Source organism: Scleropages formosus, chromosome 14 (assembly GCF_900964775.1).
Source record: "Scleropages formosus chromosome 14, fSclFor1.1, whole genome shotgun sequence".
Taxonomy (NCBI): Eukaryota; Metazoa; Chordata; class Actinopteri; order Osteoglossiformes; family Osteoglossidae; genus Scleropages; species Scleropages formosus.
In genome coordinates this window covers 5,557,350-5,616,692 of record NC_041819.1, presented here as the reverse complement: position 1 = coordinate 5,616,692, position 59,343 = coordinate 5,557,350, and the positions used below count along the sequence as shown (strand labels likewise).

General features: G+C 45.3%; 2 protein-coding genes and 1 long non-coding RNA gene across 6 annotated transcripts; all 3 read left to right on the top strand.

The window, feature by feature from the left end:
* Nucleotides 1-11,226: 11,226 nt before the first annotated feature.
* On the top strand, nt 11,227-12,654 carry LOC114912173 (uncharacterized). Its single transcript, XR_003798129.1, has 3 exons — nt 11,227-11,276; nt 11,403-11,482; nt 12,039-12,654. It is a non-coding gene; the product is annotated as an uncharacterized LOC114912173 (long non-coding RNA).
* A 16,508-nt stretch (nt 12,655-29,162) lies between these two features.
* LOC114912179 (uncharacterized) lies at nt 29,163-32,938 on the top strand. 3 transcript variants are annotated; one of them, XM_029257770.1, is made up of 3 exons: nt 29,163-29,223; nt 29,350-29,434; nt 29,994-32,938. In XM_029257770.1, exon 3 carries the CDS (start codon nt 29,994-29,996, stop codon nt 32,583-32,585), a length of 2,592 nt encoding a protein of 863 aa, XP_029113603.1. In that variant the 5' UTR covers nt 29,163-29,223; nt 29,350-29,434; the 3' UTR covers nt 32,586-32,938. The 3 variants fall into 3 exon arrangements, with proteins under 3 accessions (XP_029113603.1, XP_029113602.1, XP_029113604.1); XM_029257769.1 differs by having other exon boundaries at nt 29,991-32,938; XM_029257771.1 differs by having other exon boundaries at nt 29,192-29,434; nt 29,991-32,938.
* A 9,181-nt stretch (nt 32,939-42,119) lies between these two features.
* On the top strand, nt 42,120-45,898 carry LOC114912180 (uncharacterized). Of its 2 annotated transcripts, none has more exons than XM_029257773.1 (3): nt 42,120-42,179; nt 42,306-42,387; nt 42,947-45,898. In XM_029257773.1, the coding sequence occupies exon 3, from the start codon at nt 42,947-42,949 to the stop codon at nt 45,536-45,538; it is 2,592 nt and encodes an 863-aa protein (XP_029113606.1). In that variant the 5' UTR covers nt 42,120-42,179; nt 42,306-42,387; the 3' UTR covers nt 45,539-45,898. The 2 variants fall into 2 exon arrangements, with proteins under 2 accessions (XP_029113606.1, XP_029113605.1); XM_029257772.1 differs by having other exon boundaries at nt 42,944-45,898.
* Nucleotides 45,899-59,343: the final 13,445 nt, after the last annotated feature.

Sequence of the window (59,343 nt, the reverse complement as noted above, 5' to 3'; positions counted from 1 at the left end):
GTTACAGGACAACATTTCGCTGGATCCGAGACCGCCGCTAACTGCAAGGAGCAACAAACTCCATGCATCGGATTGCATCGCACACGAGCGCGGACGCGGAGGTGATTGCGATGCACTCCAGCTACAGAAGGTCGGACTTGACCGCACTAAGGAGTCACAAGTCAGTGATGTTTACAGAGAAAGTGACATACAAGGGAAAGAACTGTTTGCTATTGACACGAATGTGCACTAAGTAAACAAACCATATGTTTATGTCCAAATCAATAATGTGCGAGTGAAAATGGAGGTAGATACAGGGGCAGCTGTTTCTGTGATTTCAGAAAAATTGTACCACCGTAGATTTTACAAGGTAAAACTACCTCCAGCTAACTGTGTTTTGAAAACATACAGTAAAGAGTCCTTAGAGCTTAAGGGTAAAATCACAGTAAGAGTGAAAAATAAGGAACAAACACACATGATGATTGTAGACTTGATGGTTGTAAAAGGTAATGGGCCTTCTCTAATGGGTAGACTGGATTAGTCACCTGAATCTTGATTGGTCATGCATAAACATAGTGACTAGTGAGACAGTTGAGCAGTTGTGTGACAGATATTCCTCAGTGTTCAGTCAGATTTAGGGATGCTTAAGGGAATAAGTGCTAAACTCCATGTAGTGAAAGAGGCAGTGCCAAAATTTTGCAAGCCACACACTGTTACCTATGCTTTGAGGGATAGTGTTCAAAAGGAGCTATGCAAGCTAGAAGCAGAAGGTGTAATCTCTCCTGTAAGTTACAGTGAATGGGCAGCACCCATTGAGTATATTCCCAAAAAGGACAACAGTGTAAGGATATGTGGTGACTACAAGGTTACTATTAACCCTTGGTTGGAAGTAGAGCAGTATCCTTTACCTCGAACACAGGACTTGTTTGCTAAGTTGTCAGGAGGTCAGAGATTCACTAAATTAGATTTGTCTCAAGCTTATCAACAAGTACCACTAGAGGAAAGCTCCAAAAGATATCCTACCATAAATACACCAAAAGGGTTGTATACCTATAATAGGCTACCTTATGGGGTTACTAGTGCTCCAGTCATTTTTCAGAAAATTATGGATCAAGTACTACAGGGCATGGATAGTGTAATATGTTATCTTGATGATATCTTGATCACAGGAAGTGACACTGAAAAGCATATGAAAGCTTTAGAAGGAGTTCTAAAGAGGTTGCAAGCATATAATGTCAGAGTCAGATGAGATAAATGCTCTTTTTTCCAAAGTAGCATCTCTTACTTAGGACATGTCATTGATGCGGAGGGTATTCACCCCATGAAAGAAAAGACAGATGCCATAGAAAACGCTGCAGTTCCCACAAATGTGACGGAACTCAGGTCTTTCTTAGCTCTGCTAAATTATTATGCCAAGTTCATTCCTAATCTTTCCACCATCATACAGCCCATGACAGAGTTGTTGCATAAAGATGTGAACTGAGAATGGTCAAAGAAATGTCAGGCAGCTTTTGAGAATTCAAAAAGGCATTTGATGTCCACTCAAGTTCTGATTCAGTTCAACGCTGAGTTACCTTTAGTCTCAGCATGTGATGCGTCTCCTGTAGCAGTTGGTGCGGTAATTTCCCACAGAATGAGTGATGGTAGCAAAAGGCCTATTGCATTTGCTTCAAGGATGCTAACAAAAACTGAGAGAAACTACTCTCAAAATTGAAAAAGAGGCTTTAGGACTGGAATTTGGAGTAATGAAATTCCATGATTATCTGTTTGGTAGACAGTTTACCATAGTAACAGATCATAAGCCACTGCTGAAAATCCTAGGTCCTAAAATGGGGGTACCTTGTCTCGCTGCAGCTAGGATGTAGAGATGGTCCTTGATCTTGTCTGCATACAAGTATGAAATCCAGTACAAGAGATCAGAACAGCATGGAAATGCTGATGCCTTGTCAAGACTACCCATGAACGACAATAACGCTATTAGGTCCAATCCAGTGTATAGGGTGTCTTATCTTGAAGAATTACCTGTCACTGAAAACGAATAGCACGAGAAATGGAGACTGACCCTGTGCTTAAAAGGGTTAAGGAATATGTAATGTGTGGTTGGCCAAAGCATGTATCCGAAGAAGCACTTAAGCCGTACTTTTCTAAGAAATTTGAACTTTCCATGGAAAATGGTTGTCGTCTTTGGGGGTATCATGTAGTAATACCTGAAAAATTGCATGACAGACTACTGGCATAACTTCATGACAGTCATTGGGGTATGGTAAAGATAAAATCTTTGGCCGGAAGTTTTTTCTGGTGGCCTGCTCTTGATATGAACATTGAGAATGTAGTTAGTCAGCGTGACGTGTGTCAGCAGCAGCGTAGCATGCCTGCTCCTGTTCCTGTACATACATGGAAATGGTCATGGGGACCCTGGGAACGAATCCACTTAGATTTTGCTGAGGATCACCAGCAGTTGTTTTTGGTGGTAATGGATGCTTATGCTAGATGGCCTGAGATTGTTCGTACGCAATCAATTACTTCAGCAAAGACGATCGAAGTGCTGAGAAATTTATTTGCATCTTACGGTCTTCCTCAGGAAGTAGTAACTGATAATGGACCCCAGTTTACATCCAGAGAATTTGAACAATTCTTACTGCTGAATGGGGTAAAACATACTACATCTCCTGTGTATCATCCTGCCTCAAATGGGGTGGCTGAACGGTTGGTGCAGAATCTAAAAAGAACACTTGCAAGAAGAGAACAGTTGGGCGTAGGACGCTTCAACACTGTGTTGCTAATTTTTTTTTTTTACAGTTACCGCAACACACCTCATAGTACTACTCACAAGACACCAGCAGAATTACTTCTCAAGAGATCAGTTTGTATGCGATTATCTTATCAAGCCACACTTTTCACAAGCTCTGAAGTATGAGAGCCCTGCCAAAACTGAGACACCCTGTAAAGTCAGGACCTTTACTGTTGGGCAAAATGTTTGGTAAAGAATTACAGGGGAGGGGAGAAATGGTTGAATGGTATCATTTCAAAAGTGCTGGATCCAGTAACTTACATGATTGATGTGAACGGAAACTGTGTAAAGAGACATGTGAATCAGATGTTGAGTAGTAAATCTATGTGTAACAGTGGTGATGTTGAGCATGGTTGGGTTCCTTACAAGGGAAGAAACTGGGACTATGGTGACATTGACATGGATGTTAAGGATGGCAGTGAAACTGTCGTATCAGAAAGAGTTGCGACTGAATCGGAGGCAGAGTCAGCACCTGAAGCAGTGCCGCCCTTGTTGGTATTGTCCTCATCACCTTCATCCACCACTGAAAGCATTTTTGTGAAAGCTCGTCCGGTTCGTAGCAGGCGTGCTCCCCAAAGGTTGAACTGGTAAAGAAAATAATGTAACCACAGTCATAAGGGAAAATTTCAACCTGTAACCAAGAAAGAAAAACAAAACAAAATTCTGTGTTGGTTGTTTGGTTAGAGGTTGATAAGGATTGTAAATAATTGTTCTCTTAAGGAATGGGGGCGCAGTGGTGCAGTGGGTTGGACCTGTTCCTGCTCTCTGGTGGGGCTGGGGTTCAAGTCCTGCATTGGGGTTCCTTGTGATGGACTGGAGTCCTGTCCTGGGTGTGTCTTCTCCCCCTCCAGCCTTGTGTCCTGTGTTGCCGGGTTAGGCTCCAGTTCCCCATGACCCTGTATGGGACAAGTGGTTCAGAAAGTGTGTGTTTTCTTAAGGATTAGTAAGAGATTGGAAGCTACAGGGGAGGAGGTGTGGTGTTTAAACCAAGAATAAATCATTGAGAATTTTGTAAAAGAGAGGTTCCTGCCAGCCTGTAGGGTGTAAGTTGAAAAAGGATAATTGTCATTGGTTATTCTTAATTGAATTGCACTGTATGTATAACGCAGACTTTTTTGCGCGAAGCGGAGAGATGCCAGGGTGAGAAGTGAGACTGTGACACGAGTTGCTGTTCTTGATAAAACTCTTTTATTTGTGCACTTCAAGTGTTCCAGTGCTTTGTTTAAGTAAAACCTTTAAAGAACGGTGCACTTTCATTTCGGACACCACACCTTTTTTTCTCCTAACGTGATCATGATTTGCGTTTATTTGCTGCTCTTTAATAGGAGCCTTTTGGTAAGTGTTATTTTTCCAGTTACTTTTTTTAATGATGTCTTCAGAAGCCTGAAAAACAAGGCTGTTTTATTACATTACTCATTTCTTTGCAGAGGGAAACCTTTACTACAGTCAGTGCTGTTTTTTTTTTTAAATTCCTAAAACATCTCTGATATCGGTCCAAGTCCTTTTTGGTTCTGATGGGATCCCAGTGTGTGACCCACTAGTCAAACAGGACCGGACCGCTGATGGTCAGATTTGTCTACTGAGTGCGATAAACTCGTGGGTCTCGGACGGAGGTGGTGGTGATGTCACTGCAGCGGTCCAACGACACCTTGGTTGAAGGGCCGTCCGGAGAGCTTCTCCAGGCCGCCGCCGGAGTGCGCAGCATGTTCGGGGGACGCCGCTGGTGCCCTGTGCACGGTGCAGAGCTTCTTCGACTGCCTGTCCTCCTCCAGGCTGGAGCTGCGCGGAAAAGGCGCCCAGGTTCAAACCCTCGTCCTTCTCCAGCCCGTCCACCCCGCTCCAGGTGTCCCCGTCCGCCGTCTTCCACTACGACGTGCGCGCTGCCAAGCGGGGGGCCCCCTGGGAGCTGTCCTTCCTCACTGGCCAGGAGCCCCGCGATCACGCCACACGGCAGCACGAGCTCCATCTTCTCGCCGCGCAGGTGGCTCCAGAGGAAGCTGCAGGGGTCCGGAGTGCAGCCGTGCGCCGCGTGGAGGTCCGAGGTGAGAGCGCCAGCCAGGTGACGCGTGTGAGCGGTCGTGAGCGGTGTCCCTCCTTTCCTTCCTCCCTCCCTCCCTCCCTCCCCAGCGGTCCCGCCGGGAAGTTCGGTCCGCGATGAATAAAGGGGGCAGAAGTGGCCGAAAGCGCAAGCTTCACTCATACACCAGCCAGTGTACTGCAGTAAGTAACTGTGTACGGGGCTCCCTTTCTCAGTATCGGTTCTTGGCTTTTTGGCTAAGATTGTTTTCCGCTTTCTTGCCACAGGTGCTGCTGCAGAGCTTAGAGGGGACAGAGGTGATCTTACTGCGTGACCAGTAGGTGGCTTGTCCGCCGTTGGCATGGGGTGATCCTCTATCCTCTGGAAGGCTTTTATTTTCTTTGGGTAGCCCAGCGATCCTAATGCGTGTCTAGTAGGTGGCATGACCGCTGCTGTCATGGGGTGAGCTGGAGTTTTTTGTTTCCTAAATCCCTTTATCAGTTTTATGTTAGTTTATACATGAAGTATTCGCCAAGAAGGACTCCATCTGCAAGGGAGGAACCTTTGATGGGTTCACCACTGAAGAACGCAGACGGACCATTGGCGAAAACAATGGACCCTGGCAGAACTTCTTTTCCGCCAAATGGAATGCAGGCAGCAGATGGAGGACCATTTTTATTGGAGATCCCAGGAGGAAGACAGAGACTTCCATGACCGACTTACCTTTATAAAAGAGGTAATTTTTGGTCTCCTCGGTCTTACTGTGGAGGACATTATTTGCATTCAACGGAATAACCTGCTGTGGTTCTTTGACGTCACTTTAACTACAGAACTTTGTTTTAAAAAGGTGATTGAGAGTTGCCGAACCCTCGCTGATCATCCTGCATTGAAATTCTTTGATGTTGAGAACCGCTGGGTTAACAACCAGCGCATAGTGACTGTGCATGTTTTTAACCCTTTTATTATGGCGGAGTCGATACAAGAATTTTTACAGAGGTATATTGAAGTTCTGCCCGGTCACAAAGACATGAAGGATGAACTTGGTTTTTGGAATGGGAAAAGACAGTTTCGGGTCCGTTTGCTCCCTGATCCACAAGGTTTTGATGGGTTTCGCCACCCACCTGCTACGTTTAATTTGGGCACAAGCAAGGGCTATTTATTTTATTCTAACCAGCCACCCTTCTGTCGAGTGTGTCAGGGGTTTGGGCATACGGGGGCTGAGTGCACCAATATGCAGTGCAATAACTGTTTGGAGGAAGGTCACATGGCTAGAGATCGTAAAGGTCCACACAGGTGTAATATCTTCGGGGCAGAAGATCATCTTTCCTGCACCTGCTCTCAGAGGAAACCCACCTATGCCGACGCTGTGTCAGGGAGCTGGGTGTCTGGCGGAAGGGAGGAAGAAATGTTTGTTCAATCTAATGTTTCTGAGGTGCAGGTGCATGCAGAGTTAGCAGTAGAGAAGGAACACCTGATGTTTGTGACCCCAAGGACCTCGCCCACCAAAGCCCAGAGTACCTCAAAGGATACAAATCGGAAAAGGAGCAAAGGCCCTACTCCAAAGGAATATAAGAAGAGCAGAAAAGAGGAGGGGGTGAGCAGGAAAGAAGAAAAGCCAGCAGCAAAGATGGAGGAGGACCGAGATCAATGTTTGCTGGTAGGGGATGGAAGCCATACGGATTGGCCGGTTGTGACTGCACCCCCCTACAGTGTGATGAGTTCCCCTCTTTATTCAGACCAGAATGATGATATTAATGAGCAGCCATATGTTGCTGCAGATCTTCAGAGTATAATAGAAATGTCGGGAGGGGAATGATTTTGTTTTAAATCTGTTTTTAACGAATTTTAGTAGGGTTTTTATTGTTCTTATGGTTGGTTAATTATTTAATTTGCCCCTTTTATGGCTGATTTTAACATTTTAACCTTAAACGTCATACAAATAAAGAATGTCTTGAAAAGAGCAGCAGTGTTTGGTCAGCTTGCATCCTCTGCCTTCCAGCTATGTTTTTTACAGGAAGTCCATCTTCGAGACCAGTGGGATGTGGCCATTTTCTCTTTGGGTTGGAGGAAAGGTAGATCATACTGGAGTGTAGGTGGCGTCCACTCAACAGATGTTGGCATTCTCTTTGGTGAACGAAGCTTTGAGAATGTAAGCATGTTTACAGTTCTACAGGGTAGAGTACTGGGAGTGGACAGCTCATCCATGCGATGTGTGTCTACGTTCCGGTAGAGGCCACATTCCACATTTTTAGAAGAGTTGACCCCCTTTTGTGTCTGCAATAGATACTTAATAATTGGGGGTGATTTTAATATACATCTGGAGGGTAGAGAGGATGTTAGCATCAAACATTTTAAGAATTTTATGCTCAGATTTGATCTTTCGAATGGTTTTAAAGTGTGCAACCCCAATCATCCGGGCATTACCTGGTCTAATAGTAGAGGAGCACAAAGTCACCTGGATTATATTTTAGCTTCTGACTCTGTTGTTTTCAAGCGGGTTCATCTCTCTCCTTATTAGCCAACGGATCATTTGATGGTAGAGGCCACGGTTTCCATAGAGTTCCCATTGCACGGTCCTGGGTACTGGAAACTGAACGTAGATGTTTTAAAGGAGAAAGAGTACAGGGACCTTTTTTATGAACATTTTAAGTTATGGAAGGAGCTCAAATCTTTCTGTAGCTCTGTCTCGGATTGGTGGGAAGCCACCAAAACGAAGGTGCGAATCATTACTAGGCAGTACTGTGTTTGTAGGAGGGCTCGATCTTGCAGAGCCATGCGGAAAGTGGAGAAAAAGTTGGGAAAGCTCTATTCCCACCATAATAATGGAAAAGATTTGAACAGCGACAGAGAAGCGGAATTAAAGGCGGAATTAAGGTGACTATATGACCAGCAAGCTAGTGCTCTCCTTGCAAGAGCCCAGATAAGAGAATTGGAGCAAGACGAAAAATGTTGCTCCTTTTTCTTTAATAAAATGAGGGGCTTTCAACATGATATGGGTTTTACTTCTTTGCGAACTAGACAAGGAGAGCTGGTTAAGGATACGGCCTGGATGATTGAGGTTGCTACAGAATTTTATGAAACTCTTTTTAACGTAAGGGAAACTGACCCTGTCACAGGGGATTCCTTTTGACAGCATTTGCAGGCGACCCTCCCGGCTGATTCCCAGGCTTGCCTAGAGGCACCCATCACTCTGGGGGAACTGTCTGAGGTGCTCTCCAGAATGAACCAGAGGAAAGTCCCAGGCTTGGACGGACTGCCGGTGGAATTTTATTCCACATTTTGGGATGTCCTGGGCCCTGTTTTCCCTGAGGTTGTGGAAGAAGTGCTGACCCGAGGTAAGTTAACGGACAGCATGAGGTCGGGGGTTTTATCCTTGTTGCATAAGAAAGCCGATAGAGCCGACCTGGGCAACTGGAGGCCCCTGACCATGCTGTGTGTTGATGTAAAGTTAATTGCTAAAATCCTAACCGAGCATCTGATGAAGGTTATGACCCTCCTGGTCCGTGAACGCCAGACGTGCGGGGTTCCCGGGCGCTCAGCAGTCTGGAATTTACATCTTATTAGAGACGCGATCGCCTAGGTGGAGGACTGAAGAATTTCTCTAGCACTGGTCAGCCTGGACCAGGAGAAGGCGTTTGATCGGGTGGACCATACTTTTATGTTTAACGTTTTGGGCGGATCGAGATTGGGCCCCACCTTTCTCGGGTGGGTCCGAACACTTTATAACGAGGTTGGTAGCCGGGTTCTTATTAACGGCTCTCTCGGGGAGTGGTTGCCGCAGATGAGTGGGGTCAGACAGGGGTGTCCACTGTCTCCCCTCCTCTACATTTTGTACGTGGAGCCGTTGGCAGCAGCAGTTCGGGCCCACCTGGGAATAGATGGGTTGCTCATTCCAGGAGACAGGGGTAGGACTGTTAAGTTGGTCCAGTATGCAGATGACACAGTCCTGTTTGCATGTTCCGACCGCTCACTTGCCCAGGCACTGCACCTGACTCAGACGTTCGGTAGGGCCTCGAGTTCGGTGCTCAACCTCGGGAAGACAGAGGTAAAGTACGTTGGATTCTGGGGAGCGCGAAAAAACACCTTTGGTGGTCTCTCGCTTTATAGCAGTCCCCTCAGAGTGCTGGGTGTGAGTTTTCTTTCAAAAGGAGTAGCCTGGATCAACGGGGAGGAGTGTCTTGCGATAGCTAGGTGGAAGATGGGGCTGTGGAAGGCAAGGTCCCTGTCCTTCCTGGGTAAAGTACTGATCTTGAAAGTTGACGTCCTCCCGACCTTACTGTATTTGGCTCATGTCTACCACATGCCTCGTAATTTAAGGAAAGGGTTTGTGAAAGACGTGTTTGGCATAGTATGGGGTGGGAAGCATGAGTTTGTGAGGAGGGAGGTGATGTACCTAGGGAAGAACAGGGGCAGAAGGGGAGGTCCCTGATTTCCCCCTAAAATTTGATTGCCTCTTTTTTGCGCAGCACTGTTTCCATCTGGCAGCTCCGCTGGAACACCCACACCAGCATTTTGTTCGCCTCTGGCTGTCTTTCCCGTTGCGGCATTTGGTGAATTCGTGGTCTAATGCTGGACCAAAGGCCGAGTCTCTGCCAGATCACTACAAACAGATGGTGAAATGGAGCAAGATCATTCCGACAGACACTGACGCAGATACCCCCTGAAGCACAAAGTGTTATATAATGCTTTGTTAGAGAGGAGGGGAACATGAGTGATGTTAGGCCTTGAGGAAGACATTTGGGCCCGAATTCAGCCAAAGGAGCTCGACAATAGGCTCAGGATCTAAACTGGCAGTGCCTCCAAAGACTACCCGTAATGGAGAAACTTTATAGGTCCGACCGGACGTCCCGACTGCCCGCGACCCCAGTTTCACTGTCTTGATAATGTATTTTATGTAATGGTTAGTAATATTGCTGCCCAACTATAGGAAAATGGTTTTGGGTTCGTTTGACTGTGGATTTATTGATGTTTGTTTTTGGTTGTGTATTTTATTTTATTTATTGATAACTTTATTAAATGAAGCTAATTAATAATAAAAAAACTGTGTACAGGATCGCGCGCCGTCAATCGGTACAGTTCCGTTACAGATACCAGATTATACTAGGCGACTATTAATGTTAACAGTCGATACTTGCAAATTGACAAGGGTGCCTAACACAGAGTCTCTTCAGGACATGGCAGTTACACAAACAAAGTCAAAAGTCAAAGTGGCTTTAGTTTATTGTCATTCCAACCACATACAGCTGGTACAGTAGAGTGACACGAAACAACGTTCATCCAGGACTACGGTGTTACATTGAAACAACTCGGTTACCTACACAGTAACAATAAATATATAAACATAAAAAATATAAACAATAAATATACACAGTACAGTACACGGTATACAGTAAACACACAGTATGAACACACACATACACACTACTCCTTATGTGTTATATGTATGTGTTCTATAACATGGATATCTATCGGTTCACCAAAAAGTATGTTGTGTGTGTGTGTGTGTGTATATGTATGTGTGTATATATATATATATATATATATATATATATATTATATATAGTATAGAAAGAGAATGAAGATTGAGAATAAAAACCGACTTCGAGAAGGAAGCGCAGGAGTAAAACGACCCTCTCCTTGCCAAGCGAGGTCATGGCAAAATTTCTTACGGCTAAAAACATCCCTCAATTAATATACACTATGGCAGCTATGCAGATAATGAAATTCCAGCAGAAACGTATTTGGCGGCTATTTTTAGTGCTACTTCCAGGGACAAATAGAATAGTCGATGGCATTCCGTACTGACTGTGTAGCTGAAAGGTCTGGATGTGCGTTATGTGCAAAAAGGAACTTGGTTTGTCTTCATTCGTGCAGGGAGGTTTCTCTCTACTTGCTGATCCTGCAAACACATCTTCATGGCATTATGCTGCTGATGTGTACTGTAGTGACATTAAAATTATACGTTCCCACGACGGCGGACAGTCGAGCGGAAGATCATGGGATAAAACTGTACAGTAACGTAGCGTATATATATATGATACGATACATTAACGCTAACATTTTTTAGCATGATAATACTGCCGAGGAACAAACATGGGAGTGTCGTCCAGCCGTTTCCACGCTTGGTTGTGTCTGATTCAAAGCAGAGAACTTTTTCTCCTTTGTGGAATTTAAATTTCATTCCCCGAGAGTTCATTTGTTCATGATGGCGAGCAGGAGAGGAGGAATGCGAGCCCCCCACTCCTTAACCCGTTCACCGCCGGGCTTGATCAAATAAATACTGGCGCTGGGGGAAAAAACCGAGGAGACCAAGGATACAGCCCATCGCACTTTACGGAAACGCGGAATGCGAATACATGTGGAATGGGGCTTCAGGGGCACTGTAGACAGTGAAGTGACGTCACTGTAGTACGCTAAAACACGTAAGAGCGAGAACAAACGCGTCTGCTGTGCAGTGGCACGTGGGAAGCGGGATACTACAGCTGAGCAGTGAGTAGCATACATTGCGAGTCCGTTTGAATTAAAAAGCGCTTTCTAACTCTGAAAACCGCATCGCTCCACTTTCGTGTTATAAAAAACCTGAGTAATCGAATTTTTATTTTATTTTATTTAAAGATATCTTGTACTTTGTGGCTTGGTCCACTCTTCAGCCTCAGCCAGGTTACCAAGTTTGATCGACCCGATTTTTTTCTGAGGTAAGTAGGAATTTAATATAATATTTTCCTAGAATCTATAGATGTTGATGAAGTTTCGCATCAGTCCAGTATTTATTAACTTAAAGTTGTTTCTGAACCTGGGAAATGCATAATTAATTTTATTGCAATTTGTATAATATTATTTTATCCAATTAATGATCATGGCATTAAGACTTGTGCAGAAACAGGAGAAAATTGGGGGTTTTGGCATTTTCTAATTTAATTCAGAAGGCTTTGTCCCACAAAACGAGTGGGCTTTGTCCCACTTCTTTGTCTTTCAAAAAAAGAGGGGGTTTTAGGGGGGTTTTGCCTGGACCCAGGCTGAAATGCATTCCTTCAAACAAGTCAGTGTGCTATCATGGCGGGGAATACAAATGTTTGATTGTTGTTCCTTGGTTTATCCATTGTGCTAGAAATCTGGTGAATTGCAATTAATTTGGGTTTTATAACAACCCTGTACCCAATATCTTAATTATTTTCTCTGAGGTCATCTGGATCATAGATTTTTGACCTGTCTAGAAATTCACCTAATTCAGTTCACCATTTATCTTCTTAGAAGATGCCTCCAAAAAAAAGACGCAACCTCATTGTCAATGCACATGCCCAACCGGGTGTGGGAAGATGGCACCTGAACGAGAATTTTTCAACACTTCCTGCTACCAGCACTGAGTTGAAAAAGGGACATGTATTACACCTGTACGTCTGTGCAGCGGGAAGTAGTAGAGCTGAGGCAGCGAGACAATTAAAAACACATTTTTCATCTGAGGGCTTTTCTTTCAGTAAGTCCCTGAGTAATGATATAAGAGTGGTTGTGACAGCAACATGGAATAAGTTTAAAAAACTCACTGACCCAAAAGAATTTGAACAGTTTTCAGCAATATGTGATGAACCGTTTGACCTCACTGAGGCAGTTGATCCTGAGTTCACAGTTCCTGTTGCACAGTTGCCAGTTCCTCAAGTTCCTGTTGTTTCACCTGGAATTTTTGATGAGAAATTAACTGTTGAACAAACAGATTCTGACACAATGACCAGAACTCCAGAGAGTCACCTTCAAGTTCATTCTGAGCCAGGTTCCTCTGCCAATTCAAGGAGTTGTCGAGGTGACCTGCTCACTCCTCGAGAAGCTAAGATGAAACAACGATCGGATTTTATGTTGTCAACCCACAGAGCAATGAAAAGAGATACCAAGAAAAAGTGAGAGAATTGAGGAGACAGCTTCAGACCCCAAGAAAGTGCACAAATCAAGCTATTCAGAGGCAAAAGAACAGAGTTAACAGAAAAAAGGAAGAGATTAAAAAGCTAAAGGATATGTTGTATGGGAATGCCCTCTCCTGTGCATTACAGGAACAGAGAATTCGCAACAAAAGGCTGAAGGATGCGCACAGGAAACTTCTCCGAAAAAGGACCAAGACTGTTTCTGTGGCCAAGTATAATGAAGTCCTAATACAGACGAAGAAGAAGGACAATGTGATATCACAACTTCAACATGAAATCCTGCTTCTTCAGGAAAGAGTTGAAGACTTGACTTCAACCACGGAACATCCTGAGGAGCAAGAAGTTAATGGAAAGATGTACTCATCAGCCATGAGATTGAAAGTATATGACTGTATAAGTAGTAAACTGTCAACAGCAAGTATACCAGTAATCTTACAGAGAATAGCGAAGCATGATGGAATTGAGCTCAAAACTGTACCCCAAAGGAGCACTGTTGAGTTGATGGCCCAGGAATTAGGAGTGATTTCTCAACTGCAGACGGCTGAAATGATATTGGCTAATAATAATGTGACTTTGGGATTTGATGCAACTACCCAGGAAGGTACCCATGTCAACGAAATCCATTTTAGTACCGAACATGACAGCATGTCAGCTGCAGTGGATGAGTTGGCAGGAGGAACAGCAGAAGACTACTGCAATCATATCTGCCAAACTGTAGATGACTTGGCCCACACTTATGTTTTCTTTACTGAAGGGACAAACTTCGAGGAAACTAGGGCAAAATTGATTGAGAAGATATCGAATACGATGACTGACCGATGTGCGACCAATCACGCGGCCGTCCGTCTCGTAAGTAGCGAGTGGGGGAAAACGCTGAACGAGATGAACTGCCACTTGCACCCCCTGGATTCGATTGCGACAGCATGTAGGTCTGCATTGAAGAAAGTTGAAGAACTGAGGGGAATGTTTATGGCGGGGACTGTATGGCAGCAAATGTCATACTGTCCTTTAGCAAACTTCGTTACAAGGACGGAAAGGGAGACCCCCGTGGTTTTGCGACTTTTTTGGATCAGAAGAAACTCCCGAGGGGCATTCTACCTCGTTACAGGGGCAATCGATTTCACGTGTTATTTCACAGTGCTGGTGTACTTATTGAGCACTATGAGGTATTTTCGGAGTTGTTGAAAGATGGCACAACGCTAGAGCGTAACTTGAGAGAGAGCCTTTGCAAAGATTTTTCAAGTGAAATAGCTCAAGTGGAACTTCAGGTCCTAGGAATCATTGGGAAGCACCTGACAGGTCCTTGGATGACTAAATTGTACACCCCAGTGGGTGCTGGGATAAGTCATGTTGATGGCATAGAACTGGTCAAGCAGGCCACTCGGAGACTCAAGGAGATGTTGCAGGACCCTCTTCAGATTCTGTCATCCACGGAGGATTTTTTTGGCCAAGAGATTGTGTTGGGCAATACATTAGCGAAGTTGAGGGCAATGCCTCATCATCGCCAATTTGTTCCCATGATGTCTTCTTGTCTTCAGGCAACTATTGATGTCCTTGAGCGCCAGTATGCCAAGTACTTCGCGCTGGAAGTGACAGAAAAGCTTCGGGAGGAAACCGCTTCCGTTAGATGTCACAACATGGATTCAGAAGGGTTAATAGGGATGTTTAGTGCTTTACTAAAAAAGGCACCGAGTGCCACGGTCAGTTTTCTCTCTGCCCGGATGAGAGCCTGCAAGAACAAGACGGTGGAGTACCTGGAGGAGCTAGACGATGAAAGGAGGGAACTTGTGCTGGAAAAGGCTGTCCGATGGGGGCGAATGCAAAGAGACAGGAAAAGGATGACTCGCAGAGAACTGAGTTTGGAGCTGATTAGGCGGCAGAAAGACAAACAGCAGGAAAGAAAAAACATTACAAGAAAGAAGGTTTAGGGGGAGGGGTCCCTTCTTATTGACCTAGTAGCGCTGAACGCTCTCTGTTCTGTGCCTTCTCACTATACCGTATGCTGGCTTCGACCTCACTTTGTTCTCCCCTTTCTTGGGTATTCGTGTGCTTACTTATCTACTTATTGTTGTTTTGTGGTTCTATGCAAGTACAGTATGCGCAGTCATCACATGTGTATCTTTGCTTAAACTGTGGAAGAGTCTACCTGTTACGGTCAGAAGTGCCCCGTCTGTCTGTCTTCAAATCTAAAGACTTGCATGTTTTCTCAGGAATTTCACTTTGAAATATAATTCCACTTAGCTGTGTTTGTTTTTCCCACCTCTATACCAAAGCAGATTAAATTACTTTGTTATAAATTACTAAATTTCTTGTTGTTGAGCATTGTTTCCCTACAGTCATACCCGAGAAGGTCGACCAGCCGGCCGGCGGTCGCAGGTGCACCCTATGCCGACTGAAGACGAAGACCAACTGCCGTGATTGACGAGATGTACCTTGCTGAACTGGGAAATAAAGCTAGCGTACAGCAAGAATGCCATTATTACTTGTAAACATAAAATTCTTATTTAACCTAGAATGCCCAGGAGGGGTGGGAAGCCACTGCCACTTGACCCTCAGGGGTTTTTTTTTTTCTCTTTACTTTTAGGAGGAGTTTTTGTTTTTTTTCCTCTGTGGCCAGTAGGCATACTTATAGTTCTGTAAAAGCTTTGTGTTACCATAGTCTGTAGTCAACTATTGTCTTTTTATTTATTTATTTTTTTTTTTTTTTCATGTGTTCAAGTGCTCTGTGTCACTGCACGAGAAGACTGCTCTATAACATAAACTCAGTTGTTTGGATGCTGCTCTAACTGTGTCGTATTTAAGTCTGGGATTAATAAAGTCTCCGAATTTCAGTCTTTCACATTACGTTTACTAATTTAGCTGTTTCTCACCAGTGCAACTTGCAATTATTTACCCATTTACACAAATGGGCAATTTTAATGCACAATTTAGGGTAAATGCACTGTTCAAGGACACTACATTTGGGTCTAAAGTTAGCACCTGTGACTACTACACTGTTAGTTCCCTGTTCCACTAACCAATTGAGAGTGACTATACTGCCCAATGATATTACAGCTAGGGGTGGGAGTTGAACCTGCTATTTTTTTTTTTTTTGGTCCAAAGGCAGCACCAGTAACCACTACACTATCAGTTAGCTGTTGCTTGTTCTTTTTCCTATGCTGTGCCACTCAGCATTAATTTATAGAAGAGAAGTGCAATGTATGGTTGTGAGGGAGGCGGGGTCTGCTCAGCAATGAGGAATTTGAAAAATGGGACAAATCCTGTCTACAGAGCTTTGTTAAATGTCCTCAGGGTGCAGAGAAAAGCATCTATTGACCCACAGCAGGCTGAGTTAGATGGAACCCCTTATTTGTACTGATGAAAATCCAAAGGAAAGAGCCGTAATATTTTGGAATCGCCTAGAAACGAGGGAGCTCATCTCTTATCGCTTCAAGGTGCTAAGAAGCTAAGAGGCAACTGTACAGTCCCGTCAGCCTCCGGCTCGACCCCTCAGGCTCATCTGACTCGCCAGTCCCAGAGCAGTAACAACAGTGTCCCTCGCGACACTCAAACCCCAACTGGAAAAATCTGGCCCCACCAAATCATTAATAAACAAAAAGAATATCGGACCCATCGGAGCCCGACAGCAGAAGCCTAAAGTCAACTGGAGTGCTATTTGGGCCTAAACAGTCAGTGCACCACCGCAGCCTACTTTACCGTGGTGACCGATGACAGAGCAAGGTGAGACCTCACAGCCCAGTCCTGCTTACCCAGAGAGGAGCAGCTGTGCTCTAACTGTGACCAACAAAATGCGGCGACAGGTATAAAGGAATCAAAGAGAAATACTTCCGTACGTTCGTAAATACCAGTGCCGAGCTCCACAATCTCAGGGATGATGACTTGCTCACGTTTTTATTAGGAGAAAGAAGAGACTGAAATTCGCAGCACAGCATGTACACGTTTGCCACAAAAAGGGGAAGTGAATGCACTCATCCACATCCTCACTATTATTATGGATTATCAGTACACTATTGCTATTGATATCAGTTTACTTTTACTGCTTACTGCTACGTTTATGTACCGTTTTTTTTCGTCAGAAAATGTTCCTAAAGCCCTTCATAAACCATTTGGAAGTAAGTGTATAAAATCTTTGTCATGCCAATGAAGCGCAGTAAAATAAAGCGGAATCGAGTAATGCTGGAGACATTCACCACTAGATGGTGCTCTCCTCAATCGCTATTTCACCCATTCCGTCAAAGACACAAAGTGATACACGACGATTTAGTTTATTACAACAAAAAACTATACATCTGTAGCTGTATAAATAACTGGCAGAGCAGGATTTTAATGTTTTCTTGGATACCGTCGTAACCTGGTATATCTTATGTGGTGTTATACACCAAGAACGAATCATTGAAAGTTTTGTAAAAGAAAGGTTCCTGCCAGCTAAGGTGTACGTACACAATGGATAATTGTTATTGATTATTCCTTGATTGAAGCGGGAATTGTTATAGGCTGCACTATGTATAACGTAGGCTTTTTCGCGCGGGAGCAGGAGAGGTTCCATGGTGAGAAGTGAGATTGTGATACGAGCTACCGTTCTTAATAACTCTTTTATTTGTGCACTCCAAGTGTTCCAGTAAAACCTCCAAAAAACGGTGCACCTTCATTTCGGACACCACAGTTTTGGCGACAAGGATGGAATGTTTTACCGTGAAGAAACAGACTTATGAGTAACTCCGGTGAGGCCAGGCCCTGGGACAGAGAGTGCTGAAGAATGACGGCAAACAGAGGTGGTCGAAAATCATGACTTTCGGTAAGCCAGAGGACTTCCACTTCAACGAAAGTAAGGAACAATTCGATGCCTACTTGGAAAGGCTCGAACTGTATTTTGTGGCAAATGGATTGAAAGTCACCGACAAAAAGACGAAAGTGGTATTTCTGACGATTGGAAAGGACTCACAGTTTGCTAATGGACTTACGCACACCATTTAAAACTAGCGCAAAAGACTTTCACAGAGCTAATTGAGCTGTTGAAAAATCACTACGTGCCCCGGACAAATTTCATTGCGGAGAGATACAAGTTGAAGTTTCACTTCAGGAATCACCTGGATGGTGAATCGATAAGTGAGTACGTTGCGAATCTGAGAAAATTGTAGGCGACGTGTAAGTTTGGATCGGTTGTAGATGAGGCTTTACGCGATAGATTCATGTGTGGCATGAAAAGTGCTGAGCTAAGAGACCATCTGTTAAATGCAGCACATTCCGCCGCGTTACAGGACAACATTTCGCTGGATCCGAGACCGCCGCTAACTGCAAGGAGCAACAAACTCCATGCATCGGATTGCATCGCACACGAGCGCGGACGCGGAGGTGATTGCGATGCACTCCAGCTACAGAAGGTCGGACTTGACCGCACTAAGGAGTCACAAGTCAGTGATGTTTACAGAGAAAGTGACATACAAGGGAAAGAACTGTTTGCTATTGACACGAATGTGCACTAAGTAAACAAACCATATGTTTATGTCCAAATCAATAATGTGCGAGTGAAAATGGAGGTAGATACAGGGGCAGCTGTTTCTGTGATTTCAGAAAAATTGTACCACCGTAGATTTTACAAGGTAAAACTACCTCCAGCTAACTGTGTTTTGAAAACATACAGTAAAGAGTCCTTAGAGCTTAAGGGTAAAATCACAGTAAGAGTGAAAAATAAGGAACAAACACACATGATGATTGTAGACTTGATGGTTGTAAAAGGTAATGGGCCTTCTCTAATGGGTAGACTGGATTAGTCACCTGAATCTTGATTGGTCATGCATAAACATAGTGACTAGTGAGACAGTTGAGCAGTTGTGTGACAGATATTCCTCAGTGTTCAGTCAGATTTAGGGATGCTTAAGGGAATAAGTGCTAAACTCCATGTAGTGAAAGAGGCAGTGCCAAAATTTTGCAAGCCACACACTGTTACCTATGCTTTGAGGGATAGTGTTCAAAAGGAGCTATGCAAGCTAGAAGCAGAAGGTGTAATCTCTCCTGTAAGTTACAGTGAATGGGCAGCACCCATTGAGTATATTCCCAAAAAGGACAACAGTGTAAGGATATGTGGTGACTACAAGGTTACTATTAACCCTTGGTTGGAAGTAGAGCAGTATCCTTTACCTCGAACACAGGACTTGTTTGCTAAGTTGTCAGGAGGTCAGAGATTCACTAAATTAGATTTGTCTCAAGCTTATCAACAAGTACCACTAGAGGAAAGCTCCAAAAGATATCCTACCATAAATACACCAAAAGGGTTGTATACCTATAATAGGCTACCTTATGGGGTTACTAGTGCTCCAGTCATTTTTCAGAAAATTATGGATCAAGTACTACAGGGCATGGATAGTGTAATATGTTATCTTGATGATATCTTGATCACAGGAAGTGACACTGAAAAGCATATGAAAGCTTTAGAAGGAGTTCTAAAGAGGTTGCAAGCATATAATGTCAGAGTCAGATGAGATAAATGCTCTTTTTTCCAAAGTAGCATCTCTTACTTAGGACATGTCATTGATGCGGAGGGTATTCACCCCATGAAAGAAAAGACAGATGCCATAGAAAACGCTGCAGTTCCCACAAATGTGACGGAACTCAGGTCTTTCTTAGCTCTGCTAAATTATTATGCCAAGTTCATTCCTAATCTTTCCACCATCATACAGCCCATGACAGAGTTGTTGCATAAAGATGTGAACTGAGAATGGTCAAAGAAATGTCAGGCAGCTTTTGAGAATTCAAAAAGGCATTTGATGTCCACTCAAGTTCTGATTCAGTTCAACGCTGAGTTACCTTTAGTCTCAGCATGTGATGCGTCTCCTGTAGCAGTTGGTGCGGTAATTTCCCACAGAATGAGTGATGGTAGCAAAAGGCCTATTGCATTTGCTTCAAGGATGCTAACAAAAACTGAGAGAAACTACTCTCAAAATTGAAAAAGAGGCTTTAGGACTGGAATTTGGAGTAATGAAATTCCATGATTATCTGTTTGGTAGACAGTTTACCATAGTAACAGATCATAAGCCACTGCTGAAAATCCTAGGTCCTAAAATGGGGGTACCTTGTCTCGCTGCAGCTAGGATGTAGAGATGGTCCTTGATCTTGTCTGCATACAAGTATGAAATCCAGTACAAGAGATCAGAACAGCATGGAAATGCTGATGCCTTGTCAAGACTACCCATGAACGACAATAACGCTATTAGGTCCAATCCAGTGTATAGGGTGTCTTATCTTGAAGAATTACCTGTCACTGAAAACGAAATAGCACGAGAAATGGAGACTGACCCTGTGCTTAAAAGGGTTAAGGAATATGTAATGTGTGGTTGGCCAAAGCATGTATCCGAAGAAGCACTTAAGCCGTACTTTTCTAAGAAATTTGAACTTTCCATGGAAAATGGTTGTCGTCTTTGGGGGTATCATGTAGTAATACCTGAAAAATTGCATGACAGACTACTGGCATAACTTCATGACAGTCATTGGGGTATGGTAAAGATAAAATCTTTGGCCGGAAGTTTTTTCTGGTGGCCTGCTCTTGATATGAACATTGAGAATGTAGTTAGTCAGCGTGACGTGTGTCAGCAGCAGCGTAGCATGCCTGCTCCTGTTCCTGTACATACATGGAAATGGTCATGGGGACCCTGGGAACGAATCCACTTAGATTTTGCTGAGGATCACCAGCAGTTGTTTTTGGTGGTAATGGATGCTTATGCTAGATGGCCTGAGATTGTTCGTACGCAATCAATTACTTCAGCAAAGACGATCGAAGTGCTGAGAAATTTATTTGCATCTTACGGTCTTCCTCAGGAAGTAGTAACTGATAATGGACCCCAGTTTACATCCAGAGAATTTGAACAATTCTTACTGCTGAATGGGGTAAAACATACTACATCTCCTGTGTATCATCCTGCCTCAAATGGGGTGGCTGAACGGTTGGTGCAGAATCTAAAAAGAACACTTGCAAAGAAGAGAACAGTTGGGCGTAGGACGCTTCAACACTGTGTTGCTAATTTTTTTTTTTTACAGTTACCGCAACACACCTCATAGTACTACTCACAAGACACCAGCAGAATTACTTCTCAAGAGATCAGTTTGTATGCGATTATCTTATCAAGCCACACTTTTCACAAGCTCTGAAGTATGAGAGCCCTGCCAAAACTGAGACACCCTGTAAAGTCAGGACCTTTACTGTTGGGCAAAATGTTTTGGTAAAGAATTACAGGGGAGGGGAGAAATGGTTGAATGGTATCATTTCAAAAGTGCTGGATCCAGTAACTTACATGATTGATGTGAACGGAAACTGTGTAAAGAGACATGTGAATCAGATGTTGAGTAGTAAATCTATGTGTAACAGTGGTGATGTTGAGCATGGTTGGGTTCCTTACAAGGGAAGAAACTGGGACTATGGTGACATTGACATGGATGTTAAGGATGGCAGTGAAACTGTCGTATCAGAAAGAGTTGCGACTGAATCGGAGGCAGAGTCAGCACCTGAAGCAGTGCCGCCCTTGTTGGTATTGTCCTCATCACCTTCATCCACCACTGAAAGCATTTTTGTGAAAGCTCGTCCGGTTCGTAGCAGGCGTGCTCCCCAAAGGTTGAACTGGTAAAGAAAATAATGTAACCACAGTCATAAGGGAAAATTTCAACCTGTAACCAAAGAAAGAAAAACAAAACAAAATTCTGTGTTGGTTGTTTTGGTTAGAGGTTGATAAGGATTGTAAATAATTGTTCTCTTAAGGAATGGGGGCGCAGTGGTGCAGTGGGTTGGACCTGTTCCTGCTCTCTGGTGGGGCTGGGGTTCAAGTCCTGCATTGGGGTTCCTTGTGATGGACTGGAGTCCTGTCCTGGGTGTGTCTTCTCCCCCTCCAGCCTTGTGTCCTGTGTTGCCGGGTTAGGCTCCAGTTCCCCATGACCCTGTATGGGACAAGTGGTTCAGAAAGTGTGTGTTTTCTTAAGGATTAGTAAGAGATTGGAAGCTACAGGGGAGGAGGTGTGGTGTTTTAAACCAAGAATAAATCATTGAGAATTTTGTAAAAGAGAGGTTCCTGCCAGCCTGTAGGGTGTAAGTTGAAAAAGGATAATTGTCATTGGTTATTTCTTAATTGAATTGCACTGTATGTATAACGCAGACTTTTTTGCGCGAAGCGGAGAGATGCCAGGGTGAGAAGTGAGACTGTGACACGAGTTGCTGTTCTTGATAAAACTCTTTTATTTGTGCACTTCAAGTGTTCCAGTGCTTTGTTTAAGTAAAACCTTTAAAGAACGGTGCACTTTCATTTCGGACACCACACCTTTTTTTCTCCTAACGTGATCATGATTTGCGTTTATTTGCTGCTCTTTAATAGGAGCCTTTTGGTAAGTGTTATTTTTCCAGTTACTTTTTTTAATGATGTCTTCAGAAGCCTGAAAAACAAGGCTGTTTTATTACATTACTCATTTCTTTGCAGAGGGAAACCTTTACTACAGTCAGTGCTGTTTTTTTTTTTAAATTCCTAAAACATCTCTGATATCGGTCCAAGTCCTTTTTGGTTCTGATGGGATCCCAGTGTGTGACCCACTAGTCAAACAGGACCGGACCGCTGATGGTCAGATTTGTCTACTGAGTGCGATAAACTCGTGGGTCTCGGACGGAGGTGGTGGTGATGTCACTGCAGCGGTCCAACGACACCTTGGTTGAAGGGCCGTCCGGAGAGCTTCTCCAGGCCGCCGCCGGAGTGCGCAGCATGTTCGGGGGACGCCGCTGGTGCCCTGTGCACGGTGCAGAGCTTCTTCGACTGCCTGTCCTCCTCCAGGCTGGAGCTGCGCGGAAAAGGCGCCCAGGTTCAAACCCTCGTCCTTCTCCAGCCCGTCCACCCCGCTCCAGGTGTCCCCGTCCGCCGTCTTCCACTACGACGTGCGCGCTGCCAAGCGGGGGGCCCCCTGGGAGCTGTCCTTCCTCACTGGCCAGGAGCCCCGCGATCACGCCACACGGCAGCACGAGCTCCATCTTCTCGCCGCGCAGGTGGCTCCAGAGGAAGCTGCAGGGGTCCGGCGCGCAGCCGTGCGCCGCGTGGAGGTCCGAGGTGAGAGCGCCAGCCAGGTGACGCGTGTGAGCGGTCGTGAGCGGTGTCCCTCCTTTCCTTCCTCCCTCCCTCCCTCCCCAGCGGTCCCGCCGGGAAGTTCGGTCCGCGATGAATAAAGGGGGCAGAAGTGGCCGAAAGCGCAAGCTTCACTCATACACCAGCCAGTGTACTGCAGTAAGTAACTGTGTACGGGGTTCCCTTTCTCAGTATCGGTTCTTGGCCTTTTGGCTAAGATTGTTTTCCGCTTTCTTGCCACAGGTGCTGCTGCAGAGCTTAGAGGGGACAGAGGTGATCTTACTGCGTGACCAGTAGGTGGCTTGTCCGCCGTTGGCATGGGGTGATCCTTTATCCTCTGGAAGGCTTTTATTTTCTTTGGGTAGCCCAGCGATCCTAATGCGTGTCTAGTAGGTGGCATGACCGCTGCTGTCATGGGGTGAGCTGGAGTTTTTTGTTTCCTAAATCCCTTTATCAGTTTTATGTTAGTTTATACATGAAGCTTTCGCCAAGAAGGACTCCATCTGCAAGGGAGGAACCTTTGATGGGTTCACCACTGAAGAACGCCGACAGACCATTGGCGAAAACAATGGACCCTGGCAGAACTTCTTTTCCACCAAATGGAATGCAGGCAGCAGATGGAGGACCATTTTTATTGGAGATCCCAGGAGGAAGACAGAGACTTCCATGACCGACTTACCTTTATAAAAGAGGTAATTTTTGGTCTCCTCGGTCTTACTGTGGAGGACATTATTTGCATTCAACGGAATAACCTGCTGTGGTTCTTTGACGTCACTTTAACTACAGAACTTTGTTTTAAAAAGGTGATTGAGAGTTGCCGAACCCTCGCTGATCATCCTGCATTGAAATTCTTTGATGTTGAGAACCGCTGGGTTAACAACCAGCGCATAGTGACTGTGCATGTTTTTAACCCTTTTATTATGGCGGAGTCGATACAAGAATTTTTACAGAGGTATATTGAAGTTCTGCCCGGTCACAAAGACATGAAGGATGAACTTGGTTTTTGGAATGGGAAAAGACAGTTTCGGGTCCGTTTGCTCCCTGATCCACAAGGTTTTGATGGGTTTCGCCACCCACCTGCTACGTTTAATTTGGGCACAAGCAAGGGCTATTTATTTTATTCTAACCAGCCACCCTTCTGTCGAGTGTGTCAGGGGTTTGGGCATACGGGGGCTGAGTGCACCAATATGCAGTGCAATAACTGTTTGGAGGAAGGTCACATGGCTAGAGATCGTAAAGGTCCACACAGGTGTAATATCTTCGGGGCAGAAGATCATCTTTCCTGCACCTGCTCTCAGAGGAAACCCACCTATGCCGACGCTGTGTCAGGGAGCTGGGTGTCTGGCGGAAGGGAGGAAGAAATGTTTGTTCAATCTAATGTTTCTGAGGTGCAGGTGCATGCAGAGTTAGCAGTAGAGAAGGAACACCTGATGTTTGTGACCCCAAGGACCTCGCCCACCAAAGCCCAGAGTACCTCAAAGGATACAAATCGGAAAAGGAGCAAAGGCCCTACTCCAAAGGAATATAAGAAGAGCAGAAAAGAGGAGGGGGTGAGCAGGAAAGAAGAAAAGCCAGCAGCAAAGATGGAGGAGGACCGAGATCAATGGTTGCTGGTAGGGGATGGAAGCCATACGGATTGGCCGGTTGTGACTGCACCCCCCTACAGTGTGATGAGTTCCCCTCTTTATTCAGACCAGAATGATGATATTAATGAGCAGCCATATGTTGCTGCAGATCTTCAGAGTATAATAGAAATGTCGGGAGGGGAATGATTTTGTTTTAAATCTGTTTTTAACGAATTTTAGTAGGGTTTTTATTGTTCTTATGGTTGGTTAATTATTTAATTTGCCCCTTTTATGGCTGATTTTAACATTTTAACCTTAAACGTCATACAAATAAAGAATGTCTTGAAAAGAGCAGCAGTGTTTGGTCAGCTTGCATCCTCTGCCTTCCAGCTATGTTTTTTACAGGAAGTCCATCTTCGAGACCAGTGGGATGTGGCCATTTTCTCTTTGGGTTGGAGGAAAGGTAGATCATACTGGAGTGTAGGTGGCGTCCACTCAACAGATGTTGGCATTCTCTTTGGTGAACGAAGCTTTGAGAATGTAAGCATGTTTACAGTTCTACAGGGTAGAGTACTGGGAGTGGACAGCTCATCCATGCGATGTGTGTCTACGTTCCGGTAGAGGCCACATTCCACATTTTTAGAAGAGTTGACCCCCTTTTGTGTCTGCAATAGATACTTAATAATTGGGGGTGATTTTAATATACATCTGGAGGGTAGAGAGGATGTTAGCATTAAACATTTTAAGAATTTTGTGCTCAGATTTGATCTTTCGAATGGTTTTAAAGTGTGCAACCCCAATCATCCGGGCATTACCTGGTCTAATAGTAGAGGAGCACAAAGTCACCTGGATTATATTTTAGCTTCTGACTCTGTTGTTTTCAAGCGGGTTCATCTCTCTCCTTATTAGCCAACGGATCATTTGATGGTAGAGGCCACGGTTTCCATAGAGTTCCCATTGCACGGTCCTGGGTACTGGAAACTGAACGTAGATGTTTTAAAGGAGAAAGAGTACAGGGACCTTTTTTATGAACATTTTAAGTTATGGAAGGAGCTCAAATCTTTCTGTAGCTCTGTCTCGGATTGGTGGGAAGCCACCAAAACGAAGGTGCGAATCATTACTAGGCAGTACTGTGTTTGTAGGAGGGCTCGATCTTGCAGAGCCATGCGGAAAGTGGAGAAAAAGTTGGGAAAGCTCTATTCCCACCATAAATAATGGAAAAGATTTGAACAGCGACAGAGAAGCGGAATTAAAGGCGGAATTAAGGTGACTATATGACCAGCAAGCTAGTGCTCTCCTTGCAAGAGCCCAGATAAGAGAATTGGAGCAAGACGAAAAATGTTGCTCCTTTTTCTTTAATAAAATGAGGGGCTTTCAACATGATATGGGTTTTACTTCTTTGCGAACTAGACAAGGAGAGCTGGTTAAGGATACGGCCTGGATGATTGAGGTTGCTACAGAATTTTATGAAACTCTTTTTAACGTAAGGGAAACTGACCCTGTCACAGGGGATTCCTTTTGACAGCATTTGCAGGCGACCCTCCCGGCTGATTCCCAGGCTTGCCTAGAGGCACCCATCACTCTGGGGGAACTGTCTGAGGTGCTCTCCAGAATGAACCAGAGGAAAGTCCCAGGCTTGGACGGACTGCCGGTGGAATTTTATTCCACATTTTGGGATGTCCTGGGCCCTGTTTTCCCTGAGGTTGTGGAAGAAGTGCTGACCCGAGGTAAGTTAACGGACAGCATGAGGTCGGGGGTTTTATCCTTGTTGCATAAGAAAGCCGATAGAGCCGACCTGGGCAACTGGAGGCCCCTGACCATGCTGTGTGTTGATGTAAAGTTAATTGCTAAAATCCTAACCGAGCATCTGATGAAGGTTATGACCCTCCTGGTCCGTGAACGCCAGACGTGCGGGGTTCCCGGGCGCTCAGCAGTCTGGAATTTACATCTTATTAGAGACGCGATCGCCTAGGTGGAGGACTGAAGAATTTCTCTAGCACTGGTCAGCCTGGACCAGGAGAAGGCGTTTGATCGGGTGGACCATACTTTTATGTTTAACGTTTTGGGCGGATCGAGATTGGGCCCCACCTTTCTCGGGTGGGTCCGAACACTTTATAACGAGGTTGGTAGCCGGGTTCTTATTAACGGCTCTCTCGGGGAGTGGTTGCCGCGGATGAGTGGGGTCAGACAGGGGTGTCCACTGTCTCCCCTCCTCTACATTTTGTACGTGGAGCCGTTGGCAGCAGCAGTTCGGGCCCACCTGGGAATAGATGGGTTGCTCATTCCAGGAGACAGGGGTAGGACTGTTAAGTTGGTCCAGTATGCAGATGACACAGTCCTGTTTGCATGTTCCGACCGCTCACTTGCCCAGGCACTGCACCTGACTCAGACGTTCGGTAGGGCCTCGAGTTCGGTGCTCAACCTCGGGAAGACAGAGGTAAAGTACGTTGGATTCTGGGGAGCGCGAAAAAACACCTTTGGTGGTCTCTCGCTTTATAGCAGTCCCCTCAGAGTGCTGGGTGTGAGTTTTCTTTCAAAAGGAGTAGCCTGGATCAACGGGGAGGAGTGTCTTGCGATAGCTAGGTGGAAGATGGGGCTGTGGAAGGCAAGGTCCCTGTCCTTCCTGGGTAAAGTACTGATCTTGAAAGTTGACGTCCTCCCGACCTTACTGTATTTGGCTCATGTCTACCACATGCCTCGCAATTTAAGGAAAGGGTTTGTGAAAGACGTGTTTGGTATAGTATGGGGTGGGAAGCATGAGTTTGTGAGGAGGGAGGTGATGTACCTAGGGAAGAACAGGGGCAGAAGGGGAGGTCCCTGATTTCCCCCTAAAATTTGATTGCCTCTTTTTTGCGCAGCACTGTTTCCATCTGGCAGCTCCGCTGGAACACCCACACCAGCATTTTGTTCGCCTCTGGCTGTCTTTCCCGTTGCGGCATTTGGTGAATTCGTGGTCTAATGCTGGACCAAAGGCCGAGTCTCTGCCAGATCACTACAAACAGATGGTGAAATGGAGCAAGATCATTCCGACAGACACTGACGCAGATACCCCCCTGAAGCACAAAGTGTTATATAATGCTTTGTTAGAGAGGAGGGGAACATGAGTGATGTTAGGCCTTGAGGAAGACATTTGGGCCCGAATTCAGCCAAAGGAGCTCGACAATAGGCTCAGGATCTAAACTGGCAGTGCCTCCAAAGACTACCCGTAATGGAGAAACTTTATAGGTCCGACCGGACGTCCCGACTGCCCGCGACCCCAGTTTCACTGTCTTGATAATGTATTTTATGTAATGGTTAGTAATATTGCTGCCCAACTATAGGAAAATGGTTTTGGGTTCGTTTGACTGTGGATTTATTGATGTTTGTTTTTGGTTGTGTATTTTATTTTATTTATTGATAACTTTATTAAATGAAGCTAATTAATAATAAAAAAAACTGTGTACAGGATCGCGCGCCGTCAATCGGTACAGTTCCGTTACAGATACCAGATTATACTAGGCGACTATTAATGTTAACAGTCGATACTTGCAAATTGACAAGGGTGCCTAACACAGAGTCTCTTCAGGACATGGCAGTTACACAAACAAAGTCAAAAGTCAAAGTGGCTTTAGTTTATTGTCATTCCAACCACATACAGCTGGTACAGTAGAGTGACACGAAACAACGTTCATCCAGGACTACGGTGTTACATTGAAACAACTCAGAGTTACCTACACAGTAACAATAAATATATAAACAATAAATATACACAGTACAGTACACGGTATATACAGTAAACACACAGTATGAACACACACACACTACTCCTTATGTGTTATATGTATGTGTTCTATAACATGGACATCTATCGGTTCACCAAAAAGTATGTTGTGTGTGTGTGTGTGTGTATATGTATGTGTGTATATATATATATATATATATATATATATATATATATATATATAGTATAGAAAGAGAATGAAGATTGAGAATAAAAACCGACTTCGAGAAGGAAGCGCAGGAGTAAAACGACCCTCTCCTTCCTTGCCAAGCGAGGTCATGGCAAAATTTCTTACGGCTAAAAACATCCCTCAATTAATATACACTATGGCAGCTATGCAGATAATGAAATTCCAGCAGAAACGTATTTGGCGGCTATTTTTAGTGCTACTTCCAGGGACAAATAGAATAGTCGATGGCATTCCGTACTGACTGTGTAGCTGAAAGGTCTGGATGTGCGTTATGTGCAAAAAGGAACTTGGTTTGTCTTCATTCGTGCAGGGAGGTTTCTCTCTACTTGCTGATCCTGCAAACACATCTTCATGGCATTATGCTGCTGATGTGTACTGTAGTGACATTAAAATTATACGTTCCCACGACGGCGGACAGTCGAGCGGAAGATCATGGGATAAAACTGTACAGTAACGTAGCGTATACTATATGATACGATATATTAACGCTAACATTTTTTAGCATGATAATACTGCCGAGGAACAAACATGGGGGAGTGTCGTCCAGCCGTTTCCACGCTTGGTTGTGTCTGATTCGAAGCAGAGAACTTTTTCTCCTTTGTGGGATTTAAATTTCATTGCCCGAGAGTTCATTTGTTCATGATGGCGAGCAGGAGAGGAGGAATGCGAGCCCCCCACTCCTTAACCCGTTCACCGCCGGGCTTGATCAAATGAATCCTGGCGCTGGGGGAAAAAACCGAGGAGACCAAGGATACAGCCCATCGGACTTTACGGAAACGCGGAATGCGAGTACATGTGGAATGGGGCTTCAGGGGCACTGTAGACAGTGAAGTGACGTCACTGTAGTACGCTAAAACACGTAAGAGCGAGAACAAACGAGTCTGCTGTGCAGTGGCACGTGGGAAGCGGGATACTACAGCTGAGCAGTGAGTAGCATACATTGCGAGTCCGTTTGAATTAAAAAGCGCTTTCTAACTCTGAAAACCGCATCGCTCCACTTTCGTGTTATAAAAAACCTGAGTAATCGAATTTTTATTTTATTTTATTTAAAGATATCTTGTACTTTGTGGCTTGGTCCACTCTTCAGCCTCAGCCAGGTCAGGTTACCAAGTTTGATCGACCCGATTTTTTTCTGAGGTAAGTAGGAATTTAATATAATATTTTCCTATAGAATCTGTAGATGTTGATGAAGTTTCGCATCAGTCCAGTATTTATTAACTTAAAGTTGTTTCTGAACCTGGGAAATGCATAATTAATTTTATTGCAATTTGTATAATATTATTTTATCCAATTAAATGATGGCATTAAGACTTGTGCAGAAACAGGAGAAAATTGGGGGTTTTGGCATTTTCTAATTTAATTCAGAAGGCTTTGTCCCACAAAACGAGTGGGCTTTGTCCCACTTCTTTGTCTTTCAAAAAAAGAGGGGGTTTTAGGGGGGTTTTGCCTGGACCCAGGCTGAAATGCGTTCCTTCAAACAAGTCAGTGTGCTATCATGGCGGGGAATGCAAATGTTTGATTGTTGTTCCTTGGTTTATCCATTGTGCTAGAAATCTGGTGAATTGCAATTAATTTGGGTTTTATAACAACCCTGTACCCAATATCTTAATTATTTTCTCTGAGGTCATCTGGATCATAGATTTTTGACCTGTCTAGAAATTCACCTAATTCAGTTCACCATTTATCTTCTTAGAAGATGCCTCCAAAAAAAAGACGCAACCTCATTGTCAATGCACATGCCCAACCGGGTGTGGGAAGACGGCACCTGAACGAGAATTTTTCAACACTTCCTGCTACCAGCACTGAGTTGAAAAAAGGACATGTATTACATCTGTACGTCTCTGCAGCGGGAAGTAATAGAGCTGAGACAGCGAGACAATTAAAAACACATTTTTCATCTGAGGGCTTTTCTTTCAGGAAGTCCCTGAGTTCTGATAAAAGAGTGGTTGTGACAGCAACATTGAATAAGTATAAACAACTCACTGACCCAAAAGAATTTGAACAGTTTTCAGCAATATGTGATGAACCGTTTGACCTCACTGAGGCAGTTGATCCTGAGTTCACAGTTCCTGTTGCACAGTTGCCAGTTCCTCAAGTTCCTGTTGTTTCACCTGGAATTTTTGATGAGAAATTAACTGTTGAACAAACAGATTCTGACACAATGACCAGAACGCCAGACAGTCACCTTCAAGTTCATTCTGATCCAGGGTCCTCTGCCAATTCAAGGAGTCGTCGACGTGGCCCGCTCACTCCTCAAGAAGCCAAGATGAAACAACAATTGGATTTTATGTCATCAACCCACAGAAGAGTGAAGAAGAGATACCAAGAAAAAGTGAGAGAATTGAGGAGACAGCTTCAGACCCCAAGAAGGTGCATAAACCAAGCTATAAAGAGGCAAAAGAATAGAGTTGAGACAAGAAATAAAGAGATTAAAAAACTAAAGGATATGTTGTATACGAATGTCCTCTACCATGAATTACAGAAAGAGAGAAATCACAACAAAAAACTGAAGGATACGCACAGAAAACTTCTTAAAAGAAGAAAAAGCAGCAAGACTGTTTCTGTGGCAGAATATAATGAAGTCCTAATAAAGATGACGGAGAAGGACAATGTGATATCAGAACTTCTTCATGAACTCCTGCTTCTTCAGCAAAGAGTTAAAGACCTGACTTCAACCACAGAACATCCTAAGGGGCCAAAAGTTAATAGAAAGACGTACTCATCAGCCATGAGAATGAAAGTATATGACTGTATAAGTAGTAAAGTGTCGACGGCAAATATACCAGTAGTCTTACAGAGTATAGCGAAGCATGATGGAATTGAGCTCAAAACTGTACCCCAAAGGAGCACTGTTGAGTTGATGGTCCAGGAATTAGGAGTGATTTCTCAACTGCAGACGGCTGAAATGATATTGGCTAATAATAATGTGACTTTGGGATTTGATGCAACTACCCAGGAAGGTACCCATGTCAACGAAATCCATTTTAGTACTGAACATGACAGTATGTCAGCTGCAGTGGATGAATTGGCAGGAGGAACAGCAGAAGACTACTGCAATCATATCTGCCAAACTGTAGATGACTTGGCCCACACTTATGTTTTCTTTACTAAAGGGACAAACTTCGAGGAAACTAGGGCAAAATTGATTGAGAAGATATCGAATACGATGACTGACCGATGTGCGACCAATCACGCGGCCGTCCGTCTCGTAAGTAGCGAGTGGGGGAAAACGCTGAACGAGATGAACTGCCACTTGCACCCCCTGGATTCGATTGCGACAGCATGTACGTCTGCGTTGAAGAAAGTTGAAGAAACTGAGGGGAATGTGTACGGCGGGGACTGTATGGCAGCAAATGTCATACTGTCCTTTAGCAAACTTCGTTACAAGGACGGAAAGGGAGACCCCCGTGGTTTTGCGACTTTTTTGGATCAGAAGAAACTCCCGAGGGGCATTCTACCTCGTTACAGGGGCAATCGATTTCACGTGTTATTTCACAGTGCTGGTGTACTTATTGAGCACTATGAGGTATTTTCGGAGTTGTTGAAAGATGGCACAACGCTAGAGCGTAACTTGAGAGAGAGCCTTTGCAAGGATTTTTCAAGTGAAATAGCTCAAGTGGAACTTCAGGTCCTAGGAATCATTGGGAAGCACCTGACAGGTCCCTGGATGACTAAATTGTACACCCCAGTGGTTTCTGGGATAAGTCATGTTGATGGCATAGAACTGGTCAAGCAGGCCACTCAGAGACTCAAGGAGATGTTGCAGGACCCTCTTCAGATTCTGTCATCCACGGAGGATTTTTTTGGGCAAGAGATTGTGTTGGGCAATACATTAGCAAAGTTGAGGGCAATGCCTCATCATCGCCAATTTGTTCCCATGATGTCTTCTTGTCTTCAAGCAACTATTGATGTCCTTGAGCGCCAGTATGCCAAGTACTTCACGCTAGAAGTGACAGAAAAGCTTCGGGAGGAAACCGCTTCCGTTAGATGTCACAACATGGATTCAGAAGAGTTAATGGGGATGTTTAGTGCTTTTCAGAAAAAGGCACCGCATGCCACGGTCAGTTTTCTCTCTGCCCGGATGAGAGCCTGCAAGAACAAGACGGTGGAGTACCTGGAGGAACTAGACGATAAAAGGAGGGAACTTGTGCTGGAAAAGGCTGTACGATGGGGACGAATACAAACAGACAGGAAAAGGGTGACTCGCAAAGAACTGAGATTGGAGCTGATTAGGCGGCAGAAAGACAAACAGCAGAAAAGAAAAGACATTAAAAGAAAGAAGGTTTAGGGGGAGGGGTCCCTTCTTATTGACCTAGTAGCGTTGAACTCTCTGCTCTGTGCCTTCTCACTATACTATATGCTGGCTTTGACCTCACTTTGTTCTCCGCTTTCTTGGGTATTAGTGTGCTTACTTACTACTTATTGTTGTTTTGTGGTTCTATGCAAGTACAGTATGCGCAATCATCACGTGTGTATTTCTACTTAAACTGTGGAATAGTCTACCTGTTACAGTCAGAAGTGCCCTGTCTGTCTTCAAGTCCAGACTGAAGACTTGCATGTTTATTCAGGAATTTCACTTCAAAATGTAATTCCACTTAGCTGTGTTTGTTTTTCCCACCTCTATACCACACACACACACACACACACACACACACACACACACACACACACACACTTTCTGAACCGCTTGTCCCATATAGGGTCGCGGGGAACCGGAGCCCACCCGGCATCACAGGGCGTAAGGTCAGAGGGGGAGGGGACACACCCAGGACGGGACGCCAGTCTGCCGCAAGGCACCCCAAGCAGGACTCGAACCCCAGACCCACCAGAGAGCAGGACCCGGTCCAACCCACTGCACCCCCTGCACCTCTATACCAAAGCAGATTAAATTAGTTTGTTATAAATTACTAAATTTCTTGCTGTTGAGCATTGTCTATCTACAGCAATACCTGAGAAGGCCGGCCGGCAGTCGCAGATGTACCCTATGCCGACTGAAGACGAAGACCAGCTGCCGTGATTGACGAGATGCACCTTGCTGAACTGGGAAATAAAGCTAGCGTACAGCAAGAATGCTATTATTACTTGTAAACATAGAATTCTTATTTAATCTAGAATGCCCAGGGGGGTGAGAAGCCACTGACACTTGGACCCCCAGGAGTGTTTTTTTTCTCCCTCGACTTTCAGGGGGGAGTTTTTCTTTTCCTCTGTGGTCAGTAGGCATACTTATACTTCTGTAAAAGCTTTGTGTTTCCATAGTCTGTAGTCAATTGTTGTTGTTGTTGTTGTTGTTGTTGTTTGTTTTTTTTTTTTTTGTCTTATTTCTGTGTTCAAATGCTCTGTGTCTACGTGAGAAGAGTGCTCTATAAAATGAACTGAATTGTTGGGATGCTGCTATAACCATGTGCTATTTCAGTCTGAGATTAATAAAGTATGTTGGCTATTAAAGATGTATGTTGGCTATGCTGGATGTTTTGTGATTTTAGGATGGTGGGTGGACTGGGTCCAGCCGTTGAAAAATATGCACGGGGTATAACATCTTTTCCGGTGTATTTTGAATGAATGATATACCTGTTTACGCAAGGGGGGCAATTTTAATGGAGCAATTTAGGGTAAGTAAACTGTATGAGGACACTACAGCTGGGAACTGAACCTGCAACATTTAGGTCCAAAGTTAGCACCTGTGAACACTACACTATTAGTTCCCTGTTCCACTGCCCAATTTAGGGTGACTAGACTGCCCAGTGATACTACAGCTTGAGGTAGGAATTGAACCTGTGAGCTTTTGGTTCAAAGGGAGCACCAGTAACCACTACACTATCAGTTACCTGTTGCTTGTTTTACTAACCGCACTGTGCTGGTCAGTATTCGTTTATATTACGTAGGTGTGGTGTATGGTTGTGAGGGAGGGAGTTGTGTTAAACTGTGTGCTAAGAAAGTGGGGGGTGGGGTCTGCTCAGCAATGAGGAATCTGAAAAATGGGACAAATCCTGTCTATAGAGCTTTGTTAAAATGTCCTCAGGGTGCAGAGAAAAGCACCTGTTGACCCACACCAGGCTGAGTTAGATGGAACCCCTTATTTGTACTGATGAAAATCCAAAGGAAAGAGTCGTAATATTTTGGAATCGCCTAGAAACGAGGTAGCTCATCTCTTATCGCTTCAAAGTGCTAAGAATCTAAGGGGCAACTGTAGAGTTCCGTCAGCCTCTGGCTCGACCCCTCAGGCTCATCTGACTCGCCAGTCCCAGAGCAGTAACAACAGTGTCCCTCGCGACACTCAAACCCCAACTGGAAAAATCTGGCCCCACCAAATCATTAATAAACAAAAAGAAGAATATCGGACCCGTTGAAGCCCGACAGCAGAAGCCCAAAGTAAACTGGAGTGCTATGTGGGCCTAAACAGTCAGTGCACCACCGCAGCCTACTTTACCGTGGTGACCGATGACATACAGGAATCAAAGAGAAATACTTCCGTACGTTTGTAAATAGCTGTGCCGAGCTCCACAATCTCAGGGATGATGACTTGCTCACGTTTTTATTAGGAGAAAGAAGAGACTGAAATTCGCAGTACAGCATGTACACGTTTGCCACAAAAAGGGGAAGTGAATGCACTCATCCACACTCTCACTATTATTATGTATTATCAGTACACTATTGCTATTGATATCAGTTTACTTTTACTGCTTACTGCTACATTTAGGTACCGTTTTTTTCGTCAGAAAATGTTCCTAAAGCCCTTCATAAACCATTTGGAAGTAAGTGTATAAAATCTTTGTCATGCCAATGAAGCGCAGTAAAATAAAGCAGAATCGAGTAATGCTGGAGACATTCACCACTAGATGGCGCTCTCCTCAATCGCTATTTCACCCATTGCGTCAAAGACACAAAGTGATACACGACGATTTAGTTTATTACAACGAAAAACGATACATCTGTAGCTGTATAAATAACTGGCAGAACTTCATTTTAATGTTTTCTTGAATGGCGTCGTAACCTGGTATACCTTAATTTTTCTCTTAATATGATTATGATTTGCGTTTACTTGCTGCTCTTTAATAGGAGCCTTTTGGTAAGTGTTATTTTTCCAGTTACTTTTTTAATGATGTCTTCAGAAGCCTGAAAACAAGGTTGTTTTATTACACATTACTCATTTCCTTGCAGAGGGAAACCTTTACCACAGTCAGTGCTGATTTTTTTTTTAAAGTTCCTGAACCATCTCTGATATTGGTACAAAAGTCCTTTTTGGTGCTGATGGGATCCTTGTGCGTGACCCACTAGTCAAACAGGACCGGACTGCTGATGGTCAGATTTGTCTACTGTGTGCGAGAAACTCGTGGGTCTCGTGGTGGTCAGGGCAATGGTCCACCTCTTCCCATTCACTACCGTCCACTTTAGTCCGTCTACCACATACGCTTCCCTGCGAAGCGGTAGGAAGGAGACTGGATGCGACACAGTAGAACTCGGAGGGACAAACACTTTACTGTGGAAGTCCAGACACAGTGAGACAGGCAGCCTGCGCAATGGTCTCCTCGGCTGTCTTACACCTCACAAGACTGATGTGTTCGCCTTGGCATTTGCTGGAACTGAGCACAAAAGAAAAGAAATGGTCCCTTCCACACCAGCCTTAACTTTTTCACTGACCTGCCTCTCTCTCTTGGCCATCTGGACCTAGGCTGAGAGAGGATCCTCTTCACATCACTATCGAGGTACTATAAACAAAAATGGGGGAATTCTTCATTTAGCAGACGCTTTTGTCCAGAGCGACGTACATCTCAGCAAAAGTACAATTTATGCATTACATTGAGAGAAAGAGACATAGCTGCAGACATGAAAGTCTCAAGCAAACCTAGTTTGTTCCCTACCACTTGCTGCACCGAGGTTCATCGTTCAAGTAGGTGCATAAGACACAGGATAGACAAATCCCGATACCCACACCAATTTTTTTTCTTTATTTCTTTCTTTATTTATTTTTATTAAATATTATAAGATACGGGGGTGCGGTGGTGCAGTGGGTTGGACCACAGTCTTGCTCTCTGGTGGGTCTGGGGTTCGAGTCCCACTTGGGGTGCCTTGCGTCGGACTGGCGTCCCGTCCTGGGTGTGTCCCCTCCCCCTCCGGCCTTACGCCCTGTGTTGCCGGGTAGGCTCCGGTTCCCCGTGACCCCGTAAGGGACGAGCGGTTCTGAAAATGTGTGTGTGTGTGTGTGTGTGTGTGCGTGTGCGTGTGTGTGTATTATAAGATACACTAATGAGCAGTACAATACCGGAGTAATGGCTGAAGGTTGTATCTGGGGATGCTTCTGGAGTTATGAACAGTTACACCATAGATGAGCTGGAGAGATCTTGGGCGAAGTGAATCTGGAAAAGGTGGGCATTCAGACCCTTCTTGAAAACAATTTCCGCAGTTCTGAGGGACAGGGGAAGGTCTGTATCTGCAGGACTGGGTCGTGGTTTCGATATGTTGAGAGAATGACAGACTTGCATCAATCGTTACTCCCAGACTCTTAGCGAAGGAGCTAGGCGAAATGAGTGAGGTGTCCAGTTTGATCGAGAGGTGGTGACAGGAGGACAGGCCAGCTGCGAGGTAAAGAATCTCTGTTTTGGAGAGGTTGAGTTGGAGGTGGTGATCATACATCCATGAAGAGATGTCCGACAGGCAGGCGGGGATGCGTGCGGGGATGTCTGACGCACCAGGTGGAAAGGAGAGGAAGAGTTGGGTATCATCAGCATAGCAGTGGTGAATTACATCCAAAAATAAATCAATAAATAAAATAAACAGTTTAAACCTGAAAATTTACCTTTACTCAGTTTACCTTGCTTCATAACATGATGTGATGACACACACACATTGTCTGAACCGCTTGTCCCATATGGGGTCACGGGGAGCCAGAGCCCAACCTGGCAACACAGGGCAAAAGGCTGTAGGGGGAGGGGACACACCCAAGACAGGACACCAGTCCGTCGCATGGCACCCCAAGCGGGACTCGAATCCCAGACCCACTGGAGAGCAGGACCCAATCCAACCCACTGCACCACCGCACCATGTGATGACATATATAATAAAATAAATAAATGTCAGTAAAGAGGTCAACTGGTCACTCCTCATTTCCCAGAGTTTAAAATTTACTGAAAGTGGGACGACCTCGCTCCATTGCGCTTCCCATGCTAGAAATGTAAGTGACAGTGATGGGTTCGGGTGCAACACATCATGATGTACATCCTGTTTTTCACTTTCATTCTGTAATCATTGCTGAGTGCTCTTTCTCAGTGGTTCTCACTGAAATAATGAGCCTTTACAAGTATGAAGTTTACAGAGAAACACAGTAGCTCAGAGCACAAGGAATACTTTATCAAGGTTCCTTTATCGGTAAAATAATAACCATAATAATAATAATCATCAACTGCCAGAACGAATGAAAAACCGACCATATGACAGCACAATTCAAAAATAAGCATCAGCACAAATCAAGAGCCCAGGTTCAAACCCTCGTCCTTCTCCAGCCCATCCACCCCGCTCCAGGTGTCCCCGTCCGCCGCCTTCCACTTCGACTACGACGTGCGCGCTGCCAAGCGGGGGGCCCCCTGGGAGCTGTCCTTCCTGGCCAGGAGCCCCGCGATCACGCCGCCCGGCAGCACGAGCTCCATCTTCTCGCCGTGCAGGTGGCTCCAGAGGAAGCTGCAGGGGTCCGGCGCGCAGCCGTGCGCCGCGTGGAGGTCCGAGGTGAGATCGCCAGCCAGGTGACGTGCGCGAGCGGTCGTGAGCGGTGGCCCTCCTTTCCTTCCTCCCTCCCTCCCTCCCCAGCGGTCCCGCCGGGAAGTTCGGTCCGCGATGAATAAAGGGGGCAGAAGTGGCCGAAAGCGCGAGCTTCACTCATACACCAGCCAGTGTACTGCAGTAACTGTGTACGAGATCGCGCGCCGTCAATCGGTACAGTTCCGTTACAGATACCAGATTATACTCGGCGACTATTAATGTTAACAGTCGATACTTGCAAATTGACAAGGGTGCCTAACACAGAGTCTCTTCAGGACATGGCAGTTACACAAACAAAGTCAAAAGTCAAAGTGGCTTCAGTTTATTGTCATTCCAACCACATACAGCTGGTACAGTATAGAGTGACACGAAACAACGTTCATCCAGGACTACGGTGTTACATTGAAACAACTCAGAGTTACCTACACAGTAACAATAAATATATAAACATAATAAATATAAACAATAAATATACACAGTACAGTACACGGTATACAGTAAACACACAGTATGAACACACACACACTACTCCTTGTGTGTTATATGTATGTGTTCTATAACATGGACCCCATCTATCTATTGGTTCACCGGTTGTGGTACATTACACATTCTGTAACAGTAGTCAATATTAGTACGTATCTGATCATCATCTTCAATATCAGTTACGTAGTCAGATAATTATTGGGGAGCTTTCCTGTTCCTTTTGGGGTTGCATCTATTCTGAATATTTTCAGTTTGATCATCATTTTGAAGATCTGTTTTGTCTCCACTATCTTGAGACTTCCCTGAACTCTGTTCAGTGATGTTTGTTGTTACCTTAGATGGCAAACAACTTCCCCCATAAACATCCTCATCTGGTATTTGTGGGTCAGTTTGAGTTTGCTGCTCGACAGCACATTTCTTGAAGAATTTGACAAGCCTGTGTTTAAGGACTCTTCCAGTGTCTGTGTAATACACTAGGTATGAAGGGCTATTCTTGTCATACCCAACAAATATCCCCTTCTCACAACGTGAATCTAGCTTCTTTCTGTCGTGTTTGTATGCATAGCACATGGATCCAAAAACTCTCATCTTTGAAAGATCCAGTTTTCTTCCTGTCAACATGTAGTATGGAGTCTGCTTTACTCTGTTATTAATGCATCTGTTGCGAATTACTGCAGCAGTCATCACAGCGTAAGTCCATAACTCTTTTGGTAATTTACTCTCAATGAGCATGCATCTGGCCATTTCAAACAATGTTCGCCAACTTCTTTCAGCAGTACCGTTTTGGTGGGGTGAATACGGTGCAGAGGTCTCATGTTTAATGCGATTTTTGCTTAGCAATGACCGAAAATTTGTTGCTGTGAATTCAGTGCCATTATCTGACCTAATGCACTTTACAGTACCATAAGGAGCAGTGTCTGCTAGGAATTTTTCCGTAGCCTTTACAGTGTCACTTTTTGCTTTCAGGAAGTAAACAAATATTGTGCCTGAGAAATCATCAACAAATACAAGTGCATACCTGTGACCATCTTTAGCCTCTGGTTGAATAGGACCAGCCAAGTCTGTGTGCACAAGTTCAAGTGGGACTTTGGCACGTGCATCGGGTTCTCCGTTCCTGCTTTGCGCAAATTTGCCTTGTGTGCAGACTTCACAGTGCAGTTTGGACTTGTCAATCTTTCCTTTGATTTCCATTCCTTCCACAATATCTGGCAACTTGGAAACATCATCATAGTTGCAGTGGCCGAGGATTTCGTGCCAAGTTTGAATGTCGTAACAGCCGTTACAATAATCTCCTCCCTTATCCATAGTGTTTAGATAGTACAGTCTATTATACTCTTTTATTTCAAATCTCGTGCCATCCTTGTGGATGAGCTCGTCATGTCCTTGTCGAAAACGAACAGAAGCCCCGTTGGCAGTCGCTGCTTTAACAGAGAATATGTTTTGTGGATATGAAGGAATGTACAGTGCTTTCTTTAGCGTTGTGCTCACTTGCTTTCCTTCACTGTCAATCAAACATATCTCTGCGTCACCTCTCTTCAGCGCAACGCCACTCGCTCTTGTCCCGTCCGCAAGCTCAATGAAATGTTTGCCCGTTTGGAAAGTCTCGTCAAATTTCTTAAACTTTCCGATGTCGGTAATTATGTGTGATGTTGCTCCCGTGTCAACCATTAGCCCTTTATGTTTCAGCCCGTCTAGTTGATAATCACACGTTTTGAAGACAAATGCATGTTTATCTGCGTCCTCTTCATGCGTCGCTTGTTTTACGTCGTCCCTTCTTTTGCGTCTGCAAGATGCGTCTTTGTGTGTTGAGCTTTTGCAATAGCTACACCACTGTGTTTGACTTTTACGATGTTCATTTGGACATCTCCAGGCTTTATGTCCTTTTTGACCGCAACTATAACATGTAATATTATCAGGGTCTGCGTTTTTCTCTCTCCCTCCTCTTCTCACGGAAGCTGCACCACTCGCTTTCATAATAATGTTGTCGTCATTTGACCTAGCATACTTTTCAGTGTTTTCAAAACTTCTGAGCTTTGTCTTAAATTCTGCAAAAGTCATAGTTTCATCACTCTGTGTTACATGAACTGCGAATGGTTTAAACAATTCTGGCAAACCTTTAAGAATCATTGCAATCAACAGTCCGTCACTGAGCGTCTCCTCAGCATTCCTTAGAGCTGTAATGGCCGTTTCTGCCCGAATAATGTAATCCGTAACACTTTCCTTTGCAGTTTTCTGAAGGGATGTTAATTCTGTGTACAGGTTAATAATTCGCGGCTTCCCTTTTCCTGCATAGTAGCCCCTCAGTATTTGCAGCGCCTTTCTTCCGTCATCTGCGGCTTCTCTCATTACAAGGGAAAGACTTTTATCATCCAAAAACTGAATCAATTCCACGTAGACTTCTTCATTTTTATCAGTGTCGTCAATCTCGTCTTCGTCCGCGCTTTCTCTATAGCTCGGTGTGGGGACTTTCAATATGGTCTCTTCAGTCCCAGCAAACGCAGGTGCCCCAAAAACTTTGTGTCCCAAAGTTCGTAATTCTTTTCGTCTCCGTCGAAACACAGTCTACTCAGTCTATTAGAAGTATCTCTCCTGGGCCCATAACCTGTTGGCGCAGCCATCTCTGCATTAGAGAAGTGATAAATAGATTATACTTAACGGAGGTAACAAAGTACATGCTCACACCATCGGTTTGCTTAAACCGGAAGAGAAGAACATTTATTTACATACGTGCTTCATCAGAACACATCACGTACAACAAAGGTCATGTGATCGATACTTCACCAACATGAGAGCACACTGAATAGAATCTCCAGCACAAAATTTCTTACGGCTAAAAAAATCCCTCAATTAATATACACTATGGCAGCTATGCAGATAATGAAATTCCAGCAGAAACGTATTTGGCGGCTATTTTAGTGCTACTTCCAGGGACAAATAAAATAGTCGATGGCATTCCGTACTGACTGTGTAGCTGAAAGGTCTGGATGTGCGTTATGTGCAAAAAGGAACTTGGTTTGTCTTCATTCGTGCAGGGAGGTTTCTCTCTACTTGCTGATCCTGCAAACACATCTTCATGGCATTATGCTGCTGATGTGTACTGTAGTGACATTAAAATTATACGTTCCCACGACGGCGGACAGTCGAGCGGAAGATCATGGGATAAAACTGTACAGTAACGTAGCGTATATATATATATGATACGATACATTAACGCTAACATTTTTTAGCATGATAATACTGCCGAGGAACAAACATGGGAGTGTCGTCCAGCCGTTTCCACGCTTGGTTGTGTCTGATTCGAAGCAGAGAACTTTTTCTCCTTTGTGGAATTTAAATTTCATTGCCCGAGAGTTCATTTGTTCATGATGGCGAGCAGGAGAGGAGGAATGCGAGCCCCCCACTCCTTAACCCGTTCACCGCCGGGCTTGATCAAATAAATACTGGCGCTGGGGGAAAAAACCGAGGAGACCAAGGATACAGCCCATCGCACTTTACGGAAACGCGGAATGCGAATACATGTGGAATGGGGCTTCAGGGGCACTGTAGACAGTGAAGTGACGTCACTGTAGTACGCTAAAACACGTAAGAGCGAGAACAAACGAGTTTGCTGTGCAGTAGCACGTGGGAAGCGGGATACTACAGCTGAGCAGTGAGTAGCATGCATTGCGAGTCCGTTTGAATTAAAAAGCGCTTTCTAACTCTGAAAACCGCATCGCTCCACTTTCGTGTTATAAAAAACCTGAGTAATCGAATTTTTATTTTATTTTATTTAAAGATATCTTGTACTTTGTGGCTTGGTCCGCACTCTTCAGCCTCTCTCAGGTTACCAAGTTTGATCGACCCGATTTTTTTCTGAGGTAAGTAGGAATTTAATATAATATTTTCCTATAGAATCTGTAGATGTTGATGAAGTTTCGCATCAGTCCAGTATTTATTAACTTAGTTGTTTCTGAACCTGGGAAATGCATAATTAATTTTATTGCAATTTGTATAATATTATTTTATCCAGTTAATGATCATGGCATTAAGACTTGTGCAGAAACAGGAGAAAATTGGGGGTTTTGGCATTTTCTAATTTAATTCAGAAGGCTTTGTCCCACAAAACGAGTGGGCTTTGTCCCACTTCTTTGTCTTTCAAAAAAAGAGGGGGTTTTAGGGGGGTTTTGCCTGGACCCAGGCTGAAATGCGTTCCTTCAAACAAGTCAGTGTGCTATCATGGCGGGGAATGCAAATGTTTGATTGTTGTTCCTTGGTTTATCCATTGTGCTAGAAATCTGGTGAATTGCAATTAATTTGGGTTTTATAACAACCCTGTACCCAATATCTTAATTATTTTCTCTGAGGTCATCTGGATCATAGATTTTTGACCTGTCTAGAAATTCACCTAATTCAGTTCACCATTTATCTTCTTAGAAGATGCCTCCAAAAAAAAGACGCAACCTCATTGTCAATGCACATGCCCAACCGGGTGTGGGAAGACGGCACCTGAACGAGAATTTTTCAACACTTCCTGCTACCAGCACTGAGTTGAAAAAAGGACATGTATTACATCTGTACGTCTCTGCAGCGGGAAGTAATAGAGCTGAGACAGCGAGACAATTAAAAACACATTTTTCATCTGAGGGCTTTTCTTTCAGGAAGTCCCTGAGTTCTGATAAAAGAGTGGTTGTGACAGCAACATTGAATAAGTATAAACAACTCACTGACCCAAAAGAATTTGAACAGTTTTCAGCAATATGTGATGAACCGTTTGACCTCACTGAGGCAGTTGATCCTGAGTTCACAGTTCCTGTTGCACAGTTGCCAGTTCCTCAAGTTCCTGTTGTTTCACCTGGAATTTTTGATGAGAAATTAACTGTTGAACAAACAGATTCTGACACAATGACCAGAACGCCAGACAGTCACCTTCAAGTTCATTCTGATCCAGGGTCCTCTGCCAATTCAAGGAGTCGTCGACGTGGCCCGCTCACTCCTCAAGAAGCCAAGATGAAACAACAATTGGATTTTATGTCATCAACCCACAGAAGAGTGAAGAAGAGATACCAAGAAAAAGTGAGAGAATTGAGGAGACAGCTTCAGACCCCAAGAAGGTGCATAAACCAAGCTATAAAGAGGCAAAAGAATAGAGTTGAGACAAGAAATAAAGAGATTAAAAAACTAAAGGATATGTTGTATACGAATGTCCTCTACCATGAATTACAGAAAGAGAGAAATCACAACAAAAAACTGAAGGATACGCACAGAAAACTTCTTAAAAGAAGAAAAAGCAGCAAGACTGTTTCTGTGGCAGAATATAATGAAGTCCTAATAAAGATGACGGAGAAGGACAATGTGATATCAGAACTTCTTCATGAACTCCTGCTTCTTCAGCAAAGAGTTAAAGACCTGACTTCAACCACAGAACATCCTAAGGGGCCAAAAGTTAATAGAAAGACGTACTCATCAGCCATGAGAATGAAAGTATATGACTGTATAAGTAGTAAAGTGTCGACGGCAAATATACCAGTAGTCTTACAGAGTATAGCGAAGCATGATGGAATTGAGCTCAAAACTGTACCCCAAAGGAGCACTGTTGAGTTGATGGTCCAGGAATTAGGAGTGATTTCTCAACTGCAGACGGCTGAAATGATATTGGCTAATAATAATGTGACTTTGGGATTTGATGCAACTACCCAGGAAGGTACCCATGTCAACGAAATCCATTTTAGTACTGAACATGACAGTATGTCAGCTGCAGTGGATGAATTGGCAGGAGGAACAGCAGAAGACTACTGCAATCATATCTGCCAAACTGTAGATGACTTGGCCCACACTTATGTTTTCTTTACTAAAGGGACAAACTTCGAGGAAACTAGGGCAAAATTGATTGAGAAGATATCGAATACGATGACTGACCGATGTGCGACCAATCATGCGGCCGTCCGTCTCGTAAGTAGCGAGTGGGGGAAAACGCTGAACGAGATGAACTGCCACTTGCACCCCCTGGATTCGATTGCGACAGCATGTAGGTCTGCATTGAAGAAAGTTGAAGAAACTGAGGGGAATGTTTATGGCGGGGACTGTATGGCAGCAAATGTCATACTGTCCTTTAGCAAACTTCGTTACAAGGACGGAAAGGGAGACCCCCGTGGTTTTGCGACTTTTTTGGATCAGAAGAAACTCCCGAGGGGCATTCTACCTCGTTACAGGGGCAATCGATTTCACGTGTTATTTCACAGTGCTGGTGTACTTATTGAGCACTATGAGGTATTTTTGGAGTTGTTGAAAGATGGCACAACCCTAGACCGTAACTTGAGAGAGAGCCTTTGCAAGGATTTTTCAAGTGAAATAGCTCAAGTGGAACTTCAGGTCCTAGGAATCATTGGGAAGCACCTGACAGGTCCCTGGATGACTAAATTGTACACCCCAGTGGTTTCTGGGATAAGTCATGTTGATGGCATAGAACTGGTCAAGCAGGCCACTCAGAGACTCAAGGAGATGTTGCAGGACCCTCTTCAGATTCTGTCATCCACGGAGGATTTTTTTGGGCAAGAGATTGTGTTGGGCAATACATTAGCGAAGTTGAGGGCAATGCCTCATCATCCCCAATTTGTTCCCATGATGTCTTCTTGTCTTCAGGCAACTATTGATGTCCTTGAGCGCCAGTATGCCAAGTACTTCACGCTAGAAGTGACAGAAAAGCTTCGGGAGGAAACCGCTTCCGTTAGATGTCACAACATGGATTCAGAAGAGTTAATGGGGATGTTTAGTGCTTTTCAGAAAAAGGCACCGCGTGCCACGGTCAGTTTTCTCTCTGCCCGGATGAGAGCCTGCAAGAACAAGACGGTGGAGTACCTGGAGGAACTAGACGATAAAAGGAGGGAACTTGTGCTGGAAAAGGCTGTACGATGGGGACGAATGCAAAGAGACAGGAAAAGGGTGACTTGCAAAGAACTGAGATTGGAGCTGATGAGGCGGCAGAAAGACAAACAACAGAAAAGAAAAGACATTAAAAGAAAGAAAGTTTAGGGGGAGGGGTCCCTTCTTATTGACCTAGTAGCGTTGAACTCTCTGCTCTGTGCCTTCTCACTATACCGTATGCTGGCTTCGACCTCACTTAGTTCTCCCCCTTTCTTGGGTATTAGTGTGCTTACTTCTCTACTTATTGTTGTTTTGTGGTTCTATGCAAGTACAGTATGCGCAGTCATCACGTGTGTATTTTTACTTAAACTGTGGAATAGTCTACCTGTTACAGTCAGAAGTGCCCTGTCTGTCTGTCTTCAAGTCCAGACTGAAGACTTGCATGTTTATTCAGGAAGTTCACTTCAAAATGTAATTCCACTTAGCTGCGTTTGTTTTTCCCACCTCTATACCGCACACACGCACACACGCGCTTTTTGAACCGCTTGTCCCATATAGGGTCGCGGGGAACCGGAGCCCACCCGGCATCACAGGGCGTAAGGTCAGAGGGGGAGGGGACACACCCAGGACGGGACGCCAGTCTGCCGCAAGGCACCCCAAGCGGGACTCGAACCCCAAACCCACCAGAGAGCAGGACCCTGTCCAACCCACTGCACCCCCTGCACCTCTATACCAAAGCAGATTAAATTAGTTTGTTATAAATTACTAGATTTCTTGCTGTTGAGCATTGTCTACCTACAGTAATACCTGAGATGGCCGGCCGGCAGTCGCAGATGTACCCTGTGCCGACTGAAGACGAAGTCTTTGTTCTCCCCCTTTCTTGGGTATTAGTGTACTTACTTATTGTTGTTTTGTGGTTCTATGCAAGTACAGTATGCGCAGTCATCACATGTGTATCTTTGCTTACACTGTGGAATAGTCTACCTGTTACAGTCAGAAGTGCCCCGTCTGTCTGTCTTCAAATCCAGACCGAAGACTTGCGTGTTAACTCAGGAATTTCACTTTGAAATGTAATTCCACTTAGCTGTGTTTGTTTTTCCCACCTCTAGACCAAAGCAGATTAAATTAGTTTGTTATAAATTACTAAATTTCTTGTTGTTGAGCATTGTCTACCTACAGTAACACCTGAGAAGGCCGGCCGGCCGGCCGGTGGTCGCAGGTGCACCCTATGCCGACTGAAGACGAAGACCAACTGCCGTGATTGACGAGATGTACCTTGCTGAACTGGGAAATAAAGCTAGCGTACAGCAAGAATGCCATTATTGTTTGTAAACATAGAATTCTTATTTAATCTGGAATGCCCAGGAGGGGTGGGAAGCCACTGACACTTGGACCCTCGGGTTTTTTTCCTCCCTCGACTTTCAGTGGGGAGTTTTTTTTTTCCTCTGTGGCCAGTAGGTATACTTGTAGTTCTGTAAAAGCATTGTGTTACCATAGTCTGTAGTCAACTATTGTCTTTTTCTTTTTTCTGCCTTATTTCATGTGTTCCAGTGCTCTGTGTTACTGCATGAGAAGAGCGTTCTATGAAATAAACTGAATTGTTTGGAGGCTGCTATAACCGTGTGGTATTTCAGTCTGGGATTAATAAAGTCTCTGAATTTCAGTCTTTCACATTACATTTACTTATTTAGCTGTTTCTCACCAGTGCAACTTACAATTTTTTTACCCATTTACACAAATGGGCACTTTTAATGCACAGTTTAGGGTAAATATACTGTTCAAGAACACTACAGCTGAGAACTGAACCTGCAACATTTAGGTCCAAAGTTAGCACCTGTGAACACTACACTATTAGTTCCCTGTTCCACTGCCCAATTTAGGGTGACTAGACTGCCCAGTGATACTACAGCTTGAGGTAGGAATTGAACCTGTGAGCTTTTGGTTCAAAGGGAGCACCAGTAACCACTACACTATCAGTTACCTGTTGCTTGTTTTACTAACCACACTGTGCTGGTCAGCATTCGTTTATATTACGTAGGTGTGGTGTATGGTTGTGAGGGAGGGAGTTGTGTTAAACTGTGTGGTAAGAAAGTGGGGGGTGGGGTCTGCTCAGCAATGAGGAATCTGAAAAATAGGACAAATCCTGTCTACAGAGCTTTGTTAAAATGTCCTCAGGGTGCAGAGAAAAGCACCTATTGACCCACACCAGGCTGAGTTAGATGGAACTCCTTATTTGTACTGATGAAAATCCAAAGGAAAGAGCCGTAATATTTTGGAATCGTCTAGAAACGAGGTAGCTCATCTCTTATCGCTTCAAAGTGCTAAGAAGCTAAGAGGCAACTGTACAGTCCCGTCAGCCTCTGGCTCGACCCCTCAGGCTCATCTGACTCGCCAGTCCCAGAGCAGTAACAACAGTGTCCCTCGCGACACTCAAACCCCAACTGGAAAAATCTGGCCCCACCAAATCATTAATAAACAAAAAGAAGAATATCGGACCCATCGGAGCCCGACAGCAGAAGCCTAAAGTCAACTGGAGTGCTATTTGGGCCTAAACAGTCAGTGCACCACCGCAGCCTACTTTACCGTGGTGACCGATGACAGAGCAAGGTGAGACCTCACAGCCCAGTCCTGCTTACCCAGAGAGGAGCAGCTGTGCTCTAACTGTGACCAACAAAATGCGGCGACAGGTATAAAGGAATCAAAGAGAAATACTTCCGTACGTTCGTAAATACCAGTGCCGAGCTCCACAATCTCAGGGATGATGACTTGCTCACATTTTTATTAGGAGAAAGAAGAGACTGAAATTCGCAGTACAGCATGTACACGTTTGCCACAGGAAGGGGAAGTGAATACACTCATCCACACTCTCACTATTATTATGTATTATCAATACACTATTGCTACTGATATCAGTTATCAAAGAGCTTCATTATAGTTTATGTTCTCTACCGTATATGCAACTGTTTATTCGTCTGCTTATTTACTGCTTATAAAATATCTGTCATTCCAATGAAGCGCAATAAAATAAAGCGAAATCGAGTGCTGTTCGGACCATTCACCACAGCATGCACAGCATGTACACACCTGCCACAGGAAGGGGAAGTGAATACACTCATCCACACCCTCACTATTATTATGGATTAGGTATTATTACGGATTATTATGGATATTATGGATCGCTCTCCTGGCCCTCTCAGCTGCTTCTTGGATGACCTTGACATCTTGTTGAGCTCTCTGCCAGCGGACAACCCTCCATTGATTCTCCTGGGTGACTTCAACCTGCATGTCGATGACGTTCATGCAAGCGGCCTTCTGTTGCCCCTAGTCCTTTGATCTCTCCCTGTCCCAATCCCCTGCTACTCACAAAGCGGGCAACTGTCTTGACCTTGTATTTTCCCGCAGCTGTGGCTGTCCTGTCTTCTCTGTCACTCCGCTACATGTCTCTGACCACTTCTTCATTTCCTTTCAACCCTGCCTCACCACTAACTCCTCGCCTCTTCCTGCACCCGTTGTCACCTTTTGCCGCAACTTAAAATCCCTCTTGCCTTCCAGCTTTGCCTCTGCTACTCTGGCCGCTCTCCCTTCTGGTGCGCAGTTCTCGGATCTATCTACAGATGATGCCACTGACACTTTCCTCTCTGCCTTATCCTCCTCCCTCGATTCTCTGTGTCCTCTGTTTTCTAGACCAGCATGCCCCATTGGTACCCTTTGGGTGTCTGATACGTTACCTCCTAACAGGACCAAACTGCGGGCTGTAGAGCGAAGATGGCGTAAATCCAAAACTCGATCGGACCTGGATGCCTACCAGTCACTCTTATCTGCTTTTCAATCTGCTGTCTCTTCTGCTAAAACCTCCTTCTTCCACAACAAAATACAGTCTGCATCTAAAAATCCACATAGACTTTTTGCGACCTTCTCATCCCTTCTGTGTTCCCCGCCACCTCCTTCTCCCTCTTCTCTCACTGCTGATGACTTTGCTTTGTTTTTCCGAGACAAAGTCAAAGCAATCACTGACAAGTTCTCAGCATCAACCTGCCCGGTTCGTGCTGGACCTCCCTGCAAAGCTATCCTCTCCAAATTCAAGCCACTCTCTGAATCCGAAATCTCTGACCTCCTGATATTGCGCAGAGCCACCACCTGCTCGCTTGACCCAATCCCATCGTCACTCCTACAGAACATCTCCCCGCAATTCTCCACCTTCACGTCTAAAATCATCAACTCCTCTCTCTCCTCTGGCTCTTTCCCAGCTGCCTTCAAAACTGCTCTAATTTCGCCTCTGTTAAAAAACAAACCTTGGATCCCAATCTGGTTGAAAATTACAGACCGGTCTCTCTCCTCTCTTTCCTGTCTAAAACCCTAGAGTGGTCAGCCTGTGATCAACTGTCTGATTTCCTCACCCAGAACCGTCTCCTCGATGGTTATCAGTCCGGTTTCAAAGTTGGTCACTCCACTGAGACGGCTCTTCTGGTAGTGTCTGATGCTCTTCGAGCTGCTAGAGCCACCTCGCTCTCCTCGGTCCTCATCCTCCTCGATCTGTCTGCAGCATTCGACACAATCAACTACCGGATTCTAGTCTCCTCTTTTGACTGACTTGGGATCAAAGGTGCGGCACTAAGATGGTTTGAGTCCAACCAATCTGACAGATCATATCAAGCGGTCTGGTGGAGCGCTCGTTCTTCTCCTCTGCCTCTCTCAACCGGTGTCCCGCAGGGCTCGGTATTGGGTCCTCTTCTTTTCTCAGTCTACACCTCCTCCCTCAGTCCGGTCATAGCTTCCCATGGATTCAAATACCACTGCTATGCTGATGATACCCAGCTCTTCCTCTCCTTTCCACATGGTGCATCAGACATCTCCGCACGCATTGCTGCCTGCCTGTCGGACATCTCTTCATGAATGTATGATCACCACCTCCAACTCAACCTCTCCAAAACAGAGATTCTTTACCTCCCAGCTGGCCTGTTCTCCTGTCACGACCTCTTGATCAAACTGGACAACTCACTCATTTCGCCCAGCTCCTTTGCTAAGAGCCTGGGAGTAGCGATTGATGGGAATCTGTCATTCTCTCACCATATCGAAGCCACAACCCGGTCCTGCAGATACATCCTGCGTAATATTCGTAGAATCTGTCCCTACCTCACGACTGACTCCACCCAACTACTTGTCCAGGCCATAGTGACTTCCCGTTTGGACTACTGCAACTCTCTTATGCGTGGCCTTTCTGCTATTGTCATCAGACCTCTGCAGCTTCTACAAAATGCTGCTGCACGAGTTGTATTTGATTTGCCACAGCGTTCCCACGTATCTCCTCTTCTCATTTCTCTGCACTGGCTTCCTATAGCTGCCCGAATCAAATTCAGGCCCCTGGTTATTGTCTACAAATGCATCAATAGAACTGCTCCCAACTATTTACAGGACTTGATCAACCGCTACACCCCCCCAGCTAGACCCCTTCGCTCGCCTACTTCTGCTCACTTGGTGGTCCCGCACACCAAAGGTAAAGCACAGAGGTTCTCAGTTCTGGCTCTATTGTGGTGGAATGACCTCCCCCTCTCACTCAGAACTGCAGAAGCTCTGTCTACATTTAAGAAGAGTCCGAAAACTCACCTTTTCCAGACCCATTTCGCCCAAGATCTCTGCAGCTCACGTACGGTGTAAATGATCATGCACCATAACTTCACGAGCATCCCCAGATAAGCCTTTAATCAGCCACTACTCTGGCATTGTATTTGCTTGCTTGTGTATCTTATAAAAAAAAAAAAAATTAGTAGGAGGGTATCAGAATTTGTCTATCCTGTTTTTCATGCACCTACTTGAACAATGAACCTCGGTGCAGCAAGTGGTAGGTAACAAACTAGGTTTTCTTGAGAGTCACATGTCTGCAGCTATGTCTGTTTCTCTTAATGCGATGCATAAATTGTACTTTTGCTGAGATGTACGTTGCTTTGGACAGAAGCAACTGGCTCGACATTAAGTCAGGCCTGTTCGGTGTGGGTGTTGGACTCCGCCAAGGTTGTGCCTTGTCTCCACTCCTGTTTGTGGTTTTCATGGACAGGGTATCAAGGCGCAGTCGAGGTCAGGAGGGCATTCAGAATCAGAATCAGAATCAGAACGAGCTTTATTGCCAAGTATGTTCGCACATACAAGGAATTTGTCTTGGTGACAGGAACTACCACAGCACAGACAGAATGACAGTGACAAGACAGGTGAAAAGATAGAGTATGTGAGCAAGGGATAAAAAATATTTAAAAATATAAAGTACCGAATATACAAAAATAGTCACTAGATACAAATGCAAGGGAGTGTGAGTAAGAGAAATGTGATAAATAGTTATAAATATAAATATAAATAGCATTATGTATTGCATGGTTTACTCTCTAGGGGAGAGATTTAGGTGTTCATGAGGTAGATGGCCTGAGGAAAGAAACTTTTCTTATGCCTGGCTGTCCTGGTGCACAGTGCTCTGTAGCGCTGGCCAGATGGCAAGGGTTCGAAGAGGAAGTGGCCTGGATGTGAGGGGTCTAGAATGATTTTGCTTGCCCTTTTACTGACTCTGGACGAGTGCAGTTCTTGGAGAGCTGGGGGGGATGTGCCGATGATTCTTCCAGCAGTCCGAACTATCCGCTGCAGTCTTCTGATGTCTGACTTCGTAGCTGAGCCGAACCAGACAGTTATAGAGGTGCAGAGGATGGACTCGATGACTGCGGAGTAGAACTGCAGCAGTAGCTCCTGTGGCAGGTTGAACTTCCTCAGCTGACGAAGGAAGTACAACCTCTGCTGGGCCTTCTTCACAATGGAGTCTATGTGGGGCTCCCACTTCAGGTCCTGTGAGATGGTGGTGCCCAGGAACCTGAATGACTCCACTGTTGCCACAGTGCTGTTCATGATGGTGAGTGGGGATAATGCTGAGGTGTTTCTCCTGAAGTCTACGATCATCTCCACTGTTTTGAGCGTGTTCAGCTCCAGGTTGTTATGACTGCACCAGACAGCCAGCTCTTGGACCTCCTGTCTGTAAGCAGACTCGTCGCCATCCCGGATGAGGCCGATGAGCGTGGTGTCGTCTGCAAACTTCAGGAGTTTGACAGAGGGGTCTTTTGCGGTGCAGTCGTTGGTGTACAGGGAGAAGAGCAGTGGGGAGAGCACACATCCCTGGGGGGCGCCAGTACTGGTTGTGCGAGTATTGGATGAGAATCTTCCCAGCCTCACTATCTGCTGCCTGTCTGTCAGAAAGTTGGTGATCCACTGACAGATGGAGGTGGGCACAGAGAGTTGGGTTAATTTGGACAAGAGGAGGTGTGGGATGATGGTGTTGAAGGCTGAGCTGAAGTCCACGAACAGGATTCTCGCATAAGTCCCTGGTTTGTCCAGATGTTGCAGAATGTAGTGCAGTCCCATGTTGACTGCATCATCCACAGACCTGTTTGCTCGGTAAGCAAACTGCAGGGGGTCCAGCAAGGGTCCAGTGATGTCTTTCAGGTAGTCCAACACGAGTTTTTCAAGTGACTTCATGACCACAGACGTTAGGGCGACAGGTCTGTAGTCATTAAGTCCTGTGATTTTGGGTTTCTTTGGGATGGGGATGATGGTGGAGCGTTTGAAGCAGGAAGGAACTTCGCACATCTCCAGTGATCTGTTGAAGATCTTTGTGAAGATAGGGGCCAGCTGGTCAGCACAGGTTTTTAGGCAGGCCGGTGAGACGCCGTCTGGGCCTGGTGCTTTCCTCGTCTTCAGTTTGACGAAGACCCGACGCACCTCCTCTTCGCAGATCAAAGGTGCAGGAGAGGGGAAGGTGGGGGTTACTGGAGGTGTTAATTGATTCGTGGAGAGAGGGTCTGAATGGGTGTGGGGTGTGAGACAGGGTTTATCAAACCTGCAATAAAACTCATTCAAATCGTCGGCTAGTTGTTGAGTTGACACGGTGCCGGGGGGTGGTGTCTTGTAATTTGTGATGTCTTTCATGCCTTTCCACACCGACGCAGGATCGTTGGCTGAAAACTGTTTCTTCAGCTTTTCAGAGTAGTTTCTCTTAGCCACTCTGATCTCTTTTGCCAGTGTATTTTTGGCCTGTTTATACAAGACTCTGTCCCCGTTCTTGTAGGCGTCTTCTTTGGCCTGACGAAGCTGTCTGAGTTTTGCAGTGAACCACGGTTTGTCATTGTTGTATGTTAAACGAGTCCTGGTAGGGATGCACATATCCTCACAGAAACTGACATATGATGTTACAGAGTCTGTGAGCTCATCTAGATCGCTAGCAGCAGCCTCAAAAACACTCCAATCAGTGCACTCGAAGCTGGCTTGTAGGTCCTGCTCTGCTTCCCCAGTCCATCTTTTAACAGTCCTTATTACAGGTTTAGCTGATTTCAGTTTCTGCCTGTAGGTCGGTATAAGATGAACCAGGCAGTGATCAGAGAGCCCCAAAGCTGCCCGTGGAACAGAGTGATATGCATCCTTTACTGTGGTGTAGCAGTGGTCCAAAATATTACTGTCTCTGGTGGGACATGTAATATGCTGTCTGTATTTTGGCAGTTCACGGGAGAGATTTGCTTTATTAAAGTCCCCGAGAATGATTATAACAGAGTCCGGGTGTTGTTGCTCTGTGTCAGTGATCTGGTCGCCCAGCTGTTGCAGCGCTGCGTTCACACACGCTTGCGGTGGAATGTAAACACTTACGAGGATGAACGAGGAAAACTCCCGCGGCGAGTAGAAAGGCTTGCAGTTGATGAAGAGCGCTTCTAGGTCGGGACAGCACATCTTCTTCAACGCTGTTACATCTGTACACCACCTTTCGTTGATGTAGAAGCATGTCGCACCGCCACGTGATTTCCCCGCTGATTCCGCGTCGCGATCCGCTCTGAACAGCTGGAAGCCCGGCAGATGTAACGCGCTGTCCGGGATGGCTTCATTCAGCCAGGTTTCCGTGAAGCACAGAGCAGCAGAGTTTAAAAAGTCCTTGTTTCTTTGGGACAGGAGGAAAAGTTCGTCCATTTTGTTGGGTAAGGAGCGGAGGTTCGCCAGATGGATACTAGGCAGTGCTGTTCTAAAGCCGCGCTTTCGGAGCTTGACAAGCGCGCCGGCTCGCTTTCCGCGCTTGCGCGTCTTGGAGCGCTTGAGCAGCGCCGCTGCACCTCCGACTACAATGTCCAGCAAAACGTCAGAATAGTCGAAAACCGGTAAAATGTCGGGTGGTGTGTACTGCCGAATGTTCAGCAGTTCTTCCCTGGTAAAACTGATTGTCGGAGTATAACTAAAGACAGGGCAAACTAACAAAAACAGTAAAACAACTGTGGAGCTCCACACCGAGGCGGCCATCCGCGGCGCCATCATGCATAACATGTGTCAACAAAATTAACAAATATAAATGTTTTAGGGAAGCTAGCAGTTCTAAACTGCTCGTATTGTGTGTGTGTGTGTGTGTGTGTGTGTGTGTGTGTGTGTAGGAGTCGGAAGGTGACGTCTCTGCGTTTTGCAGATGATGTTGTCCTTTTGGCACCGTCACATGGCTGCCTCCAGCACGCACTGGAACGGTTTGCAGCCGAGTGTGAAGCGGCGGGGATGAGGATCAGCACCTCAAAGTCTGAGTCCATGGTTCTGTCACGGAAAAGGATGGTATGCCACCTCCAGGTAAGGGGAGAGTTTTTGCCCCAGGTGGAGGAGTTCAAGTATCTTGGGGTATTGTTCACGAGTGAGGGAAGAAGGGAGTGTGAGATCGGCCACAGACTGGGAGCAGCGGCAGCAGTAATGCGGTCGCTGTACCGGACTATAGTGGTGAAGGGGGAGCGGAGCCATAAGGCGAAGCTCTCCATTTACCAGTCGATCTACGTCCCTACCCTCACCCATGGTCATCAACTCTGGGTGATGACCGAAAGAATAAGATTGCGGATTCAAGCAGGCGAAATGAGTTTTCTCCGCAGGGTGTTGGGACTCACTGTCCGTGACAGGGTGAGGAGTTCGGACATCCGGGAGGAGCTCAGAGTAGAGCCGCTACTCCTTCACATTGAGAGGAGCCAGTTGAGGTGGTTTGGGCATCTGATAAGGATGCCCCCTGGACGCCTCCCTTTGGAGGTATACCAGGCACGGCCAACGGGGACGAGGCCCCGAGGTCGGCCCAGGACCCGCTGGAAGGATTACATCTCACAGTTGGCCTGGGAACGGCTGGGGATCCCACAGGTTGAGTTGGAGGAAGTTGCGGGGGACAGGGGCAGCTGGGCCTCTCTGCTCTCCCTGCTGCCACCGTGACCCTTTTAGGAGAAGCGGGACAGAAGATGAATGGATGGATGGATGGAATATCAAAATAATATTGATATCAGTTATCAAAGAGATTCACTGTAGTTTATTATTTTCTCTACTGTATATGCAACTGTTTATTCGTCTGGTTACTCGAACATTTATGTACTGTTTTTTCATCAGAAAATGTTCCTAAAGCCCTTCATAAACCATTTGGAAGTAAGTGTATAAAATCTTTGTCATGCCAATGAAGCGCAGTAAAATAAAGCAGAATCGAGTAATGCTGGAGACATTCACCACTAGATGGCGCTCTCCTCAATCGCTATTTCACCCATTGCGTCAAAGACACAAAGTGATACACGACGATTTAGTTTATTACAACGAAAAACGATACATCTGTAGCTGTATAAATAACTGGCAGAACTTCATTTTAATGTTTTCTTGAATGGCGTCGTAACCTGGTATACCTTAATTTTTCTCTTAATATGATTATGATTTGCGTTTACTTGCTGCTCTTTAATAGGAGCCTTTTGGTAAGTGTTATTTTTCCAGTTACTTTTTTAATGATGTCTTCAGAAGCCTGAAAACAAGGTTGTTTTATTACACATTACTCATTTCCTTGCAGAGGGAAACCTTTACCACAGTCAGTGCTGATTTTTTTTTTAAAGTTCCTGAACCATCTCTGATATTGGTACAAAAGTCCTTTTTGGTGCTGATGGGATCCTTGTGCGTGACCCACTAGTCAAACAGGACCGGACCGCTGATGGTCAGATTTGTCTACTGAGTGCGAGAAACTCGTGGGTCTCGGACGGTGGTGGTGGCGGTGGTGTCACTGCAGCGGTCCAACAACGCCTTGGTTGAAGAGCCGCCCGGAGAGCTTCTCGGCGAGGAATCCAGCGCGAAGGGACGACGAATAAGAGAGGCGACGCTGGGAAGAAGATGTCCGCTCAAGGGCTCCTGCACAGCGCCTTCTCCTGCTCCTCTCCAGCAGCCAAAAGCTCCTCAAAGCGAAAGCTGCGGCAGACGCGCAGCCTGGACCCGGCGCTCATACGCAACTACGGCAGCAGCGATGCGGAGCCCGGGCCGCCGCCGGAGTGTGCAGCATGTTCGCGGGACGCCTCTGGTGCCCTGTGCTCGGCGCAGAGCTTCTCCGACTGCCTGTCCTCCTCCAGGCTGGAGCTGCGCGGCAAGGCGCCCAGGTTCAAACCCTCGTCCTTCTCCAGCCCGTCCACCCCACTCCAGGTGTCCCCGTCCGCCGCCTTCCACTTCGACTACGACGTGCGCGCTGCCAAGCGGGGGGCCCCCTGGGAGCTGTCCTTCCTGGCCAGGAGCCCCGCGATCACGCCGCCCGGCAGCACGAGCTCCATCTTCTCGCCGCGCAGGTGGCTCCAGAGGAAGCTGCAGGGGTCCGGCGCGCAGCCGTGCGCCGCGTGGAGGTCCGAGGTGAGAGCGCCAGCCAGGTGACGCATGCGAGCGGTCGTGAGCGGTGTCCCTCCTTTCCTTCCTCCCTCCCTCCCTCTCTCCCTCCCCACCGGCCCCACCGGGAAGTTCGGTCTGCGATGAATAAAGGGGGCAGAAGTGACCGAAAGCACGAGCTTCACTCATACAGCAGCCAGTGTACTGCAGTAAGTAACTCTGTGCAGGGTTCCCTTTCTCCGTATCGCTTCTCGGCCTTTTGGCTAAGATCTTTCTTGCCACAAGGTGCTGCTGTATAGCTTAGAGAGGATAACGGTGATCCTAGTGCATGTCCAGTTGGTGGCTTGTCCGCCGCTGCCATGGGGTGAGCCTCTATCCTCTCGATGGCTTTTATTTTCTTTTGGGTAGCCCAGCGATCCTAAAGCGTGTCTAGTGGGTGGCATGACCGCTGCTGTCACGGGGTGAGCTGGAGTTTTTGTTTCCTAAATCTCTTTTTTTAGCTTTATGTTAGTTTAAATATGACGCTTTCACCAAGGACTCCATCTGTAAGGGAGGAACCTTTGATGGGCACACCATTGAAGAATACAGATAGACCATTGATGAGAACAGCGAATACTGGCAGAACTTCTTTTCCGCCGAATGGAATGCGGGCAGCAGATGGAGGACCGTTGAAAAACACAGCCCGTTTTTATTGGAGACCCCAGGAGGAAGATAGAGACTTCCACGATCGACTTACCTTTATAAAAGAGGTAATTTTGGGTCTCCTGGGCCTTACTGTGGAGGACGTTATTTGCATTCAACGGAACAACCCGCTGCGGTTCTTTGATGTCACTTTAACTACAGAAGCTTGTTTTAAAAGGATGATTGAGAGTTGCAAGACTCTCGCTGATCATTCTGCATTTAAATTTTATGACGTTGAGAACCGTTGGGTTAACAACCAGCGCATAGTGACTGTGCATGTTTTTAAACCTTTTATTACGCCGGAGTCGATACGAGAATTTTTACAGAGGTATGTTGAAGTTCTGCCCGGTCACAAAGACATGAAGGATGAACTTGCTTTTTGGAATGGGAAAAGACAGTTTCGGGTCCGTTTACTGTTCTTATGGTTGGTTAATTATTTAATTTGCCCCTTTTATGGCTGATTTTAACATTTTAACCTTCAACGTCAGAGGATTGAAGAATGTTTTGAAAAGAGCAGCGATGTTTGATAGGCTTGCATCCTCTGCCTTCCAGTTATATTTTTTACAGGAAGTCCACCTTCGAGATCAGCGGGATGTGGCCATTTTCTCTTCAGGTTGGAGGAAAGGTAGATCATACTGGAATGTGGGTGGCATCCACTCAACAGGTGTAGGCATTCTTTTCGGAGAACGAAGTTTGGAGAATGTAAGCACGTTTACAGTTCTGCAAGGTAGAGTATTGGGAGTGGACGCCACCTGGAGGGGACAGCTCATCCGTGCGATGTGTGTCTACGTTCCGGTAGAGGCCACATTCCACATTTTTAGAAGAGTTGACCCCCTTTTGTGTCTGCAATAGATACTTAATAATTGGGGGTGATTTTAATATACATCTGGAGGGTAGAGAGGATGTTAGCATCAAACATTTTAAGAATTTTATGCTCAGATTTGGTCTTTCTGATGGTTTTAAAGTATGCAACCCCAGTCATCCGGGCATTACCTGGTCTAATAGTAGAGGAGCACAAAGTCGCCTGGATTATATTTTAGCTTCCGACTCTGTTGTTTTTAAACGGGTTCACCTCTCTCCTCATTGGCCGACGGATCATTTGATGGTAGAGGCCACGGTTTCCACAGAGGCCCCATTGCACGGTCCTGGGTATTGGAAACTGGATGTAGATGTTTTAAAGGAGAAAGAGTACAGGGACCTTTTTTATAAGCATTTCAAGATATGGCAGGAGCTCAAATCTTTCTGTAGCTCTGTCTCGGATTGGTGGGAAGCCACCAAAACGAAGGTGCGAACCATTACTAGGCAGTACTGTGTTCGTAGGAGGGCTCGATCTCGCAGAGCAATGCGGAAAGTGGAGAAAAAGTTGGGAAAGCTCTATGCCCACCATAATAATGGAAAGGATTTTAACAGCGACAGAGAAGCAGAACTAAAGGCAGAATTAAGACGACTGTATGACCAGGAAGCTAGCGCGCTCCTTGCAAGAGCCCAAGTAAGAGAATTGGAGCAAGATGAAAAATGTCTCTCCTTCTTCTTTAATAAAACAAAGGGCTTTCAACATGATAGGAGTTTTATTTCTCTGCGTACTAAGCAAGGTAAGCTAGGTAAGGATACGGCCCGGATGATTGAGGTTGCTACAGAATTTTATGAAACTCTTT

Excerpts from the sequence above, each read along its gene's own strand:
- LOC114912179 (XM_029257770.1), top strand. The coding sequence starts at position 29,994 with ATGCCTCCAAAAAAAAGACGCAACCTCATTGTCAATGCACATGCCCAA.
- LOC114912180 (XM_029257773.1), top strand. The coding sequence starts at position 42,947 with ATGCCTCCAAAAAAAAGACGCAACCTCATTGTCAATGCACATGCCCAA.